Source organism: Artibeus jamaicensis, unplaced genomic scaffold (genome assembly GCF_021234435.1).
Source record: "Artibeus jamaicensis isolate MK-2021 breed Jamaican fruit bat unplaced genomic scaffold, CSHL_Jam_final contig_468, whole genome shotgun sequence".
Classification (NCBI taxonomy): Eukaryota; Metazoa; Chordata; class Mammalia; order Chiroptera; family Phyllostomidae; genus Artibeus; species Artibeus jamaicensis.
Genome location: NW_026521846.1, coordinates 1,065,720 through 1,137,808, shown reverse-complemented (window position 1 = coordinate 1,137,808; position 72,089 = coordinate 1,065,720). Strand labels below are relative to the sequence as shown.

General features: G+C 42.4%; 1 protein-coding gene across 4 annotated transcripts; it reads right to left on the bottom strand.

The window, feature by feature from the left end:
• Positions 1 to 38,712: 38,712 nt before the first annotated feature.
• CUNH10orf71 (chromosome unknown C10orf71 homolog) lies at positions 38,713 to 61,441 on the bottom strand. Of its 4 annotated transcripts, XM_053667371.1 has the most exons (5): positions 61,141 to 61,441; positions 54,786 to 54,890; positions 51,097 to 51,262; positions 49,539 to 49,609; positions 38,713 to 44,814 (listed from the first exon to the last, which is right to left on the bottom strand). In XM_053667371.1, the coding sequence occupies exon 5, from the start codon at positions 44,669 to 44,671 to the stop codon at positions 40,400 to 40,402; it is 4,272 nt and encodes a 1,423-aa protein (XP_053523346.1). In that variant the 5' UTR covers positions 44,672 to 44,814; positions 49,539 to 49,609; positions 51,097 to 51,262; positions 54,786 to 54,890; positions 61,141 to 61,441; the 3' UTR covers positions 38,713 to 40,399. The 4 variants fall into 4 exon arrangements, with proteins under 4 accessions (XP_053523346.1, XP_053523345.1, XP_053523347.1 ...); XM_053667370.1 differs by lacking the exon at positions 54,786 to 54,890; XM_053667372.1 differs by lacking the exons at positions 54,786 to 54,890; positions 61,141 to 61,441 and adding an exon at positions 52,473 to 53,741.
• Positions 61,442 to 72,089: the final 10,648 nt, after the last annotated feature.

Below are 72,089 nucleotides of genomic sequence, written 5' to 3'. Positions count from 1 at the left end.
GTAATATTGGCTTGAAGTTTTTTTTCTTTGTTGTGTCTTTATCTGGTTTTGGGATTAGAATGATGCTGTCTTCATAAAGAGAGTTTAGGAGTCTTTCATCATTTTGGATTTTTTTGGAATATTCTGTGAAGGATAGGGGATAGCTGTTGCTTAAATGCTTTGTAGAAATCTCCTGTGGAACCATCTGGTCTGGGGCTTTGGTGTGCTGGGAGTTTTCTTGATTTCTGCTTCAACTTCATCTGCTGTTATTGATCTCTTCAGGTTTTCTGCTTCTTCACTGAGTTTTGGAAGATTATATTTTTCTAAAAATTTGTACTTTTCACCAAGGTTTTCAAATTTCTTTACATGCAGTTCTCCATAGTAATTTCTTACAGTCCTTTGTATTTCTGTGATATCAGTTGTAATCTCTCCTCTTTAATTTCTGATTGTGTTTATGTGGGTCCTCTCTGTTTATCTTGATGAGCCTGCCTAAAGCTTAAAGGCTTGTTGATTTTGTTTATCTTTTCAAAGAACCAGATCCTGGATTTATTGATCCTTAGATTGTGCTTTTTGTGTCTATATCATTTAATTTTGCTGTGATCTTGGTTATTTCCTTCCTTCTACTTGCTCTGGGCTCTCTTTGTTGTTGTTTCTCCAGTTCTTGTAGTTGTAGGGTTAGGTTGTTTGTTTGAAATGTTTCTATCTTTCAGGTAAGCTTTTGTCACTATGAACTTCCCTCTCAGGACTGTTTTTGCTGTTTTCTATAAGTTTTGGATTGTTGCGAGTTCAATTTTATTTGTTTCCAGAAACTTTGTGATTTCCTTCTTGATGTTATTTTGACCCATTCATTGTTTTATGGCATGCTATTCAATCTCCATGAGTTTGAGTGTTTTTGAGTTTCTTTCTTGAGGTTGGTTTCTAGTTTTAGTTCCTTGTGGTCAGAGAAAATGCTTAATATGATTTCAGTTTTCTTCAATATGCTGAGACTTGTTTTGTGTCCTATCATGTGGTCTATCTTTGAAAAGATTCCATGTGCACTTGAAAAGAATATGTACTTATTTTCTTTTGGATGAAAGGCTTTATATAAATCAGTAAAGTGAATTTAATCTAGGACAGTGTTCAGTGCCATAATGTCTAATTCATACTTTGTTTAGAAGATCTGTTCATTTTTGACAGTGGGGCATTAAAATCCCCTACTATAATTGTGTTACTGTCAATATCTTTCTTGAAGTCCTCCAAGATTTTCTTTATGTATTTGGGTGCTTCTGTGTTGGGTGCAGATATATTTACAATGTTTTTGTCTTCTCAATGAATTCTTTCTTTCAGTATTGTGAAGTGATCTTCTGGGTCTCTTTTTATGGCTCTTCTTTTTGAAGTCTATTTTGTCTGATATGAGTATTGCTACCCTGGACTTTTTTCTTGTCCTTTTGCTTGGAAAATTTGTTTTGAGCCCTTCACTTTCAGTCTGTGTAGGTCATTTGTCCTTAGGTAGGTCTCTTGTAGGCAGCATATGTGTGGGTCATGATTTCTTATCCATTCAGCTTATCCATTTTGATTGGAGCATTTAATCCATTTGCCTTTAAGATTATTATTGGTAGGTACTTATTCATTGTCATTTTTGTACCTGTGTTTCTCTCTCTTGCGGGCTCTTTTCCTTCCCTTCCTTAAAACAGTTTCTTTAGCATCTCTTGCAGAGGTGGTTTGGTGGAGGTGTACTTTTTTAGATTTCTTTAGTCTTGGAAGCTCTTTATTTGCCTTTCATTTTAATTGAGAGCCTTGCTGAGTAGAGTAATCTTAATTGCAGGCCTCCAGTTTTCATTATTTAGAATATTTCTTGGCATTCTCTTCTGGTTTGCAGAGTTTCCTTTGAGAAGTCAGTTGCTAGTCTTATCAGGGCTCCCTTCTTGTTTTCCCCTTGCTGCCTTTAAGATTCTCTCTTTGTCTTGGAATTTGCTATTTTAATTATGATGTGTCTTGAAGTGGGCCTCTTTGGGTTTTCCTTGATTGGGACTCTGTGTTTTCTGAGTTTGTGTGCCTTTTCCTCTCATCATATGAGGGAAGCTCTCCATCATTACTTTTTCAAACAGTTTTTCTATCCCTTGCTCTTGTTCTCCTTCTGGTTCCTCTTATACAGAGATTATTATGTTTCATATTGTCTTGAAGCTCCCTTACCACCTGTTCATTCTTTCTAAATCTCTTTTCCTTTTCTTGCTCTGTGTTTTTTTTCTACCTTGTCCTCCAAGTCACTGATTTGATCCTTTGTTTCATCCAGCCCGCTTGTAAATCCTTCTAATATGTTTGTTATTTCTGAGATTTTATTGTTCATTTCTTTCTGCTTTTGTTTATAGTTTCTATTTCCTTTTTCATGCTGATGTAGTTCTCACTCAGTTCCTTGTAGTTGTCTGTGAGTTCCTTGAGCATGTTTTTAACCATTATTGTGAATTCTATATCTGATAGTGTGGTGACCTCCATTTTGTTTAGCTCTTTTAATGAGGAGTCTTCCATTCTTCTTGATTGCATGTTCTCTTTCTGTATCCCCATTTTAGGTGACTCTTTTTGTTTGTTTCTGCTCTTCCTGATGTTTCACTTTGCTAGCCGTTTTTATAAGGTGAACTTCTATGGTAGGAATTCTATGTGGTTTAGTGGTGTGTCTCTTTGATCTCTTTGTCTGGATGCTCTAGGGTTGCCCTTTCTTCTGTTTGTGTGGGCTCTCTTGTTGTACTCAGGTTTTTACATTCTGGTGATTCCTTCGTTGGTGGTTTCTCTCCTCCCATGGATATACTGATGTTCACAGCTTCACCTCTCTTTGTAGGTGATCAGTGGCAGGGGGTAGGCAAAATGGATTAAGACAGCAAGAGAGTATTGTATGGGTTTAAAGTACCAGCAAGTAGAGAAGAGATAGGAGATTCTTTGGATAAGTATAGCACTAACTGTGATATTTCACCCAACTAGCCACTTTTTATAAACGATGAAAGAGTGATAAGACTCTTGTTAGAGGGGAGGATGATTGTGAGCTGAATCCAGAAAGCATAGCACTTGTGCAAGGTTAGATGATGAGATACAGTGAGATTAAGGGATAGAATGTAGGTGTAGTTTGAGAGAGAATAGAGTTAACCACAACAATAATAATGCTCAGGATTAAAGTGAAGTGGGCCAAGATCATGGAGGGTTGCTGTGTAGTATGTACAATTGTATGGAACAACAATAATTTACAATAGTACGGGAAGAACAATAATATGACAAGTAATATATGATTTGGATAACCAGAATAGAAAGTACCCAATCATAAGTTGTATGTTATTGGAACATGAGTGAAGTGAAAGAAGGAAAATTACAATACAATACAGAGAACATAAGGAAAATCAGTCAAACAATGCAATTATACAGAGAAATAAAATGAGGAAAACTAAAGTGTGAAGAGAATTTAAAAATACTAATAAAATAAAAGCAGTAAAAATAATGAAATAATAATAATAATACACATAGACAATAAAATGCCAGCTCTAGGGGATAGTAAAGTGACATTTGTCTCAGTTTCTCGGTTTTTGGGGTTAGCCTTGTGCTCCGCCTTTCGATCTGTCTCTGGACCCTTCATAATTCCATGTCTATTGTCTCGCTTGGGGGAAGAAAAAAAAAGGAAAAAGAAAGAGAGAAGAACTGAAAAGAAGAAAAAAGATACGCACCTGCTGACTTTAAACCTGTTCAGTGAGTTCTCTGGTCTTGTCAGATGCTACAGGAAGAAGGGGGCCGATATTCACTTTTCTCCATTCCTATGGTTTTGAGAGGATGGAGGCCAGGTTTGGGCAGCAATATTTCAGTTTTCAGGCCTCCAGCCCAGGTCCTTTGTGAGCTTCCTGGCTCAAATCAGCCACTAACCTGAGTACAGCGTGAAACAAGCTGGTTTGCCGTGGTTCCATACTCTGCCACTCAGTGTTGGGCCTGTGCAGCTGAAATCAACCTTGGAGTGAGCCAGCCACTGCTGGAGAGTTCCTTACAAAGTAGCAGCCTGCCTTTCACAAGTACACTGATTTTCACAGAGCCCAACTGTCCACAACCAGTCTGAGACTATCTGAGTCAGGGTCCAACACGGTGAAACTTCTCCCTTCTCCAGGTGTCTCCTGGCACCTCAATTTCTCTGGTGCTGGCATCCAAAGTCCCATGGACGTGTACTACCTCTGTGTGTCTCCCACTTTGTCTCTATTCCACCCAGCGACTTCTAGCATCGGATCCCTCCTGGTGCCAGGCTGCCCTCCTTGCTCTGGTAGAGGAGGGAGCTGGTCATCTAATTCTCATCCCTGTATCTTGCAGCAGGCACTGGGATGGGGGCCACAGCAGCCCTAGTCCCCATGCAGATCCCAGGGACTTTATTGTCACAGAGTAATCTCCTCATCATCTGTTTTTCAATGTCTTTTGCAATTTTTGGCCTTCAAACTTCATATAAGCTGGGATTCCATTAGCTGCTCACTCTGTTCCTCAGATAATTGGCTGGGTGTTCCAGCTGGGCACAGGTGGAACTGGACTCTGCTCCCACCTATCTTGTCACCATCTTCTCTCTCCTTGATGCCTTTTATTTCTTTGTATTGTCTGCTGTGGCTAGGACTTCCAATAATGTGTTGAGTAGGAGTGGTGAAAGCGGGCATCCTTGTCTTGTTCCTGATCTTAGTGGGAAAGCTTTAAGTTTTTGCCCATTGAGCATGATGTTGGCTGGAACAAGCCATATATTGCCTTTCATATATTGTCTTTATTATGTTGAGGAATGCTCCCTCTATTCCCACTTTGCTAAGTGTTTTTAATCATAAATGGGCGTTGTGCTTTATCAAATGCTTTTTCCACATCTATTGCTATGATCATGTGATTTTTGTCTTTGCTTTTGTTTATGTGATGTATGATGTTTATTGATTTGCAAATATTGTACCATCCTTGCATCCCTGGGATGAATCTCACTTGATCATGTTATATGATCTTTTTAATGTATTGTTGGATGCAGTTTGCCAATATTTTGTTGAGGATTTTAGCATCTATGTTCAGCAATATTGGCCTGAAGTTTTCTTTCTTCTTTATGTCTTCATCTGGTTTGGGGATTAGGATGATGCTGGCTTCATAAAAAGAGTTTGGGAGTCTTTCATCTTCTTCTTCTTTTTTTTTTTTTTTGAATAGTCTGGGAAGGACAGGGGTTAGCTCTTTATTAAATGCTTTGTAGAATTCTCCTGCAAACCTGTCTGGTCCAGGGCTTTAGTGTGTAGGGTTCAAGAAACCTTGGGGAAATATGAAGTGTAACAACACCTGCATCATGGTAATACCAGAAGAAGAAAGCGGATAATGGATTAATAACCTATTTGAGGAAATAATAAGCCAAAGCTTCCCTAATCTGGTGAAGGAAAAGAACACACAAGTCCAGGTAGCATAGAGGATCCCTGAAAAATGGACCCAAAGAGGTCAATACCAAGACACATCATAATTAAAATGCCACAGCTTAAAGAATACTTAAGGACAGAATACTTAAGTCTGCAAGAGAAAAAGCTGTTAATTACCTATAAGGGAGTTCCTATTAGACTGTCATCTGATTTCTCAACAGAAACATTTCAGGCCAGAAAGAATTGGCATGAAATAGTCAAGGTGATGAAAAGCAAGGACATACAACCAAGGCTACATTACACAGCAAGGCTATTATTTTAAATTAAAGGAAAAATAAAGAACTTCACAGGGAAGTAAATGCTAAAAGAGTTTGTAGACACCAAACCAGTACTTCAACAGATATAAAAGGGCTTGCTTTAAGAAGAAGAGAAAACCCTATGCTGTTGCTCCAACAAAAAGACATAGGTTAGCTGAATGATCAAGAAACAAAACTAGTTACAAAGGAGAATAGTTAAAAATGGCAGTAAAAATATCTATAAAATAATCACTTTAAATGTAAGTGGCTCAAATGCTCCAACCAAAAGACATAGGGTAACTGAATGAATAAGAAAACAAGACCCAGGTATATGCTGTCTCCAAGAGACCCGACTCATATTGAAAGATATACACAGACTAAAAAGGATGGAAAGATATTTCATGCAAATGAACAGGAAAGAAACTGAGGTAGCAATACTTATATCTGACAAAATAAGCTTTAAAATGAAGTCCACAATAAGAAACAAAGACATTACATAATGATAAAGGGAACGATCCAACAAGAGGATAATCCTAGTAAGCATTTATGCACACAACATGAGAGTATCTAAATATGTAAAGCAAATCTTGAAGAACATAAAGAGAGAGATAGTCAGGAATAAAATAAAAGTAGGGGATATTAACACCCCATTGATTACAATGGATAGATCTTGAATCAACAAGAAGACAGCCTTAAGTGGCACACTAGATCAGATGGATTTAATCAATGTCATCAGAGAATTTCACCACAAACCAGCAGACTATATATTCTTTTCAAGTGCTCATGGAACGTTTTCTAAGATAGACCATATATTTTGTTTCTAAGGAAACAAAACAAGTCCCAATGAATTTAAGAAGATTAAAATCATATCATGTATTTTCTTTGACCATAATGATATGAAACTAGAAATCAATCATAAAAAGAACACTAAAAAATACACAAAGATATGGAAACTAAGTAACATGTTATTGAACAATGAATGGGTCAATGATGAGATCTAGCAAGATATCCAAAGATACCTTGAAACAAATGAAAATGAGAATGCAATAACTCAAAATCTGTGGGACACAAGGAAAGCAATCCTAAAACATAGCATTACAGGACTATCTCAATGAAATAAATAAAATAATAAAATAAAATAAAATAAAATAAAATAAAATAAAATAAAAAACAAGAAAAAGCTCAAACAATCTAACTTAACACTTAGAGGAACTTGAAAAAGAACAACAATTCCTAGAGTGAGTGGAAGGCAGGAAATAATAAATATCAGAGCATAAATAAATGTTATAGAGTCTAAAACAATGATACAAAATGCCAATGAATCCAAGAGCTAGTTCTTTGAAAAGATCAACAAGTTGCCAAGCCTTTAACAAGACATATCAAGAAAAAAAGAGAGGACCCAAATAAACAAAATTAGAAGTGAAAGAAGAGAAATAACAACTGACACCAAAGATATACAAAGGATTGTGAGAACATATTACAAACAACTATATGCCAACAATTTGGACAGCCAGGATGAAATGGATAAATTCCTAGAAACATACAATCTTCTAAAACTAAATCAGGAAGAATCAGACAATATAAAAACACAGATTACACCTAGTGAAATTGAAGCAGTAATCAAAATATTAAAAAAAAACACAAGCTCTCGACTAGATGGCTTCACATGTGAATTTTACCAAGCATTCTGAGAATAACTAACGCCTCTTTCTCAAAATATTTCAAAGAATTCAAGATGAAGGAAGACTTTCAAGCTCATTTTATGAGGTCAACATTATCCTAAATCTAAAATCAGATAAAGACACTACAAAAAATGAAAATTATAGGCTAATATCACTGATGAATATAAATGCTTAAATATTCAACAAAATATTAGCAAACTGAAGATAGCAATACATCAGAAAGATAATACAACATGATTAAGTAGGATTTATTCCAGATATGCAATGTTGGTAAAACATTCACGAATTAATAAATGTGACACACCACATTAAAAATTGAATGATAAAAAAACACATGATCCTATCAATAAATGCAGAAAAGTCATTTGATAAAATCCAGTACCCATTTGTGATGAAGACTCTCAGCAAAGTGGGCATAGAGGGAACATACTGAAACATAATAAAAGCCAAATATGACAAACCCACTGCCAGCATCACACTCAATGTAGAAAAACTACAAGTATTTCCCTTAAGATAGGGAACAAGACAAGGATATTCTTTTTCATTCTCCTATTCAAGATAGTACCAGAAGTCCTAGCCACAACAATAAAACAAGAAGAATAACTAAAACCCATCTAAATTGGAAAGGAAGAAATTAAACTGCCTTTATTTGCAGATGACATGATCCTGTACATAAATAACCCTGAAGATTCCACCAAGAAATTTCTACAATTGATAAATGAATTCAATAAAGTAGCAGGATACAAAATCAATATCCAGAAATCAGTTGAATTTTTTTTCATTTGGATACTTTAATAATATTTAGTTATTTTCCAAGAGTTACTATTAACAATAGTTTATCTAATAGAATAAAAGTATGTTTGGTAATTTTTCATAAGCTATATTATTAAAAGGGAGTCCTTATTTGAAATTACTTATTTTAATTCTTATATTGTTTATATATATATTTTTTTCTTTTTTTCCCACCCCCTGTCCCACACTCCTCCCCCACCCCCCAGCCCTCCTACCTGTGTTCCTCTCATTTGTTCCCCTAAATCCCTCCCCCCTTCCCCCTTAAATTTCCTTCCCTCTCCCCTCTGCTCACTGTCCACTTGTTCTCTATTTCAGTGTCTTTGTTTTTTGTTTTTTTTTTCTGCTTGCTTGTTTGTTTTGTTGTTTAGCTTCCTGTTAAAGGTGAGATCATATGGTATTTGTCTCTCAACACCTGGCCTATTTCACTCAGCATAATGCTTTCCAGTTCCATCCATGTTGTTGCAAAGGGTAGTAGCTCCTTCTTTCTCTCTGCAGCATAGAATTCCATTGTGTATATGTACCACATTTTTTTGATCCATTCATTTACTGTCGGGCACCTAGGTTGTTTCCAACTCTTGGCTATTGTAAACTGTGCTGCTATGAACATTGTGGTGCATAGGTTCTTTGAAATTGATGTTTTAGGATTCTTAGGATATAATCCCAGCAGCGGAATTGCTGGGTCAAATGGCAGGTCGATTTTTATTTTTCTGAGAAAAATCCATACTGTTTTCCATAATGGCTGTACCAGTCTGCAATCCCACCAACAGTGAACTGAGGACCCCTTTTCTCCACAACCTCTCCAACATTTGTTGTTTGTTGCTTTGTTTATGATAGCCATCCTGACCGGTGTAAAGTGGTATCTCATTGTGGTTTTAATTTGCATCTCTCTGATAGTTAATGATACTGAGCATCTCTTCATGTGTCTCTGGATATTCTGTATGTCCTCCTTGGAGAGGTGTCTGTTTAAGTCCTTTTCCCATTTTTTAATTGGGTTAGATGTCTTTTTAGAGTGGAGCCCTGTAAGTTCTTTATATGTTTTGGAGATTAAATCTTTGTCTGAAGTATCATTGGCAAATATATTTTCCCATACAGTTGGTTGTCTTTTTAATTTAATACTGTTTTCCTTAGCTGCGCAGAGGCTTTTTATTTTGATAAGATCCCATTTGTTTATTCTTTCCTTTATATTCCTTGCTCTAGGGGACATATCAGTAAAAATGTTGCTGCATGAAATATCTGAGATTTTCTTGCCAATGTTTTCCTCTAGAACTTTAATAGTGTCACAGCTTGCATTTAAGTCTTTTATCCACTTTGAATTTATTTTGGTGTATGGTGTAAGTTTGTGCTCAAGTTTCATTTTTTTGCATGTAGCTGTCCAGTTCGCCCAACACCATTTGTTGAAGAGGCTATCTTTACTCCATTTTATGTTGCTGCCCCCTTTGTCAAATATTAATTGACTGTAGAGAGTTGGATTGATTTCTGGGCTCTCTACTCTGTTCCATTGGTCTATGTGCCTGTTTTTATGCCAGTACCAGGCTGTTTTGATTACAGTGGTCTTGTAATACAGTTTGATATCAGGTATTGTGATCCCTCCTACTTTGTTTTTCTTTCTCAAAAGAGAAGCTGCTATTCGGGCTCGTTTAGGGTTCCATATAAATTATTGAAGTGTTTGTTCTATGTCTGTGAAATATGCCATTGGTACTTTAATAGGTATTGCATTGAATCTGTATATTGCTTTGGGTAGTGTGGACATTTTGATGATGTTAATTCTTCCAATCCATGAACAAGGTATATGTTTCCATTTGCTTGTGTCTTCCCTGATTTCTTTCTTCTGTGCTGTGTAGTTTTCTGCATACAGGTCTTTTACCTCTTTGGTTAGGTTTATTCCAAGATATTTTATTTTTCTTTTTGCTATATCGAATGGGATTTTTTTCTTCATTTCTGCTTCTGCTGATTCATTGTTAGTATACAAAAATGCCTTTGATTTCTGGATATTGACTTTTATCCTGCTGTTTTGCCAAATTCATTAATTAGTTCAAGCAGTTTTTTAGTAGAGTCTATAGGATTTTCCATATACACTATCATGTCATCTGCAAACAGTGACAGTTTTGTTTCCTCCTTTCCTATTTGAATGCCTTTTATTTCCTTTTCTTGCCTAATTGCTGTGGCCAAAACTTCCAAAACTATATTGAATAGAAGTGGTGAAAGTGGACATCCTTGTCTTGTTCCTGATCTTGGTGGAAAAGCTTTTAATTTTTTCCCATTGAGTATGATGTTGGCTGTAGGTCTCTCATATATGGCCTTTATTATATTGAGGAATGCTCCCTCTATTCCCACTTTGCTGAGTGTTTTTATCATAAATGGGTGTTGTACCTTATCAAAAGCTTTTTCCGCATCTATTGATATAATCATGTGGTTTTTGTCTTTGCTTTTGTTTATGTGATGTATTACATTTACTGATTTGCGAATATTGTACCATCCTTGCATCCCTGGGATGAATCCTACTTGGTCATGGTGTATAATCTTTTTGATATATTGTTGGATGCGATTTGCCAATATTTTGTTGAGGATTTTAGCGTCTATGTTCATCAGCGATATTGGCCTGAAGTTTTCTTTCTTTGTTGTATCTCTGTCCGGTTTTGGAATTAAGATGATGCTGGCTTCATAAAAAGAATTTGGGAGTTTTCCATCCTTCTGGATTTTTTGGAATAGTCTGTGAAGAATAGGGGTTAGCTCTTCCTTAAATGCTTTGTAGAATTCTCCTGTGAACCCATCTGGTCCAGGGCTTTTGTGTGATGGGAGTTTTTTGATTACTGCTTCAATTTCTTTTGCTGTTATTGGTGTGTTCAGATTTCTGTTTCTTTTTCATTGAGTTTTGGAAGATTATATTTTTCTAGAAATGTGTCCACTTCCCCTAGGTTTTCAAATTTCTTGGCGTACAGTTCTTTATAGTAATTTCTAACAATCCCTTCTATTTCTGTGGTATCAGTTGTAATCTCTCCTCTTTCATTTCTGATTGTGTTTATTTGAGTCCTCTCTCTTCTTTTCTTGATGGGCCTGCTTAAAGGCTTGTCTATTTTGTTTATCTTTTCAAAGAACCAACTCCTGAATTCATTGATTCTTCGAATTGTGCTTTTAGTCTCTATGTCATTTAGTTCTGCTCTAATCTTGGTTATTTCCTTCCTTCTGCTTGCTCTGGGTTGTCTTTGTTGTTGTTCCTCCAGTTCTTGTAGGCGTAGGGTTAGGTTGTTTGTTTGAAATATTTCTATCTTCTTTAGGTAGGCCTGTATTGCTATAAACTTCCCTCTCAGGACTGCCTTTGCTGTGTCCCATAAGTTTTGGGTTGTGAGTTCGTTTTCATTCGTTTCCAGAAACGTTTTGATTTCTTCCCTAATTTTGTTCTTGACCCATTCATTGTTTAGTAGCATACCATTCAGTCTCCATGATTTTGAGTGCTTTGGGTTTTTTCCTCTGGGGTTGGTTTCCAATTTCAGTCCCTTGTGGTCAGAGAAGATGCTTGGTATGATTTCAATTTTCTTGAATTTGTTGAGGCTTGTTTTGTGTCCAATTATGTGGTCGATCTTTGAAAATGTTCCATGTGCATTTGAAAAGAATGTGTATTTAGCTTCTTTGGGATGAAGGGCTCTATATATATCAGTTAAGTCCATTTCAACTAGGGTGTTGTTTAATACCACAATATCTTTGTTGATATTTTGTTTGGAAGATCTGTCCATTTTTGATAGTGGGGTGTTAAAATCTCCTACTATAATTGTGTTGCTGTCAATATCATTCTTGAAGTCCTCTAAGATTTTCTTGATATATTTTAGTGCTCCTATGTTGGGTGCATATATATTTACCATGTTAATGTCTTCTTGGTGGATTCTTCCCTTGAGTATTATGAAGTGACCTTCTGAGTCTCTCTTTATGGTCCTCTTTTTGAAGTCTATTTTGTCTGATATGAGAATTGCTACCCCAGCTTTTTTTTCTTGTCCGTTTGCTTGGTAAATTTGTTTCCAGCCTTTCACTTTTTGTCTGTGATGGTCTTTTGTCCTGAGGTGGGTCTCTTGTAGGCAACATATGTGAGGGTCATGCTTTCTTATCCATTCAGCTATTCTGTGTCTTTTGATTGGACCATTTAATCCATTCACATTTAAGGTTATTATTGATAGGTACTTATTCATTGCCATTTTTGTACCTGTGTTCTTCCCTGTCTCTCACTTTCCCTTCCTTTCCTTAAAGTAGTCCTTTTAGTATTTCTTGTAGGACTGGTTTGGTGGAGACATATTCTTTTAGACTTTTTTTTTTTTTGTCTTGGAAGCTCTTTATTTGGCCTTCTATCTTGATTGAGAGCCTTGCTGGGTAAAGTGGTCTTGGTTTAGGCCTCTGGTTCTCATTACTTGGAATATTTCTTGCCATTCTCTTCTTGCTTGGAGTGTTTCCATTGAGAAGTCAGTAGCTAACCTTATTGGGGCTCTCTTGTATGTTACTTCTTTTTTCTCCCTTGCTGCCTTTAAGATTCTCTGTTTGTGTTGGAATTTTGCCATTTTGATGATGATGTGTCTTGAAGTGGGCGTCCTTGGGTTCCTCTTGATTGGGACTCTCTGTTATTTCTAGATTTGTGTGACCTTTTCTCTCATCAAATTAGGAAAATTTTTCTCTCATTACTCTTTCAAATACATTTTCTATCCCTTGTTCTTCTTCTTCTCCTTCTGGTATTCCTATTATCAGGATATTATTTTGTTTCATATTGTCTTGTATTTGTCTTAATCCCTCTTCATTCTTTCTAAGTTTCTTTTCATTTTCCTGCTCTTTCTGTGAGATGCTTTCTACTTTGTCCTCCAGCTCAGTAATCCGATCCTCCACCTCATCTATCCTACTTTTGAAACTATCTACTGTGTTCTTCAATTCAGAAATTGTATTCTTTATTTCCTCTTGTCCCTTGCTGATAGTTTCTATTTTCTTTTTCATGTTGATATAGTGTGCGGTGGATCACTGTAGCTCCCCTGTAGTTTTTGGTAGGTCAATGTGAGCTCTTTGAACTTCATGACTGCCAGTGCTTTGAATTCACTATCTGATAGCTGAGTAGCCTCTATTTCATCTAACATTCTTTCTGAAGCCTCTGCTTTTTCTTTTATTTGGGGATTGTTTCTTTGTCTTCCCATTGTTTGTGAGACTCTTCTTGTTGGTCTCAGCTTCTAAAATTGATCTGTTCTGTCTCCCTGGGTTTATGCTGTGAACCTCTGTGGTATAATGCCTGTGATTTTCAGTGGTTCAGTGGTTCAGTGGCTCCTTCAGGTATCTTGATGGTCTCCATTTCCACTACTCCTTTTAATGTGTATGTGTAATCAGATGTAGGAGGAGGCAAAATGGTTTATGACAGCATAAGAGTTTTTTATGCTATTTACAGCCACAGCTGGTAGAGAGGAGATAGGCGATCTTTAGACTGTATATTGTATTAACTGTATTCTTCAGCCCAACTTGACACTTTTATGAGAGGATGGACATAAGATAAGCCTCTTGTTGGGGAGGGAAGGCTTGTTAGTTGTAACTAGAAAGCTGTGAGGTTTTAGATGGTCAGATTTTGAGGTAAGGTGAGGGTAAGGAATGGTAAATAGGTGTAGTGTGTGAGCAAATAGAGTTAACCACTACAGTGATAGAATTCAGGGACCTGTACAATGGGCTAAGATCCGGGAGATGTGTTGTGAAGTATTTACTGTTGTATAGATCAGCTATTATTTACACTAATATTAGAGCAGCACTCGTATAACAATCTCTATGTGATCTGTCTGAGTAGGGGGTATAGAGCTTTAGGTAGTGTGCTAAAGGAAAACAAGTGGCATGTAGTTTAGAGGGTTAGCAAAGCACTGTGGATGAAAGGACAGGGGAGTCTGTCTAATAATATATCTACTCGAGACTAAGAAGCGTCTACAGAAAGAGGAGGAATACAGAGATATTATTAAAATATAAAAGAGGTGAAAATAATGAAAAAAATATGCATCTCCTCATGGCTTCTTTGCTATAGGAAGGTGAAATTTGTTTCTCTGTCTCTACTGTTGAGATGCCCCCTCTCTGGTCCCATTCTGGTCCTTTCACAGTTCCTAGTTGTTGGTGTCTCTTGTGGGTAAAAGGAAACGAAGCAACATACAAACAATCAAATGAAAAGGCAGGAGAGGGGAGGTGAAAGCAATGAGTTTAAGAGAAAAGGGAGAAGGACTAAAACAGGGAAAAAGAAAGGAGAGGAACAAAGTATAGAAAGATAAAGCAGTGATAAAATTAAAAAAATATATAAGGTTACTAAACTAATGCATAAAAAAGTTACTAAAAAAAGGAAAAAAACAAAAAAATTGAACAACCCCAAAAAACAAGCAAACAGCAAAACAAACAAATAAGAAACCAATAACAACAACAACAACAGAGAAACCCTTCCCTTGTTGGTTTCAAACTATCCAGACTGGTTTTTCTAGTTGCAGCAGAATCTCTCTGTGTGCTGGGATGCCGGCACAAGTGCGCGCACCAGCCCGGCTACCAGATTGGGGTGTGGGCGCCTGCACATGCCCCGGGCACACTTGCCAGGCAGTCCGGGACTGCACAACCTGCACTTCCCGGTCCTCTGGCGCCGACCCCCGCAGGGCACTTCCCGATCCTGTTGGTGCCAGCCCAGAGTTCTCTGCACCCCCACTCGCCGGAGAAACCGCCAGGACGCTCCCCAGACCTGTAGCACCGGCCCAAAGTTCTCTGCGCCCGTGTGCACGAGAATCCGGCAAGTCACTTCCCCCTTCCTTTGGCGCCGGCCTCGAAGTCTCAGCGCCAGGCGTGAGCCTGCTTGCGAGAAACAGCCGGGTGCCTGTCGATCATGTGGCGCCCGCCCCAAAGTCTCCATGCTCTGCGCGCACTTGCGTGCGATAAACCGCCAGTGTGCTTCTCTGTCCTGTGGCACAGGCCCCGAACTCTCCGCGCCGCGCCTGCTCGTCCTTCCGGGACCAAGGAAACCAGCAGTGGGCTTCCCAGTCCCTTGGTGGTGGCTCAGAGGCCTCTGCTTCCACCAGGCCGTCTGGGACCCGGAGTAACTGGCAGGGCGCTTCCCAGTCCTGTGGTTAGTCCCCAAATGCCTCCACTTTCCCCCTGGCTCGCTGTAAGGCGGGATAGGAAGCAAGCCAAGCTGCCCTGGCAGGAGAATACCTCAGACCACTTTCAATAAAAAAAACAAAACAGAACTCTCCAGACAGCCTGTCTCTCATTCCCGCTCAGTCCCCAACCAGACCCATGAGGCCAATGCGTCTCTGGATTCTCCCAGGCTTGCAGTCACAGAGTCTACAGTTGAACTGGGCCCTGTGTCTTTGTACCCCTCCCTGAAAATGCAAGCCGGCAAGCAGACACATCTCTGCCTGGTGTTGTCCAGTTTTGCTTATACGGGAAGTGGGGGAGCTGCTGGCCCGCGCTGGTGGCCACTGGGGCCGCTGGGTGCCCAAGCTCCTGTGGTAGATCTCTCTGGTGTTGGTTTCAGACTGATGGCTCTGGACCCTGGCCGTAGAGGCAGCACGGGGGCTACCTCGCCTGGGGCACCAGCCCCTGCCGATCCTTTGTCTTTACTCTGGTCCCCAAGACCCCACTGACCTGCCACTTTCTGGTGTTTCAGCGTCCAACACAGTCTCTGTTCTTTTAATTTCACAAATGCTGGATAACTGATGGATTAGTGTGCTGCTTTTCTATAGATCTGCCAGGATTTTCATCCACGAATGTGGGAGCTAGAATCCGCTCCACCCTACTCCGAAGCCATCTTCCTCGCTCTTCCAAATTTTTATACAACAATAATGAAGTATCAGAAAGGGAGATTAAGAAAACAATCTCATTCTTAATTGCTTTAAAAAGATAAAATACCTAGGAATAAACCTAACCAAGGGTGTTAAAAAACCTGTACTCAGAAAATTGTAAGATATTGAAAAAAAATAGAAGAAGATACAAGTAAGTGGAAGAGCATACTGTGTTCATTGATAGGAAGAAATAACATCATTAAAATTTTCATACTACACAAAGCAATCTATTAATTCAACACAATCCATAGATTCAAAATACTTCCTATCAAGATTCCAACAATGTATTTCACAGAACTAGAACAAATATTTCAAAAATTTATATGGAACCATGAGAGAGGCCCCACATAGCAACAGCAATCTTGAAAAAGAAGAACAAAGTTGGAGGAGTCACACTACCTGATATCAAACTACACTATTAGGCCATAGTAATCAGAACAGCACCACACTGGCAAAAAAAAAGAGAGAGAGAGAGAGAGAGAGACAGACAGAGAGAGAGACATAGATCAATGAAACAGAATAGAGAATGCAAAAATAAACCCAAACTTTTTAGTCAATTAGCATTTGACAGAGGAAGCAAGTGCATACAATGGGCTAAAGATAGTTTAGTCAATAAATGATGTTGGGAAAATTGGAAAATACATGCAGAGAAATGAAACTAGACCAGAGGGGAGATGGAATGGGGATCATGGTGGAAAAGGAGGAAGGGTCATCAAGAAACATGTATCAAGAACAGATGGACAAAGCCTAAGGGGGTGTGGGATTGAGGGTGAGAGGTGGGGATGGATGGGATGGGAGGTACTGGTGGGGGGGGAAATGGAGCCAAATGTACATGAACAACAAAGAGAGAGAGAGAGAGAGAGAGAGAGAGAGAGAGAGAGAGAGAGAGAGAGAATAGACCACCTTCTTATGCCACACACAAGAATAAATTCAAAGTGGATTAAAGACAATGTTACCCAAAGCCTTAAAAATACTAGAAGAAAATATAGGCAGTAAAATCTCAGCCATGGCTCATAGAAATATTTTATCTGATATATCTCCTCAAACAAGGGAAACAAAAAAAAATTAACAAATGGGATTTTATCAAACTAAAAAGTTTCTGTCCCATAAGGGAAACCATCCACAAAATAAAAAGACAACCTCTGAATGGGAGAACATATTGCTGATACATCTGCTAAGGGGTTAATATCCAAAGTTTTAAAAGAATTTATAAAACTCATCACCCCAAACAATCCAATTTAAAAATGGGCTAAAGATCTGAATAGAGAATAGGAAGATGGTGGCAAAATAGGTGAGGGAAGAGTCCATTTACCTCTGCGTACAGGTGGAATACCTAGCCAATCTTCTGAGGAACAGAGTGAACAGCCAACAGAATCCCAGCTTATATGAAGATTAGAGGCCAAAACCTTTACAGGACATTGAAAAATCAGATGGTAAGGAGAATGCTTTGGGACAATAAGGTCCCTGGGACCAGCACAGGGACCATGGCAGCTGCAGCCCCAGGCCTGGCACCCACCAGGTCTGCTGCAGGATTCTTGGGCGAGAGCCAGATCAGTGGCTTCCTCCCCTTCCAAACAAGGTTTGAGCAGCACCAGGATGGACCTGGAAGCTTGAAGTTGCTGGGGGGAGGAGGGGTGGTGGTGGTGGATAAGGATAAAGTGCCAAACATACAGAAGTGATGTGCATCCACTGAAACTATGGATGCTGGCTGGGAAGAGTTGGGCAGTGATGGACCATGACCCAGTCAGTCTCTGGTCTGGTTGGAGAGTTGGGCTGTATGAGAGTCCAGGCACTTGACTGGAGTGTCAGGCTTGAATAGGAGAAACTTTTCAAAAAGAAAAAGGAAAGAAGAGGTACTCAATGGCTGTTTGGGGAATTCTCCCACAGCAGCTGCCCCAACTCCTGTGCCCCTACATACTGCCACATCAGTTGTGCTCCCAGGGCAGCAAAAACTGAGCACTCACACCTGAGGCCCCGGGGATGGTGTGCACCCAAATACACATCCCAGCAGTTGCCCATTCCACCCCAGCAGCAAAGGCCAAGTGTTCATGCCCACAGCACCAGGGACAGAGTACACCTGACACCACAGTCTGGAGGCACCTTGAGGCAAATCCCAGTGCCCCAGGTGCAGCAGCAGGAACAGTGAGTGCCTGCATCTGCCATGGCAGCCAGGGTAGTGCCCCAACCCTGCAGGGCTGACTGGCTATCTAAGAGGAAGAAGGACACATCCCTGCAAATGAGAGCAGCGGGGCTCAGGGATTCAGCAATTCCAAGAAAGACTTAACTCAGTAAGGGTGCTGAACTACCCTGAAGAGACCCTGAGAGTCCCTAGCATCTAGGGCAGCACAGAGCAAGAAGGTGGTGTGTGAATTGCCCCTAACTGGTACACCTCAAGGACAGCACAACTGGTGAACTGAAGGTGTAGATTGGCTGAAGAAGGGCACTGGGGGCCCTGCAGTGAACTGATGAACTGGGCTGGAGGATGGGAAACTTGTGAAGAGTGTGGCTCAGACCTGGCCCCTATCCCCCTGAAACCACAGGAAGGGAGAAAAGCAAAACCAATCCCCCCTCAGCCTGCTGCAGCCTTGAAGACCAGCAGAACTCACTTGACCTGCTTAAACCAGTGGCAAATGGCGGCTTCTTCTTCTTCTTCTTCTTCTTCTTCTTCTTCTTCTTCATTCCTTCTTCCTTTCCTTCTTATTTTTATTTGCACCGGTGAGACAATAAAACCTGGAGCTGTAAAAGGACCACAGTTCGACCCAAAGAGGGGTTGTCCCAACAACTGAGATAGTAAAACAAATTTCACTTTGCTACTCCAGAGAACTTGCAAGTTATTGTATATTTGTATTGTTATTTTTCATTATTTTTACATCTTTTATTAGTATTTTTTATTTCTCTTCTTTCTGTTTAGTCTTCTTCACTTGGTTTGTTAAATCGCATTGTTTGACTGGTTTCCCTCATTCTCTCTTTCATAGTGTATTTTTAATTTTCCATCTTTCACTTCACTTGTGTTCCAATAGCACACTACTCTAGGTCCAGTATTTCCTATTCTTGTTATTCAGATCACATAGATTCTGTCATATGATTGTTGCTCCATTACTAATGTAAATAATTGCTTTTCCATACAATTGTAAATACTACACAGTACCCCTTTTGGGTCGTAGCTCACTTCACTTTTCCTGAACTTTATTACTGTTGTGGTTAACTCTGTTCTCTTGCACACTACACCTATTTTTTATCCTTTACTCTCACTTTACCTCATAATCTCACCTCTCACAAGCTCACTTCTTTCTAGATCCAACTCACAATCCTTCCCCACACCCAAAAAGAGTCTTATCTTTTTTCCACCCTTTCTAAAAAGTGGCTAGATGGGTGAAATATTATGGTTAACACTACACATATCCAAAGCATATGTATTTCCTTTACATATATGTTACATATATTTCCTCTACATACACACTATACATATCCAAAGGATATGTAATTCCCATGGGTTGGGATTTTAAATACCACAGAATACACTTTCACTGCCTTAAACCATTTGTTTTCCCCCTCTCTAACTGATCACAAAAAAGTAGGTGGAAACTGTGAACACTGGTACAGCTGCTGGAAGAGGAAACCCACCAACAAAGGAAGCACCAATGGATAACAACAGAAGAATGTGAAGGAGGGAGTGGAAGCCACACTAACCTCCACCCAGGACTGATCTGGAAATACGAGTAAATGATGAAGAAATTACCCAGAACAAATAACTGAAAAAGAGTGAGAGAGAAGCCTCAAAACTTTGTACAGACAGAAAAACCAGCTTCAACACAACCTGTCCACATATGCACAGAATAGTACAAGAAGTGGTGGACTGAGTGACCTGAGTTAACCAGCTGGAGGGAAAGACACACCAAAGAAACACCCAACAACAATCAAAACCCAAAGATGTACAGAGAGCCAACATGAACAACAACCCAAGACCAGTGAGCTCAGGAAATCAATGAGATTGCACATTGAATCTCACAGGTCTTCTACCATAGAAGTTCACACCATAAACCAAGGGAGCCAGAACAGATCAATTTAAGAAGCAGAGGCTAACAAGAAGAGTCTCAAAGCAATGTGAAGACAAAGAAACAATCCCCAAATAAAAGGAAAAAAGGAAGCCTCAAAAAGAATGCTAAATGAAATAGAGGCAAGTCAACTATGACATATTGAGTTCAAAGCAATGGTTATCAGGAAGCTCAGTGAGCTCACAGAGGATTACCAGAAACTACAATGAAATCACTGCAAATTATATCAACATAAAAAAAAGAACTATCAACAAGGGCCAAGAGGACATAAAGAATACAATTTCTAAACTGAAGAGTGCAGTAGAAGGAATCAAAACCAGGATCTATGAAGCAGAGGATTGAGTCAGTGAGCTGAAGGACAAAGTAGAAAAAACACCCAGAAAGAGCAAGAAAAGGAAAAGAGACTCAGAAAGAATAAAGAAAGGCTAAGGGAAATGCAAGACAACATGAAATGTAATAATATTCATACAATAGAGATACCAGAAGGAGAAGAAGAGTAAGGAATATAAAACCTATTTGAAAAAGTAATGATGGAAAACTTTTCTAATTTGATGAGAGAAAAAGTCATACAAATTTAGGAAACGCAGAGTCCCAATCAAGAGGAAACCAAAGAGGCTCACTTCAAGACTCATCATAATTAAAATGGCAAATTCCAAGGTAAAGAGAGAATCTTAAAGGCATCAAGGGAGAAATAGGAAGTAACATACAAGGGAACCCCGATAAGGCTAGCAGCCGATTTCTCAATGGAAATGCTCTAAGACAGAAGAGAATGGCAAGAAATATTCCAAGTAACGAAAATCAGAGGCCTGCAATGGAGACTACTCTATCCAGCAAGGCTGTGAATTAATATGGAAGGCCAAATAAGAAGCTTCCCAGACAAAAGAACCCTCAAAGAATACACCTCCTCCAAACCAGCTCATAAGAAATGCTAAAGGTCTGCTTTAAGAACAGGAAGAAAAACAGTGAGAGACAGAGGAACACAAGTATGAAAAAATAGCAGTGAATAAGTACCTATCAATAATAACCTTAAATGTAAATGGATTAAATGCTCCAATCAAAAGACACAGAATAGCTGAATGGATAAGACAGCATGACCCTCACATATGCTGCCTACAAGAGACCCACTTCAGGACATAAGACCATCACAGACTAAAAGTGAAAGTCTGGAAACAAATTTTCCAAGCAAATAGACAAGAAAAAAATCTGGAGTAGCCATACTCATATCACACAAAATAGACTTCAAAAAAAGGGCCATAAAGAGAATTGCAGAAGGTCACTTCATAATACTCAAGGGAAGAATCCATCGAGAAGACAAAAACATTGTAAACATATATGCATCCAACATAGGAACACCCAAATACATGAAGAAAATCTTGGAGGACTTCAAGAAAGATATTGACAGCAATGCAATTATAGTAGGGGATTTTAACACTCACTGTCAAAAATGGATAGATCTTCCAAACAAAATATCAACAAAAATATTGTGGCATTGAGTCATGCCCTAGATCAAATGGACTTAACTGCATATATATATATATATATATATATATATATATATATATATATATATAGAGAGAGAGAGAGAGAGAGAGAGAGAGAGAGCCTTTCATCCTGAAGAAGGAAAGTACACATGGTTATCACATCCACATGGAACATTTTCAAAGATAGACCACGTGATAGAACACAAAGCAAACCTCAACAAATTCAAGAAAACTGAAATCATATCAAGCATTTTCTTTGACCAAAAGGGACTGAAACTAGAAACCAACCTCAAGGAAAAAAACCCCAAACACTCAAACTCATGGAGATTGAATAGCATACTCTTAAACAATGAATGGCTTGAGAATGAGATCAAGGAGGAAATAAAAGAGTTTCTGGAGCCCTGGCTGGTGTAGATCAGTGCATTTGAGAGGAGGATGGGAACCAAGGAGTTGCCAGTTCAATTCCCGGTCGGGGTACATGCCTGGATTATGGGCCAGGTCCCCAATGGAGGCCGCGTGAGAGGCAACTGCACATTCATGTTTTTCTCCCTCTCTTTCTCCCTCCCTTCCTTCTCTCTAAAAATAAATAAATAAAATCTTTAAAAAAAGATTCTGGAGATCAGTGAAAACTAACTCACAAGCACCCAAAACTTATGGGACACAGTGAAGGACATCCTGAGAGGGAAGTTCACAGTGATACAGGCCTATGTAAAAAAGAGAAACATTTCAGATAAACAACCTAACCCTAGGCCTACAAGAAGTCAAGGAACCACAACAAAGACAGCCCAGGGATAGAATGAAGGAAATAACCAAGATCACAGCAAAATTAAATGACATAGAGATGCAAAACACAGTTCTGAAGATCAATAAATCCAGGAGCTGGTTCTTTGAAAAGATGAACCAAATTGACAAGCCTTTAGCAGACTCATCAAAAAAAAAAAAAAGAGAGAGAGAGAGGACCTAAATAAACAAAATCAGAAATGAGAGGGGAGAGATTACAATTCATACCGCAGAAATACAATGGATTGTAAGAAATTCCCATGAAGAACTATATGCCAAGAAATTCTATTAAAATCTATGTGAAATGGACAAATCTCTAGAAAAATACAATCTTCCAAAGCTGAGTGAGGACAAAGCAGAAACACTTAACAGACCAATAATATATGATGAAATTGAAGCAGTAATCAAAAAGCATGTGACACACTAAAGCCCTGGATAAGATGGTTTCACAGGAGAATTCAAAAAAGCATTTAAGGAAGAGCTAACCCCTATCCTTCACAGGCTATTCCAGAAAACCCAGGAAAATGAAAGACTTCCAAACTCTTTTCATGAAGTCAGTATCATTCTAATCCCAAAACCAGATAAAGACACAACAAAAAAAGAAAACTTCAGGCCAAAGTCCTTGATAAAAATAGATGCTAAAATCCTCAAGAAAATATTGGGAAACCTCATTCAGCAATGCATTAAAAAGATCATACACCATGATCAAGTGGGATTCATCCCAGGGATCCAAGGATGGCATAATATTTGCAAATCAATAAACATAATACATCACATAAACAAAAGCAAGGACAAAAATTACATCATCGTAGGATTAGATGTGGAAAAAGCATTTGATAAGGTTCAGCACCCATTTATGATAAAAACACTTAGCAAAGTGGGAATAGAGGCTTTCCTCAACTTAATAATGGCCATATATTAGAGACCTACAGCCCACATCATACTCAATGGGCAAAAACTTAAAGCTTTCCCACTAAGATCAGGAACAAGACAAGGATGTCCACTCTCACCACTTCTATTCAATATAGTATTGGAAGTCTTATCCTGAGCAATCAGATAAGAAAAAGAAAAAAGGCATCCAAATTGGAGAGGAGGAAGTAAAACTGTCATTGTTTGCAGATGACATGATAGTGTACATAGAAAATACTACAGACTTTACCAAAAAACTGCTCAACGTAATAAGTGAATTTGGCAAAACAAGATATAAAACAGGATACAAAGTCAATATTCAGAAATCAAAGGCATTTTTTGTACACCAATAATATATCAGAAACAGAAATCAGAAAAAAATCCCATTTGTTTTTTTAATAATTCTTCCAAATATGTATTTTATATTTTTATTTTTTAATTTTATTTAGTTAGTTTTCAAGTACAGTTTTTTGTCTATTTCTCCCATCCCGGTTTCCCCCGCCCCGTGCTCCCCACCTCCCTCCCATTTCCCCCCCCCCTTAGTTCTCATCCCTGTGTCCTTCCTATTTGTTCCTCCAAATTCCTCCCCTTTTTCCCCTTTAATTTCCTTCCCTCTCCCCTCTGGTCACTGTCCACTTGTTCTCTATTTCAGTGTCTTTGTTTTTATTCTGCTTGCTTGTTTGTTTTGTTGTTTAGCTTCCTGTTAAAGGTGAGATCATATGGTATTTGTCTTTCAACACCTGGCCTATTTCGCTCAGCATAATGCTTTCCATTTGATATAGCAACAAGAAAAATAAAGTTCCTAGGAATAAACCTAACCAAGGAGGTAAAAGACCTTTACTAAGAAAACTATACAACACTGAAGACAGAAATTAAGGAAGATACAAATGGAAGCATGTACCATGCTCATGGATCAGAAGAATTAACATCATCAGAATGTCCATACTATGCAAAGCAATTTATAAATTCAACACAATCTCTATTAAAGTACCAATGGCGTATGTCACAAATATAGGAAAAACATTTCAGAAATTCATATGGAACCATAAATGACCTCTAAAAGCTGCAGCAATTGTGAAAAAGAGGAACAAATTTGGAGGAGTCACAATACCTGATACCAAGCTATATTACAAGGTCACTGTAATAAAAACAGCCTGGTACTGGCATAAGAACAGGCAGATAGACCAATGGAAGAGAAATAAGAGCCCAGAAAGAAACCCAAGCCTCTATGGTCAATTAATATTCAACAAAGTGGGCATCATCATAAAATGGAGTAAAGATAGCCTCTTCAACAAATGGTGTTGGGAGAGCTGAACAGCTACATGCAAAAAAAAAAAAAAAAAAAGAAAGAAAGAACATTGATCACCAATGTACACCATACACAAAAATTTCTAGGTAGATAAAAGACTGAAATGTAAGTTGTGACACCATAAAAGTCCTAGAGGAAAACATCAGCAGGACATTCTCAGATATTTCACTCAGCAACATCTTTACTGATACGTCCACTAAAGCAAGGGACATAAAAGAAAAAAATAAACAAATTGGAGTTCATCAAATTAAAACGCTTGTGCATGGCTAAAGTAAACAGCATTAAAAAGAAAGTGAACCAACCATATGAGAAATATATTTGCCAATGTTACCTCGGAGAAGGGGTTGATTTCTGAAGTATATGACGACCTCACATGACTCTACTCCAGCAAGACAAAACACCCAGTTAAAAAAATGGGCAGCCCTGGCCGGTCTAACTCAGTGGATTGAGCACAGGCCTGTGAACCAGAGGATTGCGGTTCGATTCCCAGTCGGGGAATATTCCTGGGTTGCAGACTGGTTCCCTGCAGGCCAGTTCCCAGCAGGGGATGCACGAAAGGCAATCATACATTGATGTTTCTCTCCCTCTCTCCTTCCCCTCTAAAGATAAATAAATGAATAAAATCTTTTAAAAAAATGGGCAAAAGACCTGAATAGGCACTTCTCCAAGGATGACATACAGAGGGCCCAAAGACATATGAAAAGATGCTCAGCATCACTAGCCATTAGAGAGATGCAAATTAAAACCACAATGAGATACCACTTCACACCAGTCAGAATGGCCATCAGAAATGAAGCAACAAACAAGTGTTGGAGAGGAAACCCTAGTACAGTGTTGGTGGGATTGCAGACTGGTGTAGCCACTGTGGAAAACAGTATGGAATTTCCTCAGAAAACTAAAAATAGAACTGCCTTATGACCTGGCAATTCCACTCCTGGGATTATACTGTAAGAATCCTGAAACACCAATTCAAAAGAACCTATGCATCCCAATGTTCATAGCAGCACAATGTACAATAGCCAAGTGCTGGAAGCAACCTAAGTGCTCATCAGTAAATGAATGGATCAAAAAACTATGGTACATTTACACAATGGAATTCTATGCAGCAAAGAGGAAGAGGTCCTACTCTTTGTGACAACATGGATGGAACTGGAGATCATTATGCTAAGTGAAATAAGCCAGGCAGTGAGGGACAAATACAGTTTTATCTCACCTTAACTGGAACATAATCAACAACAACAAAAAAAGAAAGCAAAGTATAACCACAGACATTGAAATTAAGAACAATCTAACAATAACCGGAAGGAATGGGGGAGGGTAAATGGGGGAAGGGATTTCAGGAAGTACTGTAAAGGACGCGTGGACAAAACCAAGGGAGAGGGTGGAAGCCAGGGAGAGAGGTGGGGTTGGGTGGGGTGGTGGGGGGAAAATGCAGAGAACTGTAATTGAACAACAATAAAATGTGGGGGTGACTTTGGCCTCAAGTCTCCCTGTCTACCACGGATAAAAGTAAATACTACCAAAACATGATCTGCTCCGGGAGAAGAGGTAGCCAGTTTCTCACAGGAAAAATGCCTTGAGCCCCTTCCTCCAGGGGCTTTTATTGGGTTGTAATACACAGGAATACCCAGGGCAAGGAGCAAACAGTCGATAACATTTCAAAGAAATCTGAGGGCTTAGTCTGAGTCAGTGTCTGTCAGGAAAGCGGGTTTGCAGAAACTTTGGGAGACATACTCGTTTCCTGCTCAGACCCTTAACATACAAATGAAAACAGTCTTAACAAAGCAGGTTTCATAAGATTTTTTGGAATTCTTTCTTATGCCAGATTTCACCCCAGATACCACTCTAGCAAGGCAAGGAGCTACATCCCTTTCCCATCAGGTTTTCAGGCTTAAGTGGATTAGAGCCCAGTAGCACTTCTCCCAGAGGACATGGGGATTCGAGCTAAGTCACATAGTCAGGGGGCAAGGGTCCATTGCTCCCTCTTTGTCGCAGCCCCCAGAGTCCTTCCATGATGGCCTCCCAAGTGATGAGTATGGCTTAGGTTGCCCCCCGCTGTGAGGGGTCTTACCCATCATCAACACTGACCATGCTTTGGGGACGGGGAGGAAACTGAGGCAGCATTTGCTACCAGAGACAAGCTCTGTCTCCTGTGGCTTGCACTTCAGAGGTCACTCACTCATCCTTAGCCATGGGGGGTAGTTACAATTCCTGAAACCAGGAAGAATGATTCCCAACAATAAAATAATTAAAAATTTTTTTTATTCTCTTAGCTGCTCAGCTTGGGTGTTTTTTTCCTACCTTCTCTTCCAAATCACTAATATGATCTGCTTCATTTAACTTACTGTTTATTCTTCCCAGTGTATTATTTATTTCAGATATTTCATTCTTTATTTCTGACTGGTTCTTTTTTATGGCTTCTATGTCTTTTTTTGTGTTTAGTATCCTTATAAGCATTACTCTACACTCTATATCTGCTGGATTGCTTGCCTTCATTTCATTTAGTTCTTTTTCTGGAGAATTGTCTTGTTCTTTCATTTGAGGTCTGTTTTTTGTCTTCTAATTTTGGCTGCCTCTTTGTGTTGCTTCTTTGTATTAGGTACATCTGCAAAGACTCTGCTTCAGACCTATGTTAGATGCTGTCTATGACTGGCCCTAGGCAACCTATTTGGGGCTTTCACAGCTTGTGGATCCCTCAGCTGGGTCTGGATGCAAATGGAAAGGACAAAGCTGTACACCAAGGCCAGCTTTTACTAACACTGGTACCAGAGAATTCTTGGCTAAAGTGTCAGAGCTCCCAGAGATCTGCCTTTTTATGCAAACTTTCTGTTAGGTTTGATCTCTAAAATAGCATACAGCTGTACTCCTCAGCAGCCAGGCTTAATCTCCACAGGGTGGGGTGCGAGGGATTCTTGTGGATGAAGCTATTGCTTCCCCTCAGGCTGATGCCACTTGGAGGGGAGTGCTCTGCCTGAGAAAGATGGGGAATGATTCAGCGTAGGGATCCTTATTGCTGACACTTTGGCTCTCTCCATAGAGCTGCCAATCTGAGACTCTCTCATGCAGCTCCAGTCCACTCTACCCTCCCTCTGCAGAGCCCAGGGTAAGTGGTTGCAAACAAAATTTTGTGTTTTGGCCCTTTAAGAGGTTCTCTGTATCTCTAGCCATCTTTCCCTGGTGGACAGAAACCTCACTCTTAACAGCTGGATGTTATCTGGGTTCCTTTCATGGTTTTGGTGCTCTAGGCTGTGGAGCCCAGCTTGGGGTTTAGACCCCAATTTTCTCAGGGAACTCCCCTGGCTGGCAAACCCCTTCAGAACTTCAGCTGCTTCCCATGGGAGCTCAGCCAACCCTCTTGTGTTGCTGCACTTCCTACCAATCTCACTGTGGTGATGTGGTTTCTTCCATAGGTCCTTGGTTACTGGTTTTAAGGCTTTTCTCCATCTAGTGTTCAGTTGGTTATTCAGATGATTTTTCTATAATTTAGTTGTAATTCCAGTTTGGTCCTTGGAAGAGGTTAGTGTAGCCTACTCTGATGCCAGCTAGGATCCTTGTCTTAATATATATTCTGCTCATCCATATTTTCTTTCACTTTAGAATCTGCTTTTATTGAATGCTTCCAGTTGTGAATTATATTTTTCCACTTTTTTGCATGACTGGTAATATTTGATTGGTTATTGAACATTTTGAGTTTTATATTGTTGTTTACTGGATTTTGTTGTATGCTTAAAATGGAGATGTGTTTTGTCTGGTGATTAGCTAAGTTACTTGGAATCCATTGGCTCCTTTAGAAATTACTTTAATGATGAAATGTTCTGTAATTTGTGCTGTTCAAAGTGGTAGTCACTACTCAAGAGCAGCAGCTCTTGAGCACTTTCTCAAGAGCTGTGTTTGGGTGGTGGCCACCATATTGGACACTGCAGCTTTAGAGGCTTGTTTTCAAGCTTTTTAAGGGCAGTGATCCTTTATTTTAAGATTTATTTAGAGCACTGTTAAGGTAATGCCCTTCTGAAGAGTCTACCGCATATCCTGTGTCTTAGGACTAATTTCGATTCTGATTAGCGGGACATGAACTATTCCCAACTTTGTGTAATGTCTTAGACTTGTTCTGTGTATGCATTTCTTGTGATTTTTTCCCTCACATTGGTGGTTTCTGCTTAAACATGTTTATCACTACTCAGTAAAAGACTTGAAGGTACCCCTTTGAAAATTTTCAGAACTTTCCTTCTCTTCAGTGCCCTCCTTCCCAGTGTTCTGCCCTGAGAATTCTGATTTTCTTGGCATCTCCAAACTCTAATCTCTATAGTCACATATGCCAGACCACTGGACTCTGGTTTTCCCTTGCTGTACTGTCCTTGGCAATTGCCTTTAGACAATAAGCTGGTAAATCATAGGATTTACCTTGTTTATTTTCCTTTTCTTTGGGATCCCAGTCCTATACTGCCCATTGTTTAATGTCTGAAATCTGCTTTTTAATGCAGAAGAATTCTTGTTACTAAGAGGGAAGGCAGAAGAGGCATGCTTTCACAATGTGTAGCTTAGTCAGCTATAATGGTTAATTTAAGTGTTTCATAAAAGCTTATTCATGAAATAGGATAAAATTATTCTTATGCAGATTCATGTTTATACCAAGTTCCTATGAAAAACCCTAAAGACTCTTGATTTAAATTAAAATGGCCAAATTGAATGGGCATACTGAAATCACTTTGGAAGAATACTTTTGTTTTGGTTTTCTAGAGTGGCAGAGAGAGCAGAGTTGCATTGAGAGTTATTTTGACACATCTGCAGGGCCATCAACATTGGGCTCAGATTTACATAGAAAACCCTTTTCCTTATCATCTCTTGCCAATAGCCCTGAGGAATCAGGTTAGATTCAATATGTTGTGAGCATTTTTTTTGGGGGGGTATAGCATATGGCTTCTTCATTCCTTCCTCCTGGTTTCTTGTGTATTCTATTCTGCCTGCCTCCTCTCACTGCCTTGCAGAGTATAAGAGTAAAAGGCCTCTCTCTGATCAGGGTGGGCTGGTGAGGTCAGCAAAGATAGAATGCTCTGGGAATACAGTGTGGTCAGCATTCCTTTAACAAAGTGCTTACCTGGGGCCAACCAGTTTTAAGTTGAAGCTTTAAGAACATGTGCAAAGAAAGCTTTTGAAACTTAGAGATGTGAAAAATTTCTTAGTGGCTGATTTGATTTCCCAAGGCCCTTTGGAGTCCCTCTGTTTCAAAACTCATAGAGAACTTGAGATCTGACAATAGCAAGCAGTATATCTCCTCTAGAATTTTCTAAACCTCCTTTGTGCTTCATAATATTTAAATCCTTCTTACAGAGTTAAACCTGGATGTATGGACAGTTTAGATAATGATACTATGTATTGTTTAGAGGGATTTTTTTCTGTAATAATATTTATTTGTCCATCTACAAAACTAAAATCAGACAGTTTCATTGGATTAAAGGGAAATCAGAAGACAGAATATAGGCTTAATTTACTCTCCTTGTCCTAAAGAAGAGTGCTCTTTTCTTTTTTAGATTTTATTTATTTGTTTTAGAGGGATTTAGAAGGGAGGGAGAAAGAGAAAGAGAAACATAAATGTATGAGAGGTACGTCAGTTAGCTGCCTCTGGCAAGTCCCCAACTGGGGGCCTCGTTCACAACTCAGGTTTGTGTCCTGACCAGGAATTGAATCTGTGACATTTTGGTTCACAGGCCAGCACTCAATCCACTGAGCCACATAGCCAGGGCCTGAAGAAGAGCACTCTTGATTTTTATTTGGTGATTTGAGTGAAAACCCTATCCATACTTCCCACTTGGCAGCTGAGGTGATGCAGCCCTTCAGAAAGCTGTACTCTGTCTGATGCCAGGCTCTCCACCGGCAGTACACACATAAGTTAGGTGCACTCGCCACCTTCAGTTAATACAATTTGTCTAATGTCCTTATAATTTTATCATCACAAAATAAAATAATAATTTGGTCTCAATTTGGGTTTTGGATGTTGTTGTAAGTGCTGGGTCAGCCTTTGGGCCTCCTTTTGATAACAGGTATAGAATTTACCATTAAAGAACATTAGTTAAGTGTGAATTTTGACTTACGAGTTACATCATTGGATATCTGCTCTTGGGCCATGGGCCCCTGAGACCCCATGTGTGGGGCCACAGAGCAGTACTTGGTCTGGATTGGACTGGGTTGACTCATCTACATTGTGGCAACAGCTAGTTTGGAAAGTAAAGAAATAAGGTAAAAATGAGGTAAGGTAAAAATAAGGTAGAAATAAGGTAAGGTTGCTCTTTTAAATTATTCTTTTTACTGGCTTCAACACTTCAATTTAAAATAAGAATTCCACTGAATTTAATGATGTTTAACTATTGCCTATCTTCAACTTGGCATTGTGTTACCACTGGGGATGCAGCAATAATGCAGACATGCAAGATTCCTCCCTCCCAAACTGACTACTGAATAGAAAAGCAGTTAAATAAGCCATTGCACTATATGCTGTGATTGAGGAAGTGCATATGCTGGTCCTTGGAAAGTTAGGTGCATAGTCAGGAGTTGGGGCATTGGGGGTGGCCTCCTAGAGTATGTGGTGTCTAAGGTGGGTGACCTTAGGGTGACATAGGAGTTAGATAAGAGAAGGTGAGGGTTCAGGGAAAGGGTGAGAGTGAAAAGGGAATGGGAGATAGGAGAAAAAGAGGGCTGTGGTCACCTGCTGGTATATAATAAACTAGTATAAAATTTACTGCCTTAACATAATCATTTATTGCCTCTTACAGTTTTGTGGAAGTGAATATGGGAGTGACTGGTGAGGTGGTTCTGGCTTACGCAGTGATTGGCAGGAGCTGGAACTGGAGGGCTGAGGTCTCTCCCACTCTTTCTATATTGTCTCAGGTCTTTTCCAGGCCATTTCCATGTGGGCCAATGTTGGCTTCTTTACAGCAGAGTGACTCAGGTTGTGTGGACTGCACTGTGGCAGTTGGGGGCTTGAAGAGAGTTCATTTCAGGAGCTGGTGGAAGTGACGTGGTGTTTTCTGACCTGGCCTCAGAACTGTACACTGAGTCCATTCTGTTAGGCACAAACTAGTGGAAGAGGGGACAGTTCCCCCTACCTCCTGTGCAAAAGGCTAAGACTAGTCCATTAGGTCCAGACAAAGACACTCAGTATAGCTGAAGTCCAAGGGACCTATAGGAGTAGGAAGGTGATGAGACCATTGAGGACTAAAGACCTAGCATGTGGCAGCCTTGCATGCTCTCCTCTGAAGCCTGACTCTTTGAAAAAGTAAGCAGGAAACCCTGGCAAATTCTGGATCAAAATGGAGCATTATTCTGAGCCTTGGGTTACCTGTGGGGAGCTGTGGTTTGGAAAGGGGTCATAGTAAGAGTAGAGACAATGAGAGAGCTGCAGTTGGGGTAAGGGATGAAGGTGGTGTGCAGATGAATGATGCATTGATAGACTCCTGGAGGTTGAATGGACAGGTTTGGGGTCTGACTGAATTGGGGTAAAGGATTGGGAGCAGTGGTGTTGGTGCCAGGGACTGTGGTTTGGGCCATTAAGGGGTGGCAACTAAGCATGGGAGCCAGGAAGGAGGGGACCTAGTTTGGGTACAACCCTAGAGTTTTCTCTTCCTCCATTTTTATCTGTGGGATCAGGTATAGTTTCTTTGCCATTGTGAGATGTGGATCTGAGCAGGCTCATGTGCCCCACAATCTCAAATCATGACCTGTGCTGTCCCCTGTGTCCTTGTCTCCAGGAGAAGGTTGAGTCAAGTCTGCTCCTCCCCACAGGAAAACTGTTTCCTTTAAACACCAAAGCTGTGCTGGAGTCTCTGGGTGAATAGGATGTTTGTGCTGCTCAAGAGCCTTTTTTGGGGGGGGGGTCTGTTTTCAAATTGTGGCAAAAATATGCATCATAAAATTCACCATTTTAATCATTTTTAAGCATACATTAAGTACCTTCACCCCCATCCATCTCTAGATTTTTTGATCTTCCCCAGTTGAAACTCCATACCCATTAAATATCAACTCCTGATCTACCTTTCCTACAGCCCTTGTCAATCACCATACTATTTTTTTCCTCTATGAATTTGACTACATAGGTATCACATAAAAGTGGAATCATGCAGTATTTGTCCTTTTGTGACTGGCTTATTGCACTAAGCATAATGTCCTTAAGGACCATCCATGCTGTAGCATATGTTAGAATTTCCTTCCTTTTTAAGACTGAACAATATTCCATTTTATGTAAACAGATATACTTTGTTTATCCACTCCTCTGTTGACTGATAGTCTAGTTGCTTCCACTTTCTGGCTATTGTGGATAGTGCTGCTATGGACATGAGTGTACAAAGATCTGTTTGAGTTTCTGCTTTCAGTTCTTTTGTGTATCTAACTACGAGCGAAATTTCTGGATCTAATGGTAATTCTATGTTTAACTTTTGGAGGAACCATCACACTGTCTTGTACAGTAGCTCTACCATTTTACATTCCCACGGGCAATATATAAGGATTATAATTTCTCTACATACTTGTCCACACCTGTTTTCTAGGTTTTTAATAGTGGCCATCCTAATGGCTAAAAGGTGATACCTCTGTTATAGGAAAATGAAGCAACCAGACACCGAGGGATTCTGGAGTACGAGGTTTATTATTTAACGTGCACGGGCCCAGAGGAGTCAGTCTCCAAATTCTGAGCCCCGAACAAAGGATTCTTGGGGGGTTATATAGCTTAGGGGTCTTCCTGTCTACGTGACAAATGTGGGATACAGAAGCAGAATGTGATAATTATTCTATCAGCGGGGGTGCTAGTTCCAGTCCTACTGACTATCTGGCAATCCACCCTCCCAGACGGCCCCATCATTCTCCCTAGGGCACCTGGGGCCTGGGCAAATAAAGGTTAAACAGAGGTTTTTCAAAGTTTCCCATATCACCTCTTTGTGGTTTTGGTTTGTATTTCCCTAATGACGAGTCATGCTGAACATTGGTCAAAAGATTTCCAGCATAAGGTTTCCACCTTCTGGGAAATCAGCACATGTGGCAGTAGAGACACAGTAAATTAGTGGGTCAAGACAGCTGGAGAGGTGCATTCATTGGATCACCTGGTCAGATGGAAGGCCTTTGGGTATACTCCTAACACAGGTATGCAATAGGCTACCAGTGCAATGAAGAACAGAGACAGGGACTCTACTTGTGGCAATGTTTGTTGTGAGTCTTTGCTAGCAGACCATTTGCTTAATTCTTTACTTGGCTTGCTGACACTTTCAGTTTTGATCAGGAGGGAAGAATGGGATGGTGAAAGTGTAAGGATATTGAATGAGTGACCAAGTAATCTACTGTTTGTAAAAATTAAAAAAGAGCACATCGGCCTAAAATGTTCTATATTCAGAGGAAAATATAGACTGACATAGAACACACCATCTATGTCATCCGGGAGACATTATTGTGAGGGGCATGGGATCACTCAGAAGAGAGCAAGGAGTGCCTGCCTATGGGTTCTGGAAGGATTAAAATGAGAGATAGTGTAGTAGACCGCTCTGCCTGATTTTAGGAATTGTATCTCTACCCCTTGTGGCTACGGCGAGAGACGACCTTTAGAATGCCAGCCACAGGAGACAAAGCCTGTCTCTGGTAGCAAATGCTGCCTCAATTCCTCCCCCTGCCCCCAGAACTTGGTCGGAAGTCAATGACAGGTAAGACCCCTCACAGTGGGGGGGGGGCAACCTAAGGCAGACTCAATCACCTGGGAGGCCTTCATGGAAGGACTCAGGGGGCTGCAACAGAGAGCAATGGACTCTCACCCCCCCCCCCACCATGGCTTTGACAAAGCCCGAGTCCCCATGTACTCTGGGAGAAGTGCTTCCTGGTTCTAATCCCCTTAAACCTGAATACCTGTTGGGGAGAGGTGCAACTCCTTGCCTGGCCAGAGCTTGCCCTGGGGGAAAATCTGGCATCACAAAGACTTGTTGATTAACCTGTGAAATCTGCTAAAAGTGCTTTCATTCATATGATAAGGGTCTGAGAGGAAATGAGTTTGTCTCGCAAAGTTTCTGCAACTCTGACTCATAGTAAACCCTCAGACCTCTTTGTAATGTTATCTACTGTTTGATCCTTGCCGCCCTGTATTCCTGTGTATTACAACCCAATAAAAGGCTATGGAGAAAGGCACTCAGGGCCTTTTTCTCCTCGGAGAAACTGGCCACTGCTGGCCTCTTTCTCCCCAGAGAAACTGGCCACAGCCCACACCTCCATCCCCAAATAGATCTCATCTTGTCTCGGCCATATTTATTCACTCATGTGTGTCCGTGGCACCGGGGGGGGGAGGGGGGACCTTGAGAAAGTGGTCGCCACCATAAGATAGGAGTCAGGGCTAGGACCCAGGAGGTATACCAATGACATGGAAATGATACAGGATGCAGCCACAGTGGGGGCCCAAAAAGATTTAGAATGGTGTCCAGAATTCAAAGTGTGTAGAAATATTGGAGAGACATATAAGATGCCCTCTCCCCCCAAGGGACAATGAAGCAGGGCCATTGAGAGCTATTTTGCATAGCAACAGTTTTGCAGCTAACCTCTGGAATAATTGTTTAATATATCTATAACCTTTAACTGGTTTCATAGATATGTTAAATAGCTGTGGCCACGTTTGGAGCCAGAGAGAAGGGAGTAGCTTGGAACCAGGATGTTACTAGGGGCTGCGCTCCTGAGTGAGAAGGCCTATGTGAGAGCTTGGAAAAGACTGGGTCCGGGACATGAGGGGATAACTGCCCAGGTGAGGAGAGGGCCACGCTGTTTAGGGCAGAATGGAGATCCCTGCAGCCAGGTGAAGAAGAAAGCCACGTGATTTTGGTGGAATGAGAACCCCTGCAGCTTTGGTAGAAGAGGCCCACATGGCTTTGGGGTGCCCCCTTTGGCCGTGTGGCCTGGAAAAGCAGGAGAGACTTTGACTGGAACTGGGTACAAAGAACTCTTGCCAGTGGACCATGAGAGGGTACCACAGTACTTTGGATTAACTAGAGAGAGATCCTGCCTGCACAGTGACACAGCTGACGGTGCCAGCTGCCTGCAACACAGATGTGTGCTCTTTTCCTGATTTACGGTATCCGGAGTTGGGACAGTGGGAGAAGGGAGTGCTGTGTGGGTGTAGGTGTATACCCTAAAGGACTTTGATATTTTAGTGGTGGTGTTAGGCCTGAATAGCATTAAATAAACATTTTGTTTCCTTTTCACAAATCTCTGGCATTGAGAGATGTCTTTGCAATTGGCGGCGGACAGAAGAGCCCATTAGATATTAGTATTCTGTCCTTGGGAGGGGCCCCTGTTGTGTAGCAGTTTTTGGCATCCCTAGGTGGGCCAAATATTGTATTGCCCCCTCCCTCGGACCTCTTGTTCAGTAGCAGAAGGACCTGGAAAAATGATGTCAGTGTGACAGAATGATCTAGGGCTTGAAAACAATGCTGGGACAGTGAAAAGACTTCAAAAACTAAGCTGCATTTGGACAAACAATGAACACAGAAAGGCTGGCTCTACTTGGAGATGGTGGTGGGTATAGCTCTTTAATCCTCCAATATTTAATTGTGTAGTCAGAGCACTGGCTTTACCACGTCAGAAGGGAGTCTTATTCTGCACGGTGCCTGTCCTCCTCCCTGTGAGAAAGATCAGTCCAGGGTCTCCTTTGAGAGCTTCAGGATGTGCCTGGGCCTGATTCTGGGCAAGGCTGGTGATCTTGCTCGGCAGTACTCAAGCCTGTCTCTGCTTTTGCTCATTCCCAAATTTCCACCTGAAAAAGGTGGCTCTTTTGCCTTCTCCCTGCCCACAGGCGAATCCAGATGTGCTCTTTCTCTACTGGGCAGAACTCTGGGTATGGGCAGTGCCTCACCATGTGAGTTGGGCCCATGCACAGGCAGTTTGCGATGGATGGCACTTATGAATCTGGGTGATCAGAATCTCTGGGGAGCTTTCCTATCTTTAGCTGTTCTTTCTCCACATTTGGAAAGTCTGATGAGATGAATTAGAAGCAGAGCATGGACTGTGTTGTTGACAAGTGCCCAGGCATTTGTAGAGCCCAGGTAAGTTTGGGCATCCTGTCAGGAGATATGAGGAAGAGAACCACCACCAAGGTCAGGTCTCATCCCGGACCCACCCAGAGTCCCCATGAGAGAAATGAACTCTGCTTAGATGGCTCTGCTGGGGTGCTACTGAAGACATGTAAGCAGGTGGTAACAGGCTCTAGTGATGTGGTCTACAGCTTTCCCTGCTCACCTTGGACTTTATATGTGAATGGTGTGGAAGGTCCACACAAGACAATCGTATCTAATATCGTGGTGTGATCTGGGCCAAAATGCTTTTGACATGAATACAATTCAGATTTCCCCAGAGCTCCTCTTTTATAAGCAAATGTTTTATTCATGTTTCACTCATGGGTCTTCCTTGTTTAGAGTTTTGGATCCACGACATTGGCATAGAAGAGTGCCGCATGTAGACTAAGGTCTAAAAAGATGTAGTTAGACCCCTTGGACGTCTTAGGAAAGGGATCGCCAGCTTCTATTGCACCTTTCCAGTGATGGGGAGCTTAGCTTTCCCAGGCCACTATCACCATGTGGAGACAGTTGTGGTCATTAGAAATGCCTTTCTTACAGTGAGTGTGACTCTACCACTCAGATGTGTGTCTCTTTTCTTGCCTGTAGCAATGCTGTAGACACATAAAGACATGAATGCACCTCCCCTAAATCCTTTCCTTTCTAGGCCAAGCAGGCTATTAGCACTTCTCAAAGTTTAACGTGCAGATGAATTACTGGAGAATCTTGTGAAAATGCAGATTGAAATTCTGGTTCTCTAACAAGCTCTCTGGTAATGTGAAGGCCATTTGTTCATGGACCACACTTACAAAAGCCTGGGCAGAGGGTTAAGAGTGTCCAATAGTGAGGGAGGCCTGAGTTCCTAGCTTGGCCCCTCACTTAGTGACTGTGTGACCTTGGGATAACATGAGGCTGAAGAGAGCACCTCCCATAGGGTTGTTGTGAGGACAGAGGCCCAACTCAAAGCACCCCGCTCAGTGGTAACCTCTTTCTTGGTCATTTTCCACTGAAGAGCCCCAGTACCTTTGATCATTCCCTGGAGATACTCTATTTACATACCCTCTCCAGGAGCTATTTAGAAGGGTAATAATATAGTAAAGGGTCAGTACACTAAACAGAAGATGCAGGCATGGCCTTGACCTACAATTTCTACAAACAATATTTTCACATTTCTCACCACTACCTTTTTAAGCACAATGGTAGAAATGCTGATTTTTCTAGGCACTATTAATTCAGAAGATAAAGGACATATCAACTAAGGTCCATCCTGGGAGGTACACTGGCTCCATTTTTGTGCTGATTAGAAATGCTAAAGAATTTAGCTAAATTAATACACTTTGATATGGTAATATAATCTATTAGTATTTACCAAATATCATCATTTTTGATACATAGATTAAAGCTGGGAAAATTCTGGTTTCTTCATAAACTGACGCACTTTTTTTGTATTTCTGACTCAGCTTTGGTACCATCTACTGTACAAAGCCTCCTTTCCTTTCAGGCTGTGTTATGTGCTCCTCAAACCAGCCTATTAAATAACTTAGCACATGGGAGTGAATGGATTTTCTTCTTTGTTAGATTTTAATTCCCTGAGTGCAGAGACCAGGTCTTATTATCATGGTATATCTTTAGTGCCTGGTAAAGTGCCTGCCACAGATCAGGGACTCTGAAAATGTTTGTAAGAGAAAGAGGAGAGGATTATTTGCAAATGAGTTGGTCTCCTCTGACTTTTGTCCCCTGAAGGTAAAGTTACCTGCTTCTTAGGAATGTAGAGACATAACACTTTGCTATAAGTAAGAGACCTTCCTTCTAGCTGCCTTGCTGGGGAACCAGGTGTCCTTACTCTCTGATGTGAATAGATGTTGCATTCTACCAGATGCCCTTCTCCTCCTTTGCAACCACAGGGCTTAAGAGAATTGAGAAGTTGACCTTGATGTCCAAATGCCTACATTTATGTTTTCAGTTCCATCAATAGCCTTGGTTATATTACTTTTAAGACAGATTACTACTTCCTTAATATAAGCTTCCCTTATGTAACATGTATTTTGCCTTGTGGGGACATGGTTATTTTTAACTGAGGGATATTTCTTTTGTCAAGGCAATTATCTTCCTTGGCCTTGAGAATTTTAAAATGAGAGATTACTTTTCTTATTTCAGTAAGATGAAAATAGGTGAAGAGGACACTTGGCGATTTGGTGGCAGAGCTGAGATCACAACTTTGTTCTCTTTATTTGCACCCGGGTGTGTGTGTGTGACTTGTCAGATCCAGGCTTCATGGGCAACAATGGCATGTCTCCTTGCACTCCGACTCATCATTTAGCTGACTCACCAGGTGTAGACACAGATTATGGCAGCAGGCTGGGGTATTTGTGTGGTATTTTCACAATGAAATTAAGGTGAGACCACATTTGTTGAGATAAGAAACAGGTATAAAATCCTGAATCCAAATCACAAACTTGGAAAATGTTCAAGTACTTGTGTTTGTACGGTTCAGGGACTTGCTGAGCTGGATGCCTCTTCATATTTCCAGCCTGGAAACAGCAACTGTACAAAATGGCCCCTCTCCAAAATCCAAACCAAACTGAAATAAAACCCAAAAACCCACCCAAGGAGAACACATTTTGTGTGGTCCCCTCCACAGTTGCCCTTTTAAACAAGGAAGAAGGCACTTTCGTCCCTATCTCTCCCAAGTCACAAGAATGATGGGGCTTCTGAGGAAGCCCCCAGCAATAGGCCATGAGGACTGGCCTGGTTTCCCTCCCAGAATGGTTGCCCACAGTGGGTCTCTCTTCACACACCTGCACTGCTCTTGGAGGTGCAGAGGTGGTTGTGTTATACTCTGCTCTCTTGGGTTGATTCAGACACTTTCCTACAAATCCCCAAATACAACTCCCTTCTCAGCATAGAACATAGCTAATGGTCACTAAGTAGGAATAATCAGGGCCTGAATCAGGTACCAGGCTATCCTCAGTGGCTGCCTTGGGTCCTTCTCCTCTTTGCCTCCTAGCAGCAGTGGAGATCCTGGCCCCAAGAAGGCATAGGCAGGGGTTGAAGGGTCAAGGAAGGTCATGGGACTGCAGGGGATGCCAGAACTGCTGATCTGTTCACATATGAAGATCACACATGGTCTGTAGGCTAAGAAGGAGGCCCTGGAGGGCAGGTAGCCCTTTACTCAGCAGCTGAGACCCACCACTATCCACAGAAGAGACAGGAGTCCAGTGACAGAACCACATCTATAAACTCGTTTCACTTTTTAAAGGGTAGCCTCTTCTTTATCAGGAAACAGCTTTCAGGGGAAAGTTTTCTCAGTAAAGAAAACCCATCCTTTCAGATAAACATTTCTGCCATATTGCCTTATGTCAGTCCTCAGCCACTTCCACTTGAGCTGAGTTGGTAATGGCTGCTATGTCAGAGTAATAGTGTGAAGTCATCCTTGGTGCCATGTCTGACACCGAGGGGTTGTGCTGAGTGGTCTATTTGACCTACAGGGTTCAGTGCAATGTTTCTGGGGGCCTTACCCTGTCCTTGAGAAGGAGTGGGCCAGGTGTTGGAGCTGCATAGCCCTGAGGAGTCAGATGGATCCACCTTAGTGGCAGGGACAGAGGAGAAAGACAGAGGAAGGGAGGAGAAGGGAAAAGGAGTGGAGCAGATCTGGAGGCCAGAAAGGGGCTTGGAAGGGCCAGGTCATGCCAGCAGTGCCTTTCCAGGGAGGGGAGCTATAGGGGTGCACTTGAGGTGGCATGTTGTCAGGATCTTCACTTCCTTTGAGGCTTTAAGGATCTTAAATGGCTAAGTATGTAGTATGTGTATGTGAGCATAGCAATTGATTGTTCTGGGGGAGGGGGAACTAAGCTTTTCTGGGTTTATCGTGGAGGTGTTAGTCTGCTGTAACTCAAGAAATTCCTTCTGTGGCAAAGTCCTCTAGATCATTGGTGGAGATGATGGCTAGGGTTGGAGCGTCTACCCCCTCCTCCCCTGGAATCTGGGGAGGCTCACTGGCAGCCTGGCCTGCAGTGTGCTGGGTGTGGTTGCCATGAGGCCCAGGGGTTGGTTGAGGGTCAGCATTGTAGGTACTCTGGGGCCCAGAGCAGTCTGCCTCAGTGGTACCAGGGCCCTGCCTAAGAAAGGTGGGGGCAGAGAGCTGAGAAGAGCAGCGCAGTGGCATCAAGGCAGTTGCAGACAGGGGCCGGATGCTGGGGTATATTATGTAGGGGGTAGCATGCACATCTGGCAGGGGTGACTCGGGGGACCCCTCCTCAGAAGATGGGATGGGAACCTTGACATATTTGCCTGTCTCTGGGTCATAGAAGGTTTTGATTTTCACCTGAAGTGGCAGATCGAAGACAAAATACTCTCCGGATTTGGGGTCTTGGAGGACCTTCTGGCTGGCAGGGTAAGGGAGTAGGGGCATGAAGGACTGGGGCTCCCCAGGCTGCCTCCTGACTTGCTCTGAGAAGGTGGACACTGAGTGGCGGTGCAGAGGAGGGGGCAGGGCACGGATCGCAGGGAACCTGGGTAGTAGCCTCTCTCCAGGGGACCAGGGCCTGTGCTCTGAGCCTTCCAGGGAGGGCTTTTCCTCCTGGGGTTTGCCATGCATTTCCTGTGCCTGGTCAGTCTTTCTCCTCTTGCTTGCCAGCTTCTTTGCCCTCCTCAGGGCCTTTTCTGTTTTGGGTGGGACCGCTGGTGGCTTGGCTGCCATTCTTTCTAGGTGAGCAGAAGGCTCTGCTTTTTCAGGGAGGACGGCTGAGCTGGTGGCCGTGTCTAGCAATGAACCTCTTGGAGAGAGTGTCCTGAGGTTTTCTGCTGATGGCTCATTCTGGGGGTCGGAACTGGCTTCCCACGTGAAAGCATGTGTCAGGTCCTCCCTGCGGGCAACCCTAGCAGGGCTGCAGTTGGCCCAGGGGCTGGCATGGGAAGGCTCCCCTGTCATCAGGCCCAGTTCACTGGGGCCCTGAGAAGCATCATCCCAAACACTGCTGGTGGCAGGGGAGTATGCGCTGCTCTCCTCCAGGGAGCTGGTGTTGGGGGAAATTGCCATCTCACCAGGGGCCAGTTTTTTCCCTACGGGCCCTGCTTTGGGTGTAGACAAAAAGTGACCTTTGAAATCTTGTGTCTGTTCTTCCCAAGAGGTCCCCAGCTGCTGTGGGGGTGGCTGGTCTTGTAAGTCACTTTTAGGCAAAGAGATCATGGGGATGCACTTTGGAGCCTCCAGCTTCCCCTGGTCTATGGAATTGCTCTTGCCATCAATCATCACAACTTTCCATGTGGTATCTGGGGGCGGCTTCAGTCCTTCACCCTCTGCTGCAAGTAGAATAGATGAGACATTCCCCTTTGTCTCCTTCTTGCCCACACTGGACACCCACCTGTTTTCCTCTGTGCCCTTGCAGGCCACATGCTTTAAGTGTGGGCCCTTCATGCAGACAGTGGGTGTCAGGGTGCTGGGCTTTTCCTGGCTCCTGGGGGCACAAAGACCAGCATCATCTCCCAAGCCTGGCCTTGACAATTCCTCTTCTTTGTGACTACAGCCCAGTGGATCCTCTGAGGACAAGGCCCTCAGAAGGGGCAGCATGATGGGTTTTATCACAGGGGTAGCCCTGAGGGTGTTGTCTTTGATTGCAAACAGTATGTGCTTGTTTGAAGTGGAAGATGTTGAGGGGGTAAGGTCTTTGGCATGTGAGAGGGCTGCATCCTTACTTCCCCCAATCCAAGTGCCTCTGAAACTAGCTTCCTCCCTCAATGGCTTCCTGGATCTTCCTCCAGACACACTTTCCTCCTCTCCTTGCAATGCACCCTCCTTGCTCTGCTTCTCCATGCATGTTTGCCCATTACCGAGGGCAGAGTACTGTAGCTCATCTTTGCCCAGAACTTTCTCTTTCTTATCCTTCTGACTGTCACAGGTACTCATGTCATTCCTCCTGTCTTCCCACTGGCTCTCAGTAAAACACATCTTTTGCTGATCCTCAAATGAGGCAAAGGACTGATCTGAAGAGCTGGTGCTGAATTTGGCCTTACTTTTGAGGCCTGGCATAAAATCAGACTGGCTGTCACTGTAAAACACATCTTCCTCCTCGGGAGAAAGGGGCCCTGGGGAGAATTTCTGGCTGAAATTTAGATTCCGAAGTCCTTCCTCTCTCTCAGATTCTGTCTCTTGAGAGACAGATCTGGAAAACCCATTCTCTAGGCTGGCAGTCTTCAGTTGCTCCTCAGGCCTCTCTACCTCAGGCTCTCTGCTGCAAAGCTTCAGGGACAGGCAGTGTTCTCTGAAGTCTGGACACCAGATGGACCTGTCAGCACCCAAATCTGAATCTTCTTCAGTGGCATCCTTCTCATAGTTGTCCTGGTCAGCAGCCTCCCCATTGACACAGAATGGGGGTTTGGTTATAGCTGGAGGTGAGCTAAGGGTTAGATAGTTGTCTGCAGAGGTTTCACCAGGATCAGTTTTAGGGTCCTTCTGGGTACTGATGTTCGATAGAGAAGGAGGGTCAGCTGGTCTCTCCTTAGAAAGCTCCTTTGGGGAGCTTTCCTCAAGCCCATTAAGAAGGATGCCATTGATCACAGGTTCTTGCTTGTCTCTGGTTTTCTCATCAAGGCTTTTTAAGAGAGGTGAGGGACTACTGTATGTGCTCTTAACATGCTTACGCACATCCTTGAGGTTGAATAGCAGGCTAGGGGCTTTGGATTTGTAGCTTTCCTGAGATGGACACTCATGGGGCTCCTTCTCTTGATATCCATTCTGCTGCCCTGGGGGTAATGGGGTTATCTCCACTGGTGGGCTGTTGGATGAATTCAGGACATGTTTGGTGGATATAATGGGGGTCAAAAGCTCACTGATGTTAAAAGGAGGATTATAACAGTCATTGGGGTCCACAGCATTGTCAAGACCATCATTTCCTGGAAATTGCCCTTGGGGATTGTGCTTTGTATACAAGGCTGGGCCTCTCCCATTGTTCTGCTTCTCTTCTGAAGCATCTTGTGCACTTTCTTTTCCTCCTTTGCAAGTCTTTGGTTTTCTCCATGGGGGCTGGGTTGACTTCACCAGGTCAGGTTTTGAGTTGGAAGCTTTTTCCTCCATAAGGAATACTTGAACTCCTGGGTCCCTAGATCTCCAGGGTCCAGATGTAGAGAGAGATCCTGCTGTCAGCCTGTTCTTTTCTTGACCACAGTTGCCATGGAGTTGGCAGGGAGAGACTTTGTGCTCAGGAGCCTGGGACTCTCTTAATAAGGGTGTATCCTCATAATGTTTGGGTGATTTGTTTTCAGGGACAGCCTCAGTAGGATCCTTTCTCTCCAGCAGCCTTGGTTGGTGGGTGCTCCATGACTTGAAAGCACTGTTTTCACTGTGAAGGAAGGTGCCTTTGCGAGCCCACTCCTTGCTTCTTCCAGGCTCTCCCATGGCTGGTTTTTGGGGTGGAGAGGGGAACTTGGACTCCAATGAGTTGGCTATGTTTTCAGGTGTTGGGAAGAAGCTACTAGAGCCCTGACAGGCCATTTCAGGACTTTTGGGGGACTCTTGCCCTCCATTCTTTCTACAGGGCTGGTGGCTATTCTGATGGGTGCTGGAGACTTCTGCAGGTACCCTCCTCACAGTCAAAAAGGCAGAATCAAAGCAGAAGTTGACACCACTTTCTGGAAGAGGAGCAAATTGAGGGGGATTTTTGATAGCTGGAGGCTTGTTTGTAGGAAGCCTGCTATTACATTGTTGGCTCTCAGTCCTGTCAAAAGATTTAATTAATGAGGACACTTTGGAAATAGGCTTGTTGCTGTTCCTTGGGCCAGAAACTGGCACCTCCTGTCTCCTCTGGGCTGGTGTCAGTGTGGGGCTGCTTTTGGGATACTTTTCCTCACCTTGAACATATTTAGGTAGCTGTTGGAACGTAGCTGCCCAGCCTGCATGCTCTGTGCCTTGCGAGGGTAACTGGCTCCAAATGCTGCTTTTTCTATGGGTGTGGCTCACTGTTCCCTGTTGAAAATTTCCAAACACCTGATGGCTGATATCTGGGGACAGAGCCAGGTCAGAGTCACTGAAAGATGTGTCTTCTGAGATACACAAACTCCGAAATGCCCGGTCGGTGAGGCTGCTCACCTCCCTGTCTGCATCATCTAGCACACTGCCGATGCTTGAGGAGTCACTGAACCCATCCATGTACTTCTTGTTCCCTTGCATCGTCCAATGGCTAGGAAGCCTGTCCCTGCTCAGTCAGTGAGCACCTGTGGGTAATGATTCTGGAAGGGTTAAATGTAGCCCTCTTTCCACAAAATTAGAACTTCCCATAGATCCGATGCAGTTGCAGAGTGGGAATTTTTTCTCTGCAAAAGGAAGAAGAGCAGAACGTGAACAAGATATCTAACTTAGTGGCCCATATAAGAATTACACACTGGTCCAGGTGGGTAATGGTGCTTGTGATGGTTAATTTTATGTGTCAACTTGGCTGGGCCCTGGTGTCCCATTATTGCTCAAATGCCAGTCTAGATGTTGCTTTGACAGGTCTATTTTTTAGACATAATTAACATTTAAATCAATAGACTTTGTGTAAAGTAGATTGCCCTCCTTAATGTGGGTGGATTGTGTCGAAAAGACCGAGACCCCCCCCCCCCCAAGAAAGAGAGAATTCTACCTTCAGATTTTGGACTGGAGCTGCAACATCAGCTCCTTGGGTGCCCAGCCTACTGGCCTGCACTGCAGATATTGGGCTTGCCAGCCCCACAACTGCGTGAACCAGTTCCTTAAAATAAATCTCTCTCTAATGATATTTTGGCCAATAACTGATTGCATATATGATGGTGGTTCCATGATATTACAATGGAGCTCAAAAATTCCTATAGTGATGTCATAGCCATCACAATGTTGTAACACAATGCATACTCATGGTTGTGGTAATATAGGTATAAACAAACCTGCTGCACTGCCAGTCATATGAAAATATAACACATACAATTATGTACAGTATGTAATACTTGATAATGATAATAAATGGCTGTGTTACTGGTTTACATAGTTACGGTACTTTTTATTGTTATTTTGAATTATTTTCTACATATAAAAAAGTTTGCTGTAAAATAGCAGCAACCTCATACATCAATTTTTACCAAGTCTCTTGTCTGCATTGTCTTCTTTTGTGCTTGATTTAATTTTGTGTTGTTTTGTATAGTGACATGTTGTATAGGCTCATAGCCTAGAAGCAATAGACTATATCATATGGCCTGGGTGTGTAGTAGGATGTGCCATCTAGGTTTGGGTAAGTGCACTTGATGATGTTCATATAATGACAAAATTGCCTAAGGACCCATTTCTCAGAATGTATCCCCATCATTAAGAGGCACATGATTGTGTATGTACTTATTTTATGGTTTCTGTTCCTTTGGAGGACCCTATTAATATAGTGCCTAAAGTTCAGGTATGTCATTTACACAGAGACATCTTCTCTGGCATTCTGTGGGGGTATTCCCCCCTCATTCTTTATCTCACAGTGGCTGGTTTATTTTCTTCATTGTACTGAGCATGATCTAAAATTAAATTTACTTTATTGTTGCCTATTCCATCATTAGACTGTAAGAACCTGGAGCTTAGGAGCCGTTAAGCTGTCTGATCACTGATTACCCTTGTCCCACAGCCACGAAAGAGGGCACAGTCCTCCAGAATCTACCTTTCCTGCACTCCCTCACTCTCTGCTTTGCCCTTGGGTGTGGCTCTTCCCACCTTCCTGCTGGGAAGGTGCCAGCAGGATCTTGGAGGGGAAGGGATTCTCCCTTGCCTCTGGGGCTGCAGGAAGATGTCCCCACTCTTTCTGAGTGACTCCACATCTGCAGTTTCCCTAATTCTGCCTAAACTTCCATCATAGCCCCTTCATTATATTCTATTTTTTATGTTTAAAATCACAGTGAAATATACACTACATAAAATTTACCAGCTTAACCATTTTAAGTATACAGTTTAGTAGTGTTAAGTATATTCATATTGTTGTACAAACATTACCACCATCCACCTCTTTTTTAGCTTGCAAAACTAAGCTCTGTACCTATTAAACAATAACACACTGTTCTCTTCCTGCTAGCCTCTGAAACCACCATTCTACTCTCTGCCTGTATGAATTTGACTATTCTAGGTATTTCCTGAAAGTGGAATCATATGGTATTTTTCTCTTTGCTATTGGTTTATTTCACTGTGCATAATGTCCTCAAGGTTCATCCATGCTATAGCATGTGTAAGAATTTTCTTCCTTTTTAAGGGTGGATAATATTTCATTCTATGTAAGTACTGCATTTTGCTTACTCATCCATCTGTCAATGATCCCTTAGGTTGCTCCCACATTTTGCCTATTGTGAATAGTGTGCTATAAACGTTGATGTTCAAATATCTGTTCCAGATCCTGTTTTTAATTTTCTCAGGCTCGAAACCCAGAGGTAGAATTGCTGGGCCATATGGCAATTCTATTTTTTATTTTTGAAGAAACCATCATATAATTTTTCATAGCAGCTGTATCATTTTATATTCTACCAGAGTGCACAAAGTTTCCAATTTCTCCAAATCCTTGATATCACTTATTATTTTCTGTTTTTTTTTATATAACCATCTTAATGGGTTTGAGGTGGTACATTAATTCCCTTTTGGGTCCTGTATGATGATGCTGCTTTGTGCTGGGACCCTGACCACCATGACCTTCAATGCCTAGAATAGGCTAGGCTTAGAGCAGGGAATAAGTAAATCAGTACATAAAAAATAGACAAAACAGCAAGTTTAGAATCTAGAGTGGGCCTGAGTGGTGGGCATTTGGGACAGCAATCATGTGGCAGGTGCTGTGTCTTCAGCAGACAGGTGGAGCACTGTGGAGGTGGTGGCCCGTTCACATCAGCAGCAGGCAGAGTAATAATACAGTCATGGCTTTAGGGGGTGGGAGGCAGGGCTGGCTCATGTGGCAGAAGTCCCAATTCAGTCCTCGTTCCACACTCGAGAATGTGAACAATCCCAGTGCTACTGTGCTAGCAGTGCTGTGTTTCAGTACTGTAGGACAGTAGTCCTTGGGGTTTGTTGTTTACTCTCTGTTGACCATAGCACAGAGTTTCCAATTGGATTTGTGGGCTGACCAACTTGCTTTATGAATGAAATAAATGAGCAGAGGCTGCTAATTAAAAGGACTCAGAGTTCTGGCAAACAGAATGAGGTGACAAGGAGCCATTGACCTACTCTAGGAAAGCCTCTATCACATACTCCTTAGTCCTGCCTTGAAGGTCAGGGCTGCTTGCTCTCTAGAAGGCACAGTGCCTGCCTCTTAGAAGGCTATGTTGAAAAGGGACAGTGTCTGCCTCAGATCTTGCTGGCTGGCTAATTTCGCTCCTTCCCCCACTTCCTCTCTTAACCACTCATGTTCTTAGGATCCCATGCAACTAGTGTGGCCAGACTCGGGGGAAGCTCTGGTACAGGGATAGAAGTATTGGGATACCTAAGAAAATCCATGCATTCTGATCAGAGGAGTGATCTCTGCTGTCCCCTGTTGGTACTTTTCCTCCCACTTTGATGCAGACACCAAGACTGAATTGAGTGTAATTTTGGCATGGGCTGCTATAACAGAGTGCCACACACTGAGTGGCTAAAGCAGCACAAATGTATTCTCTCACAGTTCTGCAGTCTAGATGTCTCAAATTGAGGTATCAGCAGGAGGGGTTCCTTCTGAGGGCTGTGAGGGAAGGATTTATTCCAGGCCTCTCTCCTTGGCTTATAGATGCACCATCTTCTCCCTGTGTCTCTTCACATGATCTTCCTCTGAGTTTATCTCATGTCCAAATTTCTCCTCTTAATGAGGACATAAGTCCTATTGGATTACAGCCCACCCTAATGACCTCATCTTAACTATTTGCACTTAAATCCTATTTCCAAAGATTACATTCTGAGCTACTGGGGATTAGGACTTTCCCATATAAATTTTGGGGGGATACAGTTCAACTCATGACACTGAGGCATTCACTATGCAACTTGAGGGATGATCAGTGACTGCTAAGGCCAATTGACTGAAGATGGCAATGTGGACAGAAGAGCTTTCCTTGGTCCTCGATGGCACAGATGAGCTGTGAGTCCATGCTACAGCCATCTCCCTCTAGAATTTGTGTTATAGGAGTGGGGTGGGGAACCTTAGTGTCTTTAGCCAATGTCAGTTAAATTTTAGGCTCCTTGTGGTCCTGCTGATATAGGTCCTTCCAGGTGTCTTCTGTTGTTCTGAATGCTGAGGTTTTGATCCTGGGAAATAGCTGAAGTCAGTAATACTGGGGTTTCTACACTTCTACATTAAGATGAAAATAAGATAGTTGGAGATCTGAATTTAGAATCTTAGAATAAAGTAAACACCTTCCCCAGTGAAATATCCCCTACTGTCGGCAGATATTTATTTCTTTTGCATACTTAGCTTCTATCCCTTTTCTCTGAGTAAAAAAACACTCTATACCTTTTGGAGAAATTCCTCTCTCTATAGGATTCAGTTTTGGCGAGGTTAAAAGTCAAGTTGCTAGCTGAGACTACCTTGGGCCAAGTGCAGATGTGAGACCCAGATTAGGCCCACCTTTCATTTGTCCTTGAGTGACGCAAGGCTAGAAACATGCTCAGGTATCCTTTGCAGTGTCAGAGCTCCCTCTTTGCCCTTTCTCCACCTAGAACTTCAACCTTCTTCTTTAGTCTACAAGGGCTACAGTTTCCTTGGAATATTTACCAATTTTTGCTTAATTTGTCCAGCATCTGTTTCTGTCTTGCTTGATCAAAGAACCCTACAATTCCAGACAGTAATGCAGAATGTTCACTGATATTTGGAGACTTGGAAAGTCACCACATTCCTTCTGCTTCAGGAAAAAGAGAGACTGCCCTATTTATAGATTTATTCAAATAATTTCTTCAATTGCGACTTGATTTACCTGGGTTCAGCTGGGATAGTTGTTAAGTTGGCCTCATCATCCCTTCCCCATCCCCCCCAGTCCCCCATGAACAACTAAAGGTGTTTCTAGTTGGTGGTTCCATACCTGTTATAGCAGCGAGGGCTGCTGGTACCTACCTTGCTGGGTTTTAGGACCTATAGTTTTAAAACTTCTTTTCATGCTTATGTTTTCTGTCATTACTGCCCATCTAGAAAAAAAGAGGAAAAATAATTTCAGTGAAATGCAACTGACCAAAGGGCCAAGAACTTGTTCAATGCAAAAGCTGAACATATTCTTAAATACTGACTTTAAATATCAGTAATACAGTAACAGTAATGACTTTAAATTCAGCCTTCATTTTTTAAAAATCAATACTTGAACTCAACAAAATTGCAAGCATAGTCATTTTCAGTGAAAACCAATATGGGGCCAATTTTTTAAAAAGATTTTATTTATTCATTTTTAGAGAGAGGGGAAGGGAGGGAGAAAGAGAGGGAGGGAAATATCAATGTGTGGTTGCCTCTCATGTGGTCCCCACTGGGAACCTGGCCTGCAACTCAGGGATGTGCCTTGATTGGGATCAAACTGGTGACCTTTTGGTTCGCAGCCCATGCTCAATGCACTGAGCTACACCAGCCAGGTCTGGGGCCAATTTTTATTCTTTCCAAGATTTCTTAATATTGTCTATGGTCCAAGAAATCTTCAGGAACCTGCTTTAAGCTTTTAAGATTTCTAATGTGATTGGCCCAGTTGAGAAATGTTTTCACTAGTCATACCCGACTAGATGCCCTTTTTTTTCCCATGTGAATTAGTAACTCTGGTTTTGCAATAAAGGAAATCAGAGCAGCTAAACTTAAATCCACATGTCTAGCAGTAGCACTGTGTTCAATTTATTGTTGGCAGGAATCTTGACTATCTATTTTGACAGCTAAAATAACCAAAAAGCTGCCCAGGAGAGTTTTAAGAGTTCTGAGGATAAAGTGTAAAGTCATTAAATCCACTACACACATTTTAAAGGCAGATCACAAGACCTCCCTTATTTTGCAGTTCCTGAATATTCATCTAGTCCACAGTAGTTCATTACTAGTATTCGCAATCATGATAACTAAAATTGGTTGAGTACATTTCATTTGAGACTCACAAAGTTGCTTTGTGTCACCACCATCCAATTGGCCTGTCCCTGACTCCCGGGCTCTCCTTCATGTTCCCAGGGCAGCTAGGTTTACTTTCTCAGTAGATTATATGTCATAAATATATATCATATGTCTAGAAATTGATGATTGCTTCTTTATCTCAAATAGAAAGAAAATTCTTTAAATTCAGAAAATGTACCTTATGTGCCTCTGTGTGCCAAACACACCCATACAGAAGACAAATAAATATGTGGTGATACTCTGAAGTGTATATATTTATCATAAATTTTTCTAAAGGGCAAAAAAGACACAGAAAAGAAGGAATAAGAAAGAAGAAAAAATTCTACTGAGAGGGACCTCTGGCCTTGGGTCTTCAGGCCATCTGAAAAATTCAGAGTGACCAATTTGTGTCACTGAATAGTGAGTCCACTTCACTTCCTACAGCTCCACAGAGGTATAATTTAGGGATGAGAATGATATTAATCCATGTCTAACATTAGAAGGATGAGACAGGCACAGAAGGATGTAGCGACTTTTATTTGTGAACATTTAGGGGACCTACCTGTGCTTGGGTTCATGAACTCCCTGTCATTGTTGCTGGCATGCATTTTTCAGAGGTCAGCACAGAACTGTCTTGTTCACTGCTTTGGGTCATTTGAAGGAAGCCAGCTGAATTGGTGAAAAGTCTGGCTCATAGAGCTCTTCTCAGGTAAAAGGATGTGGTTACCCTCAAGAGATATAAATGAGCAAAAATTGCATATTACTGAGTTATGTTATAAAAAAGGTCTGGAATCTGTCCTAGTGAATACATAGACACAAAAATGAATATTGAACCATGGCCTGGTAAGTTCCTATTCACATCTTTGGCCTTCAGAATAGTTTGTTTTTAAATGCTTCTTATCTCCTCCTTATCTCCTAATATTTCCTGAACTCATTTTGCTTCCCCTACCCTATGGGATCTGCTAACAAGTAATCTTTGCTCTTCATCTGACTTAGCTTCTAAGCTGCAATCATGACTATTGGCTACTGTCTTCTTGAGAGGCTCTCCTACCTTGACCTGTGGGATACACAGTCTTCTCCCTGCCCCACCTGAATGTTCAGCCTCTTGTTTTCCTTTCCTGGATGGTTGGATTTCTTCTGCTCTCAGCCCCAGGACTACTTCTCTTCCCCACCTATGGTCTCCACAGGGACAATTTCACCTGTGGTCACAGGGAGCAGTTACACTGATGGCATGTGCAGCCAAGCCACTGGTCTAGGCTCCAGGCCCAATCTCACACTGCCCACTGGAGACCTGCATACCTGTGTCTCACAGCTTCACAAACTCACATCTAAAATAGAAGCCATGACCTTCCCATAAGCCATTTTTGGGGGATTTTAGGAATTTATGACTTCTTCTCTCTGTCTCCCCCATCTGATCCATCTGTCTCCTCTCCATTGCCAGGATCATCTATTTGAATCAAAATATGTCAAATAAAGTAAATCTGAGTGAGCAACTGCGTAAGTCAGCTTTTTCTCACAATGAGCAATGAAATATCCTCTTTATAGCTACTACTAAATTGTACCTTCTACAATATCTTCTCATGTGATGATTTTTCCATGTCATATCACATGATGCCGTTGAACTATATGGAATGGAATATACTGCATTTTGCAGAAACAATGTTCCCTCTCTCCCTCTCCTAGCCCTTTAAAAATGCCTCTGCATGGCCCTCAACATGACCTTGCGGGGGGTGAAGCTGGATGTCTCCCCACATTCTTCCTCCCTCTAGGCCTATGGTACACTGGATGAGGAAACTACAGGCCCAGGTGGGTCTTGGCATGGCTCCTTGGAGTGGTAGTCCCTCTGCCTGGAATGTGTCTCTCTGTTCCCTTGTCACAAACAGTTTATCACTTTCTCTTAAGTTCTACTATTTCTTGTGGATCCTTAAAAAAAATCACCTGTATTGCATTTCTGCACTTTGTCTGCAGTGAATCTGTTTTTCCAAGAAGGCTTTGAGCTCCTGGAAATGAGATGTCCAGTCTTGATTATCTTTGACTGACAGGATGTCTGGTGTGTGGTAGGCATTGATCAGTGTTTTCAGACTACCTTGCTGAGTGTGCTTCTTGGGCCCCAAGGATGTGATGACAGAGGTTTGCTGCAAGTGTGGTGTGCAAATGGAAGGCTACAAACTCTGCTACCCCATGTTCTATTTGTCTCACTTGGGGCTCCCAGACAGCAGCTGGCTCAGGGCTGAGAGTTCACACAGCCCCAGTTCTGTTGCTCTGCCCCAGGCTGTGAGGACAGGAAGTAGCAAGGAGAAGAGACTTGTCCATGTCACCCCCTAGGGACCCCAATTTAGATCTCCATGTACAGCCACTCATCCAAGCCCCAAGACTGAGGAGCTGTGACAGGCCCACAGAACCAGAGTCCTAATTGGTGAATCTAGGAGGCCCCAGCTTCAACATAATAATCATCCATGTGGATGTGAACTATCAGCTTAATTTCTGAGATGACAACGGAGCTTCAGAGAGGTGAAGAGAATGTTCCATATCAACAAACTTTTTTAGTATAAGAGGCCTGTCTGGAAAAAGTCCAGTCATTGTTAATAAAATGAGAAAGGTGTGTGTGACATGGATATAACCCAGCAGCCAAGGAGAGTGGACTGGAATGCACATGTGTGAACAATGACTTCACTGTGCTGGTCAGTGGGGGTGGTAGATGCCCTTGAGTGGGCATGTGCACTGTTTGGCCATTGCATTCAAAATGAGTGAGTGAGTAGAGCAACAAATCTGCATCAAATTTTTCATTAAGCTTGAACATTCCTCCACAGAAACTATTTGGATGGTTAAGAAGGCAGAAACTATGGCGGACTGGTGATTGGCAGCTTCATCACAACAGTGTGCCCACTGATGCATCATGTCTCATGCAGAATTTTTTGGCAAGACATCAAATCACCAGGTGTCTCAGACCCTCTACAGCCAACACTTGGTGTCCTGTGACTTCTGGCTTTTCCCAAAACTAAAATCACCTTTGAAAAAGAAGAGATTTCAGACCATGGACAAGATTCAGGAAAATATGATGGGGCAGCTGATGGTGATTGGGAAAACTGTGTGAGGTCCCAAAGTGCCTACTTTGAAGAAGACAGAGGAGTCATTGTCCTATGTACAATGTTTCTTATATTTTCTTCAATAGATGTCTTCATTTTTTATATTGTATGGCTGGATAGTTTCTGGACAGACCTATGTCCATGCAATATTAGAATATACGTTTTTTAGAGTTATCTTTAAAATTAATCATCACATACTTAAACTAAAAATACAAACTCATTATTTATAGAGTGCATACTGAGATGACTTGTGTTTGCATATCAACCTGCTATTCAGGACATACTTCAGCATCTACTATCTTGTTTAATTTTCATTACCCCTATGAGGTGGTGGGACTAGGCCTTATTGTCATCATTTTTAGGTGGATAAATATAAGCAAAGAAAGGTACAGAATATTGCTCAGTGTTACACAGCATGCAAAGAAGAGAATTGGGACTGGAATGCACTTGATCACCCTGCACCTTCTTCAAGGTAAAACTCTGACCCTCTGGTCATGGGCTAAGGTGCAGAAGGGTGTGTTTTGGGCTCATAAACTAGAGTTCAAGTGAGAATTGAGGATAGGTGGGGGAAAGGAGGGCTTTCATTTCTATTTATGGCCCAACAATTTTCTCAGCTCATATCTTCACAACCATAGGAACGAAACTGTTGATCAGGCCGGTTAAGTACAGGGCCCCTCCTGCTTGGGGAGGTGTGCTTGGGGGCATCCAGGTGCCTGATATAGAGCTGGAAAGAACTCTCTGATGCTCTGTAGGAGTTGGTTCAATTCTCTTGGCTGACCTGTCTCTGCGCAGGAAGCCATTGGGGTTTGCTTTGCTGCTGGGTTTGACCACTTGCTTGTAGTGTGGTTTTTGAGCCCAAGCTCTTTGGGTGAATTTAATTACCTTAATTGAATGATGTTTTCACTTATCAGTAAAGAGAAAGCAGGAAGCCAGTTGAGATGACAGGGGTTGGCTTTATCACACCCAGAAGGCCCTAACAAATTGGAATTGATTTCTCTTACTCCTCTTTCTGGGTGGTTTTTTGAGTCATTGACTCAGGCATGCCTGGAGGAGCTGTTCACTGCAGTGAACTGTGAAGGATGGCCCGTTCCATCTGGTGAATGTGCAGAGGTCCCACATGCAGGCTCCGCCACCCAGCCCCAACCTACCCCACCTTGAGCCTCACCCTGGTCCCCTGTTGGTCAGTCTTGGGCCAGGCTCTTGACCTCTCTGAGTAATTGCCAACAGCACTCCTGCTTGATGTTTCAGAGGTAATATCCTTGTCTATGTCCTAAATTTTATGAAGATGAACAATAAAATGGCAAATTGACTTTCTTAGTTGGGGTCTTTCAGGAGAGAGTAGCAGATATGTATCTAGTGTCTAAGGGGTGGCAGGTCTCAGGTCCATTGTTGCACATGCCTGTGCTCATTCCTTCCTTCCCCATATTACAGCTCAGGAAACAGAATACATGTGCAAGGGTCCTCCAAGACCTGGTGCACATATGAAGGTAGGATTTCCCAGGGATGTGGCTGAAGAAAACAGCTTGCCTGAGATTTCGGGGCCCATGGAGCTGGCTGTGAGTTGTTGTCACAGTGGCTGTGGATGTTCTTCTGCCCTTGGGAGAGAGGTCAGGAGCAGGGATGCTTTCTTTCTGGGGCTCAGACCAGCCTCACTCCCATGTATGGCCTGGGCCATAGTCTGGTCTGCTGTGTTAAAATGGGATGTTTCCTCAGGAGCCTCTGAACATTGCCCAGACTTGGGGCTGTGTCTGCAGTTAGAGGCCAGGAAACCAGCACAAGAGAGGCTGGGTCTGATTCAACTGAGTGCTCCTTAGGACAGGATGGTGCTAGCATCCGGCATCACACAACTTGGAGGAACCCACTTTCAGGAGAAAAGAGGATAAGTAAGGCATGGAGACATGGGGTGGGGGCACTGAGCAATGTTTACAACTAGCTCTCTGGGGAAAAAGCCCTGCTTTGTAGCATTGGTGAATTTCCTTCTACTGACTTGGTGTCCAGGACTGAGTTGAGATGAGGTGTGAACAGAGGTCCCCCATGAAGTATACTTGTATTTGTGCTGATAACAATATTTGGGCAGTGGTCTCATCAATTTCTGGTGGTCAGGCATTGTAGGAGTCAGGTCTTTGAGCTCCTGATGGTGAGATGGACTGAAGTATCACTATCTCTGGATGCTTCCATCTACCAGAATGAGCTTAGACCTGGCACTGTCCAGCTTCTCGGCCCTGCTCTACCAGGAGTCTCATATATATATATATATATATATATATATATATATATATATATATATATATATAAAATTCATGGAGCAAAACTTACCCTGCTTGTATGTACTGTCTGATATTTCTGTTCTATTCTGTTCTTTCTTTAAAAAACCATACTTTCAATTTAGTAAGTGATTTCAGAAATCGATAATGAGTTATGATGTGAAGGGGTTTGAAAAAGAACTATTGTAGATCAGTAAACTCTAGGTATTCCTGATTAGGCTCAATTGCTGATGGGCTGTTCATAGTGGTGCTGGGTTTTTGATTGAGAAATGGAGGCCTGAGGCCCAACCACAGTGACTGGCATGTTCTGACCAGATTCACATAAGAGAGGGGAGAAGATACCTGGGCAGTGGGCTCACGGGTCAGGCCTTGCGTTTTTGGTTTAGTGCTCAGTTACCACACAATTCCTGGGCCTAGCACAGGGCCATTCATTTGTTAAACAAATAGCATCTCTTCATCTTCCATGGCCTGCCTCTTCCCACCAGGAGCATTTGCTTTAGTAAAGCCAGAGAAGGCATTTGTTAGACCTGGCTGTCTTGTGGGGAGTCTCCAGGAGGGTACTCTTTCCTGTCCCTGGATGGCCAGGAAGGTAAGAGTATCTGGGATAGGGGACAGCCACAACCACACACACACACACACACACACACACACACACACACACACACACACACACCAGAGCCTGGCTATCCCTGGTCTCTTTGGTTCCCTCTGGAGGCTGGAAAGTAGATGGGAGATAGCTAGTTGGTCAAGGATAGCTGCCCTTTCTCCAACCAGTGTCACAGCATCACAGTGAGTCCAGCTCTGTCAGGGAAGAAAAGAGAGAACTTCCTTGTCATGAGAGGCATGGTCATGGCACAGAGTAACATTCTGCCTTCTTCATGGAATCCCTCATGGAATGTTTTACAGAGGCAAGAAAAGAACTCAGACATGGCCACTTAAGTCATCTTTCTAAAAATTAAACTGTAGTTTTTCTAATAGATAAAGTTATTTAAAACAGTGACTCGAGTTGATATGAAAGATCAGTTTCTTGGAGAGCTCCCACCGTGTCAAAACCTTGTCCCCCTTCCCTTCCTGAAGGCAGTATCCTTGCTTTTCAGAAGGCACTGGGGGCTTGTTAGACAGCATACTGGGTCCTACCCCAGAGACACCACTCAGAAGGTTGGGGCACTTGTGGTGCTGGGGATGCTGTGTGGAAACCACACTTAAAGCACCCTACCCTGTGCTTTGAGTGATGAGAGGCTGTGCTACTTTCTGGGAGGTTGTATTTATAGGTCACAGGCTCTTTGGGCCACTTGGATCTAATGGTTGTCAACCACTGTGGTTTGCACTGTTTGCCTTGTTCTGGGCCTGCTCTGGGAAGGCCATGCATATGTGGGGCACAAAGATGAATCAGAAATTTGGCCTACTCCAAGAGATGATTGCCTCTAAGGACAGACCAAGCAGAAGTCAATGTGTGCTGCAGGGTCAAGGATGGAATGAGAGAGGTCTTACCAGGCAGGGCATGCTAAAAGGCAGCTGTGAGAGGGCTTTGGCTGCTGGTCTGTGCACAGCCAGACAGCTGGGTCCAACCTGATTGCTGAGTGAGGGTGGTGGAAAGAGCAGGAGTTTAGAGTCAGACCAGTGCTCCCATTTCCTAGCCCCATTTTACCTCAACAAATTACTTCACCTCTATGAGCCTATGCTTGTTCATGTTCATCTGCAATGATACCGACCTCCCTGGGTGGTTGTGAAGAGTGGAGATAAAGGATTGCTAAGGGTCTAGAAGAGACCTACACAGAGTAAGTATTTGATGAGTGGATGCTTCCACCACTAGAGACCTTGGGTTTTTAAAGCAGACAGTGCAGGGAAGGAATCCCATATCTACCACAACAGTACTAACATACTGACAGGATTGCTGAATGCTTTAAATGAGCTCATGTATAAAAAGCACATAGTGGTGCTCACTAAATGCTGTCATGCTTCATTTCTAATTCCCAGATGGGTCAGTATAACATTATGTGAAGGGCATGGACTAAAGCCAGACCCCCTTGAGTGTGGTTCCTGGCTGTATTGGCTAAGAGTGGCCCTAAGCACATTACAAAATCTCTTTGAGTTTTGGTTTCCTCATCTGTAAAATGAAAACTACTAAAAGCACCTGCCTTGTGGGGTCACTATGAGGACCTAGTGATTAATGTCTGTGAAGTGGTAGGCCTTTAGTGACTATCCATAAATGTCACTGTTGTCCCCACAATACAGTCTACTTCACCCAGGGCCAGGGTCCTGAGAGATGACTTTTTCTTTCCCCGAAATAAGAGGGGTTGAGAAGCAAGGCAGTGACTGATCAGAGCATCCAAAGGACTCTCTTGTCCTTGGAACCCTGTATTTAGTCCAATTTCCAAACACTTCAGCTCTATTCCCAAACTTTGTGAGGCTGATGACACAGGTTCCCAAGGGAATGCACTTGGCAGCAAGTGGCCTTCAGTCTTCCACATGAGAACTGAGGTTGGCAGAGAAACTGCTCTGCCTCTACCTTGACACAGAAGGCCATGCATTACTCACACATGCAGCCCCTTCAGAGAATGTTCCAGAAGGATGCCAGTATCCCAGAGTGGGGATGATGCATCTCAGTAGTGCTTTACATGCTCCATTTTTTAGTCTTTTTAAAAAATATTTTATTTATTTATCTTTAGAGGGGAAGGAGAGAAACATCAATGTATGGCTGCCTCTAGTGCATCCCCTGCTGGGAACTGGCCTGCAACCCAGGCACATGCCCTGACTGGGAATCGAACCGTGATCCTCTGGTTCACAGGTCTGCCCTCAATCCACTGAGCTACACCAGCCAGGGCTCTTGGGTCTTGATCCATCTGTCTTGATCTTGTCCCCTGCTCTTCATCCACCCTCACCAACTTGAGTCATGCAACCATTGGGAAACAAGTAGTAACTAAGAGGTGTTTGGAGGTTTCCCAACTAGGTAAATGAAATATAAGATTGAGTTATAGGGCCATGCATTGGCTGGATTTGGTGAAATGTAGTTTAAACCCACAAATGGGAAGAAAAACCAATACCCATTGCAGCCTGCTGGGAAGTGCTGCACTGTGTGTCTCCACGAGGACCACCTTCCGTTAAGGCCCTTTTCATCTCTAGTAACCCTGGACAGATGGAGTGAAATCCCAAGAGACAACAAAGAAGAGAGCCTGGCTCTGGCTCTGGCTCCATTGGCCAGCAGGTTTCAGTGCTGAGATTTTTGGCAGTCTGGAGGAGCAGGGCTATTTCCAGACGTGGGGCTTCCCCTTTCTATAAGGGTCTCTAGGGCTTCCTTAGGGTCAGGAACAAAGAAATGGAAAATAACAAGACACTTCTGAGGGCCTGTGGCCCCCTCTGACCTTCCTTGTCTCTTCCACATACTGCTGTCCCCTGGTTTCTGTAGAATCCAAGCCCTTCTATTACCAGTACCTAGCATTCCACTAGCCCCTTTTCTCCCAGTGGGCACAGTTGCTCTCATGCCAATGACCAATGATTTTCTGGTCACCAGAGAGCAGGTGCAATTGTTCCCCTCCCAAAGATTCAGGGGCAGATGCATGCTGGACTCAGGTCACCTGGAGATGTCTATTTATAAACCACCCCGATAAGCATAATCTGCCCTGCTTAGTCCAGGCCATACTCCACAGCAAAGCGAAGTCCCCGCTAGTGGCAAACCAAACATATCCTGTAACAGTTAGACTGGAAAAACTAGCCAGGGGGCGGTAGGGTGCTCCAGAGCCAGCCACTGGTCCTGGAGGGTCTGGTTTTTTTTTAAAAAAAATAGATTTTATTTATTTATCCTTAGAGTGGAAGGAAAAGAGAGAGGGAGAGAAATATCAATGTATGGTTGCCTCTTGTGTGTCCCCTGCTGGGAACTGGCCTGCAACCCAGGCATGTGCCCTGACTGGGGATTAAATAGCAATCCTCTGGTTCACAGGCCTGTGCTCAATCCACTGAGCTATACCAACCAGGGCCTGAAGGGTCTGTTTTAACTGCTAGAACTTTCGTTGTGTGAGTGTGTGTGTGTGTGTGCGTGTGTGTGTGTGTGTGTGTACCAAAGTGGTGCATCTCAGGGAGTGTCGTATAAGCAGGGGTCAGGAAACTTTTTCTGTAAAGTGCTGAAAATTAAAATATTTGTTTTTACTGCCTTATAGTCTAGGCTATTGTAGCCGTAGACAATATGTAAATGAATGACTGTGGCTGTGTGCCAATAAAACTTTATTTACAAAATCAGGCACTTAGCCCACAGCTGTGGTTTACCAACCACTGTTGTAAAGGGAACTCAAAAACTGGAAAGTTGGACCTCATTTACCACAAACATTTTGTTTAATCTCCTTTCTAGGATTTCTATACTTAAGGACTTTAAAAAATACTTCAAATAGAGTTTATTACAATTGGGTTAGATATATTGAAGAAATGGCACATAATTTAGTTAAAAATAGTCATTATTTTCCAGAATAGTTTTAGGTTTACAGCAAAATTGAGCCATTAGGTGAAAAACAAAAATTCCCCATATACTCCCTACTCTCATATGCATAGCCTCCTCCATTATCAACATCCACACGTGTATTTTAAAGTCCTAAATAATATATTTTTAAAGACTATATAGCTTTCCCCATATATTCAATATTGTTCCTCTCAATGATCAATTCTTACACAATAAAAAGTAAAGATATGATTTTAGATTTGGCGCAACCTCCTGTGTGGGAATCTGCTTGGAGACCCCCAGGGTGTGGGGGAACACACAGTCCAGTGGAGACCCTGTGATGAAGACACTCATATTCTCAGAGTCCACGGCCAGAATGTAAATGACCGAGTGTCCTTTGTTACACCTGGTAGGATCCTGCCCCACTCAGTGCTAGAGAACACAACATAGTCTCCTGCCATAGAACTTGTGGCCATGGGGTCGTCCTCACTTGGTAGCACACTAACCTGCGCGCATCCACAGGCATGTGCCCACTCATCCATGTGGGAGCAGAGGGCCTTAACAGAGGCACATGAGGAAAAAGTCACACCAGGCTATAATATGTACTCTGTGTGGCATACCCCTCATGGTCCACACAGCTGTCACATACCCACGGCACACCCAGCACACTGAGAAATGCAGCCCTCAATATGGCCCTCAGCACTCACACTACCCTGCACAGCACCCTGGCCCAGAACTATAACCCCAATCCTGCTGCCTCAAAGCAAAAGCCCTGCTGTGGGAGCTTGCGCCTCCCTGCCCACACTGAAAAACCAGAGTCAGTTTCCTACCTTCTACTTTCTGCGAGTCCTGCTGCTTGCTCTTCAGGCCTCCTCAGCAATGAGAGAGAGCCCTGACTTTTCCAGCAACCCAGTTCTGCCCAGCTGCCAAAACTTTGTCCATTTTTAGCTGGGCTGCCCAAAGATGAGATTCCAGACCCAAACCTCTTCTTTTCCCCAAAACTGCCCACCTGAGAAAAATCAGTGATCAGAAACTGGCAAGACACTGGAAGTCCGTGGAGTATACCTAAATAGAGACCCAGCCGGGGAAACCAAATGGTATTCTCAGTGGGGAAGAGGCAAACAGTGTGCACTGCAACACCCGTGTGGTGTCAAGTAACAGTCAGATTAAACAAACAGCCTCAGCAGCTATTTTTACATCCAGATCAGCCATGGGTAATAGATAACTTGGGGAGTGAGAAATTGCTTTCTGCTTCACTGGACCCTGACCATGATTCCAGCTTCAATCCAGAATGATTTCTAAAGCTAGTATAGCATCTAGATTCAAATAAAAATATCTCAAGGTGCAAAGGAAAGCATTTGTTTAGGGAAACAATAAAAACATGATAGTATGCGCCTGAGAACTAGCACCCAGAGGCCTGCTGATGTCCCAGCGCAGAAATAGCCCCTTTCATCATCGGCTCAGACGACCGCAGCCTGCATTCCTCGAGTAAAGAGTCCTGCTCAGTTGTGCATTTGGAGAAAAATAACATGCCCAGCTGTAGGCTGGGGTAAGGCCAGGCTGGAGTTTCATGGTAAGAGTTGCAGAAGAATATGAAATAAAATCAGGACAAGGCAAGGTAAGCTCCAACTTTGTGAGGCTGGCCATGGCAGTCCCAATTGTTTGCAATGTCCAAGTGCCAGCGGGCAGGTTATGTTCTACCAGGTGAGAGTTCCCCTGTCTATCTCTTGGAGAACTGGCCCATTGATCATTTTCTGTCTTGCCCTAGGGTCATCTACTCCCTAGACTGCCTGCAGACACCCTGACATCTTTCAACCTTCATGTCTTTGCTCATGTGGTGCTATTTCCTGAGTGCCCTTCTCACCCTCCCCAAGTTGGCTCTGTTAAAGTCTGCTTACCACCAGTATTTAAAACAAGAGTTTTTTTCTTTCCAAGAGCCCTTTCTCACACACCTTTATCCCACAATCTGGGAAAGTCAAGGTACCCAGTCCCTGCTGGGTACCCCACTCTGTGTGCTGCTCAAAGCCCTAGGAAGTCTGCATTGCACTGTATCTCTGTGTCTATTTGCAGACTCTCCCTCTTGCCCCTGTGAGCTCCTCATGGCCAGCAACCTCTGTCCAAGCCACAGCTCAGTGCCAGGCACCTATTTGAGCCTTGAACCTACTGGTGGCCAGGGTCACAATGACTGGGGCGTATGCATATCGGTTAGAATAGAGTCATAGGAGAGCTCTTTGTTGCCCCACAGATGAAGGGATCATACCCTAGCCAGCAAAAGCATCTAGCCCCTCCTCCTCCTGGGAGGCTCATAACTTGCCTTTTGCCCTGAGGACTTAAGACCACCTGCTCACTGGTAAGCAGTCAGAATTAGTTGGAGGGAGGTCCAGAGTAAACCCCTTGACTTTACCCACTCCATCCACCTTCCTCGTTTGTCAAAACTAACACTAGTCAACCTGGCAGATGAAAAGAATTAACTTGAGATCTAAGCCAGCATTAAGAAAACAAAACAGAACATAGGGTTTGGAGCCCTGCCCCTTTGCATTTTTTAGCTATTTGACACTAGCCAAATCACTTAACCTCTATATGCCTCAGTTTACTCATCTCTAAGATAGCTAGTTTGCCTATGCTCTATGGGGTTGAAGTTCAAATGAGTTCATGTATACTGATATGCTCATATACTACAAAGCTGCTCAAATGTCTGTTGTCTGGTTTTTTTTCTTATGATTTTTGCCACATCTTCAACAATTTGTATCACTGCCTGCTTACTTACTATTTTTATGTAAAGAGAACTTTTAAAAATAGAGCTTTATGGCAAACAGTAATACCTGCTAAATCATGAATTTGATGTTCTAGTTATATTTTTCCCCTATTATACATGCCAACAAATTTATAGCCAGTTCATATGTTATGTGAATTTGACCCAAATATTTTGTTTGACTTCAGGAAACATTGCACCACCAAATCTAATTTTTGGAGGAGTTTGCTCTAGGGTACATGCAGTAACATGAGCTGAACCTGTCCAGCAGGGCCCCTGATTTTCTGATTTGCTTCCTCCCACTTCTGAGTGCATTTGTCCCCAGCTTACTTTTAATTCTTCACAGGTGGAGAGCATGACCTCATGTCTGGTTTAGGATCCTCAAAGTGGTAAGCTTTGCTGTGCAGCAGAAGCTGATGGTGTTTGCTTGAAGCAGCTGGTGAAGAAAAGAAAACCATGAGGATGACCTGGGGAAAATTCAGGAGGCAGGGTAGTGGCCAGCAGCCTTTGTCAATAGCATCAGCAGGAGGGGTTAGGAGAAAACAACAAAACACCATTGACCTGGCAAGAGTCTGTCCTGGGAACAAGAGTTCTCAGAGTGTGGCTCGGGGCGCCATCCCACCAGCCTGACCATGGCTGACTGTGGCTGAATCTTGTATCTTGCCAGTATGCCTCCACCTGCCCTGTGCCATGGAACCCATGTGTGGTTGGGTCATGGTGGGCGCACTGGCGTCGACCACTCTAGCAGGAAACAGAGCCCTAGAACTCAGCCACAGCTCCAGACTGGGAGTTCAGTGTCTGCATGACCCTGAGCTGGCATCTTCCCAGGGGATGGGCCCAGGCAAAGTGATCACTCTCTTCCAGTCCAGGAGCTGTGAGCTGTATGGAAAGAATGTGAATGAAGACACAATTCTAAATGTAGAATCATGGAGGCTATGTGAGCCGGCTCTCTAATCATCCAGAAAAACATTGTACATTCTGCAAGAGCATAAATAAAGCTGTCCTCAGGTGGCGTGCTATGTCTTCCCATCCTTGCAGTGACTTCACTGGCTCTAACTCCTAGCAGAACTTCTGGTATGTTGTGGGAGCTGCCCACCTGCCTAACCATATGGATGAAAATGGCCTGGCTCTTGATTAGACATTCCTGATGCTCACTAACTTAATTTTGCAGCAAATTTACCCTTATGCATTTGTATTAGTTACAAATGTTTAAAAGTTGGTAATAACAGCAATGCAGAATGGGTCCCTCAGGCCAATTTCTGGCTCTGGGTATTTGAAGCTTACATCCCTGCAAATATCATGAGGCACCTCTTCCATTCTTCCCCTTTGTGACATGGTTCTCTGGACTTCTTGTTAGGAGACCTCAGAAGACTTCTCTTCATTAATGCTGAGCCTTCTTTAGAAGTTTTTTCCATAAACTTCTTCAGGAGGTTGGTACACTTCCTGAGTTTAATAATAACAATAATAATAGTCAATAATAACAATAATGTTAGCTAACACATATAAAACCTTTCCTCTGCACCCTGCACTGTCTTGAGCTTTTTATGTAAATTAACCCTCAGATGACACATTCTTTATCTTGGGCCTGGCACCATTTAGTTCTATCCCCACAATACTACCTGTCAGGGAGCAAGGAAAAAATGAGATAAGAGAACCAATATTGCCTGAGCACCTGTTATGTGCTGGGCACTATCTGTGCTTTTTTTCACCAAATCCTCACAATGCTTGTGTGATGGCTGCTTATGTCCTACCTTTACAGATGAGGAAACAGGCTTGCAGAGGTCCTGGGTATCACACAGCTAAAGGTGGCACTGAGGATGTAGGCCAGGGTTTGTCTGCCTGAGTGTCTAGCCTATAGTCTCTGTTGCAGCCGCCCCTGCCCCCAGTGGCAGCTAACCACTCTCCTAGTCCAAGTCCAGGGAACATGCCCTCCTTTCACCCACCTGTTCCCTTTGCCTCTCTCTGGTGAGACACCAGGGTCAGGCCTGGGTACCTCCTTAGCTACTGATTTGCTGTGGGAATGGAGGGGATTCTATACCTCAGTGTTGGAACAGTGAAACTGTGTCCTCAGAGTGATGATAGAATGGGGTATCACTGCAGGAGGTGCTTCTGAAGCTCAGACCCCATTGGGTCACTCACCTGCTGAGCAACTGGACTTGTCCTTCTCAGGGATTTCCTAATTAGGAAGCTTGGGTTGACCACTTTGTTGCATGAAAATGTGGACACAGTGCTCAGCTCAGAGGGTCTGGGTTTGTGAGGGAGGGTGGATCCCTATTTGCAGCTCATGCTAGAAAACAGCCCACTAGACCAGTTCACTGTGGCTGGATAAGCTGGGCCAACTTCACGCTCCCACTGTTGCTACAGATTATTTACTGCAGATACTCCTCAAGACTGGCTTCCTCCTCAAGTTTATTCAACAAAAACTCTATCTCAGGCACCTCCTATCATCCTTACTGCATCATGGAGGTAGATTTACAGGTAAGGTCATTGAGGCATGAGTTAAATAAATAACCTAAGGTCAAGGAGCTAGAGGAAAAGAAGGCTGGAGCTTGAATTTTTAGGGATACTGGAACTCAACCCAGGCAGGAGGTATGTTCCCATCCTTCCCGGCTGTCTCTCTGAGGTTTTGCCTTCCAGAAAGAACCCTTGGATATAGGTCAGGGGCACCAGGCAGACCTAGCTGTCTATTTCCACTGCTTATCTGTATAATGCTTGGCAGAATGACACAGAACTTCACGGGGCACAGCCAGGACAGTTTGTCTAGCTGAGAGGCTAAGATTGCAGAACTGGGCCTTGGAGATGTAAGATTTGCATTCCCAGACCTACTACACAGTTGTGTGAGCTTTAGTGTTTGACTTGAGTTTTCCAAACTTTATTTTGGTACTTCCTTCAAATGACTGTTGTAAGTGTTAAATGAGATGATGCACACAGTTAGCAATAGAAGTTCCACATAGATAGGTACAATAGGCCAATGAAACTATTTTGTTATAACTTTGATTGCCCTGGCCATATTAGCATTGGGGAGTAGGGCAACAGTAGGTCTGTAGTGACAGACAAACCTGTGAGTTTTGGGTGAGGGGGGAGTGAGCAGAGGATCAGGAAGCTGGTCCTCTTCATGGTGGAGTACACACAGCTTCTGGGAGGAATTAGGGGCATTTCTCTATCCTTACAAGGAGTCATGTGTGCATTTAAATGTATTTGATTATATTAAAAAATAATAGAAGAGTAAATTTAAAAACAGAAACAGTTACCTATGGGAACAACAGAGTACAGGTGTGGTGATAAGCTAAGAACTTGACTTCTCTGAGTCTAGCTGGTTTGGTAGATTTGATGTGGAGCCATGTAAGTACCTTACAGAATTATAGAACTAAATGAAAAAAAACAATTAAAAAAGAAGGCCTTAAAAGTTAAGAGCATAATTTCACAGAAAGAGGTTATTTAAAAGGACTTTACAATGTATTAATTTGACTTGACATGTATCAGTAGCATATATTCTAACACAAAATCAACTGTAAAGTAAAACCTCAAACTCTTCTTGGAAATAGATATAGATATTGAAAATTATCATGTTAATTTCATTGGAAAGCAAGACTTTTTTAGTGTTAAAGAATGCAAATATAAAATCAAAATATAAGTAAAACCTATTTCTTGCAAATTTGAATATCAATGTACTTATATATATATATATTTAAAATATTTTATTTATTTATCTTTAGAGGGGAAGGGAAGAAGAGAGGGAGAGAAATATCAATGTATGGTTGTCTCTCATGTGTCCCCTGAGGGGAACTAGCCTGCAACCCAGGCATGTGCCCTGACTGGGAATCAAACTGTGATCCTTTGATTCTCAGGCCTGGGCTCAATCCACTGAGATACACCAGCCAGGGCTCAATGTACTTATATTTTAATATCAATGTAGGTTAAGAGATTCTATAAAATACAGTATAAAACAAAGATAAGATATACTTTATCTTAAAAATGAAAGTATTTTCTACTGAAAAGTTCTCAAAACAATAACCAATGTAATGGCAATGAACCTCCTTTGCACCTAGTTCTGTCTCTAAATTCAATTTCTCATGAAAAAGAATGAACATTTCCTGCTCTGGAGCAGAAAATGTGTAAGAAGAGTTTAGAATTCCTTTTCACAGCAAAAGCAGGCAGACTAGGAAAAACTCCTAGAATAAAACCAAAGAACTAAGGAACCAGCTTGAAGACTTTTCTATCAGGGAAAGATGGGACAATGTGCACATTAGTAAGAATGAAAACCATGATGAGTTGAAACACATGGAACATGTTTAAACCCATGAGTTCATAATGATGTTGAACCCCTCTCCCTCTAAACCAATGGAAACAGACCTTCATTATCTGCTTAAAGGATGTAGGAAGTAGTTTCTTTTGAAAAGTGGAGCAGGGTTGAGTACTTCACCTGACTTTCCTGTATAGACTGTATCAGGGAACTAAGTGGTAGATAAAGGAGAATTCCTCTAATACAGAAGGAAAGGTAAAACTAGAATATTATCATTTTTTAATCCCTGGCAAAATGATTAATTAAGACATGATCTTCAATAGACCTCCTGGAAAAATATCCATTGCCCATGAAATATTCTTGCCAAAAAAAGACAAACCTAAATCAGAATGAGCTTTTAACCCTGGATTTTACTACCAGATTATAGGAATAACAGGGGAAGAGCAAACTGATAATGACATCATGAGGAAGAAATCAACAAAATCTGGAGTGTTAGGAACTCTAAAGGACAAGGGGCCAATTTCTTTAACAAATAAGCCATTGAAATAGAGACAGAAGGAACTGATTGATTTAAAGACACTAAAGAGATACATTAACTGGACTTCTGGCCAAGATGGAGGTGTAGGTGGACACACTGTGCCTCCTTGCACAACCAAAATTAAAAACAACAAAAATTTAGAGACAAAAAAACAACCAACAGACAGAAAATTGAACTGTGCAGAAGTCCGACAACCATTCATCCAGACTGGTAAGAGGGGTGGAGTCAGCAGCCAGTGGAGTTGAAAGCCAGCAGAGAGGGGTCACAGCAGGAAAAAGCAGCGATTGGCAGGCCTGGGGAATGCAGGTGGTGGCTAGCAGACCTGGACCCGGGGAGGCAATGGGCAGACCCAGTGAGGCGCACAAGGAGGCTGGCAGACAGCGATCACACATTTGCACACAGATAAACTGAGCGAAAACAGGTAGTGAGACAGATCGAACAACCCAGGGCTCTAGCGACAGGAAATAAAGCCTAAAAGCACCAATTAAAAACACTTAAGGGGGGTTGAGATGCCAGGAGAGACTTCCAGCCTCACAGAAGAGTTCGTTGGAGAGACTCACAGGCTCCTAGAATGTACACAAGCCCACCCACCCAGGAATACTGCAACAGAAGGGCCCAATTGTCTGTGGGAAGTGGCAGAAGGGACTGAAATCTGAGAGAGAACAGAGCAAGAGCCATTGTTCCCTCTCTGACCCTGCCCCCACATACAGCATCACAACCCAGCGACCTGAGTTGCCCTGCCCTGGTGAACACCTAAGGTTCCGCCCCTCAACGTAGCAGCTGTGACCTAACCCCCCTCCCCCCCAAAAATATGGCTCAAATGCAAGAACAAATTATATCCCCAGAGTCAATACTTTTAAGTGACCAAGAGATAGCCAACTGATAAGATGCACAGTTCAAAGCACTGGTAATCAGGATGCTCACAGAACTGATTGATTTTGGTCACAAATTAGATTAAAAAAATGAAGGCTATACTAAGTGAAATAAAGGAAAATGCACAGGGAACCAATAATGATGGAAAGAAAACTGAGACTCAAATCAATGGAGTGGACCAGAAGGAAGAAAGAAACAAACAAACAGAAAAGAATGAAGAAACAAGAATTCAAAAAAATGAGGAAAGGCTTAGGAACCTCCAGGTTCCTAAAACCTGGATGTTCCTAAAGATGTTGGAACATCTCTAAACATTCCAACATCCAAATTACATTGGTACCAGAGGGGAAGAGGAAGAGTAACAAGTGGAAAACTTATTTGAACAAATAATAAAGGAGAACTTCCCCAATCTGCCAAAGGAAATATAGACTTTCAGGAAGTCCAGGAAGCTCAGAGAGTCCTAAAAAAGGTGGACCCAAAGAGGAACACACCAAGACACATCTTAATTACATTAGCCAAGATTAAAATGAAGGAGAGAATTCTAGAAGCAGCAAGAGATAAGGGGACAGTCACCTACAAAGGAATTTTCATCAGACTGTCAGCTGATTTCTCAAAAGAGACCTTACAGGCAAGAAGAGGCTGGAAAGAAGTATTCCAAGTCATGAAAGGCAAGGACCTACATCCAACATTGCTCTATCCAGCAAAGCTTTCATTTAGAATGAAAGAACAGATAAAGTGTTTTTCAGATAAGGTCAAGTTCAAGAAGTTTATCATCACTAAGCCTTTATTATATGAAATGTTAAAGGGACTTATCTAAGAAAAAGAAGATAAGAAATATGAACAGTAAAATGACAGCAAACTCAGTTATTAACAACCATACCTAAAACAAATGCAAACCAAGCAAACAACTACAACAGGAACAGAACCACAGAAATGCAGATCACATGGAAGGTTAGCAACAGGGGAGTGGGAGGAGGAGAGAGGGGAAAAAGGTACAGAGAATAAGTAGCATAGATGGTAGGTAGAAAATAGACAGGGGGAGGGGAAGAATAGTATGGAAAATGTAGAAGTTAAAGGACTTATGATACATGGACATGAACTAAAGGGGGGAATGTGGGTGGGAGAGGGTGTGCAGGGTAGAGGGGAATGAATGGGGGAAATGGGACAACTGTAATAACATAATTAATAAAATATATTTAAAAGAGAGGTATATCAATGAAATGCCGTTTATTGATTCCCTTTGCATCCTGATTCCAACAAATTGTCTATGGTAAACATTTATAAACAACGTAGGAAATTTGAACACTGTCTGGATATTTGATGACGTTCAGGAGTTAGTGCTTATGTTTCAGGTGTGATAATAGCATGCTGAAAAAAGAAGCTTTGTTCATTGGAAATACCTACACTACTATCTGTGAATGAAATAATATGCTGTCTAGGACTTCTAAGTGATGCCATATATGAGGGAAAAGATTGGAATCTATGAAACAAGGTTTTTAATGTTGGGCATTTGTTACACTATCTTATGAACATTTGTATAAATTTGAAATGTTCCATAATTTTTAAAAAACAGAAAATTCCCTGGGGCACAAAAGAGAATAAAAGAGGGTGAGAGTGAGCTGAGGGGAAGGTGGGAGCTCCAGGGGAGGAGAGAGACAATGGAAGTTGGAGAACCTCTGTGGGAGACAGGGCAAGAACTAAGAATGTCCTTGGGGCCCTGGGTCAGAAGACATGGCCCTTGGGCCTGCCTCGCCCATCTAGTAGATTTCAGTCTGTCTGATAACCTCACTCAGAGCTGCTTGATATAAAGTGGCTTCAAAGAGGCCAACAACTCCACAAGTACTGTCAGGTACACAAAATATTAGAAACAAATGTCTAATTTCAGAGGTTGGTTGACTAAGGCTATGCTTAATTAAAAAATTAAAATAGAAGAAAATATCTGTGGTAGATTGTTAAATAACCAAGTAAAAATGGAGTTTACATACTGATGTAGAAACGTGCATATTCGTAGCAAGAAAAAATGTAAAATTGTAGTTTTGTTTAAAAAATAAGGTCTTAAATATATCACCAAAAATTAGGTAAAAAGATACCTGACTGAACAGATATTTTTTGTAAGCAGTTTATGTGTGTGTATGTTTATTTTTCCTTAAAAAAGATAATTCATTTTTTATTGAAATGATTTGTGGCAGCGTGAAGAAAAGCTGTTCCTATTTTGACAGATATTACAGTTGGACTAACTTTCCGGGAAAATTGAGTTTCAGTGGGATACTTGCCATTCCCTTACCCTTACATTCTGCTGGAGCTAGGCAAAGGTGAGTGACTAATTGAACCTGTGATGTCAACACCCGGGAATGGATGTATGGGATAGTGGGGCTAAAAATACACCAATGTAGGAAGTTTCTCCAGAAAACCCAGAGTTGTCTACTTTCTCCCTTGGGCTAGTGACCAATGCTTGTGAACTGTGTCAGAGGCAAAAGCTGCTTCTTGGATCCTTGCAGCCCCTGAGTTTCATTTATAGGCATCGTCTTTGCTGCAGAGGGGCAGGCATCTAGGGCCCTAGGACAGAGGCTGGTGTTCATCACCACAGATGGGCTGCCCAACTTATGGACTTTTAATTCCATCAGAGTTCTGGCTTCTTCTTGGGAAACAGGATGTCAAGACCCCCTTCCTGAATATTAGTTCCACTATAGGAGGTTTAGTATTACTCTCTCCTCCAATTTTAGAGCACTGAGTGGGAAAGAGATATCCACAGTGGGACTGGGACTGGCTCAGGTGCCTTTGAGGTTGGAATAGTCAGTGCATTCTCAGATGAGTAGTTTTACAATTCACCTTGTGCCAGGTTTGCTCTCTCACATCCATGTCTCAGCTCCCCATGAAAAGCTATGCATCCAGAGGCTTCTAGAGGCCAGAATTCAGGGAGCTGTGAGACTTTCACTTGATTTCCCAGGTGTCTGCTAGTTGCCATTCCATTGCCATGAAGGGTGCTGTCTGGTCTGCAGAGGGCTCTTCATAACTTTAGGAGACATTAGTTCTAGGGAAGCCCTTTGAGGAGCTTAGTAGCCTCATCACCAGCCCCCTTCCTTTACAGCAGAGGGAGCAGAGTCTTGGGGACTTACAAAAGTCATATGACTGACCATCCAGCAGATAACAGAGCTGGTGCTAGATTGTCTCTAGGTGCCCAACAATTGGACAAGGGTTTTCTGACTCTTTCCTGGCCTTCATGGAGGGACCAGCACATGCTTTTCTTATACTTCCCTGTATCTGAGCTCTAGTCCACAGACTCATTTAGTGCAGCCCATTACCAGATGTGGCCCAAAAGGCTGCAGGAACATTTTCTTCTAAAAATTTGGATTGGTTAGCAACATTTAAAAATCAA

Excerpts from the sequence above, each read along its gene's own strand:
- CUNH10orf71 (XM_053667371.1), bottom strand. The coding sequence starts at position 44,671 with ATGCAAGGGAACAAGAAGTACATGGATGGGTTCAGTGACTCCTCAAGC.